Here is a 72,089-nt window from a genome sequence, read left to right as displayed (position 1 = left end):
GACTCATACTTGGCTCATCCATCATCACCTTGTGTATATAAGTCGTATATAATTAAGATTGACAAGACGTTCGAATGGGTGGCTCTGCCCCAAGTCCACAACCAAGCAAGGAATAGGAGATAGGGCGATATCACACATCCTAAATCTTGTTGAGTCTAAATTATATACCACCCTCACGTATACACTTAGTAATGATGGGTTAACCTTATGAGTTCTCAGTCTCTATTCTCGCACTTGAATTGCGGTACAAGTGGTCTTCCTATGAGATCTATTTGGGATACTTCAGGTGGTTATTGACTTCTGAGACTTCTTTGGTGTTTTTTGCTTCAAGTTTACTATCTACCGAGTAGGCTAGGAGGGTGTGGTACCCCTCACATGGGTACTTCTATAGTTTTGATGCGAGAGACGATATAAGGGTTTGCATTATGGATTGAAAGAATTTCATTGGACAGTTGATTAAGGGAAAAGTTCTTTACACAACATAGGAAATTTTTATGGTGATGACCAAACCAAACCATGTTGACTGACGACGTCGAAAATCCTCGATGTAATAGATATTAAGTCGATTTGGAAGAAGTGAATACTAGGACTATGAACTATCCTACGTACATATGTTTTCAGTGCCTTCAGTTTTATCCTTGATATTATTACTGCAAAACCTTTTGTACTGAAATTAACAAGTACTAACTAAACGAGGGTCCTAATAAATTGAAATAATGAACTTTCATGAAAGAATCCCTACTAGGTCAAGTCATGTATAATTAAGATAGGAAAGACAGTTGATTGAGTGACCCTGCCCTAAATCCACATCCAAACAAAGAACAGGAAATGAGGTGAAATCACTCACTCTAAGTCTACAAATCTTAATTATAAATGACCCTAATGTATACACTAAGCCATCATAACTTACCTGCTAGGGTTCTTAGTTTTATATGATTGCTGTGATTTTGATCGAACGAGAGAGTAATTATAATTTTGATTAACTGTTGAGGTTTGGAAGCATACCCAAAATTCTAGTAAGGTTCTTTGATGCTTCATCATGTTCCGGGGTTAAACTCCTCTTGCTCCCTCGTTATTCTTCTCTGTTGGACAGTCCCTATTGAAATGTCCTATTTCACCACATAGATGGCATATTTGAATGATCCCAACCTTGGTGGTTGAAGTGATGAACTCGACCGGAGTTCTATAGAAGCGGGTGGTGTTCCCCTTCGTGTTGCATCTATTGCAATGAAACACTCGACAAACTCCATAATGATGGTAGTTGCACCTGCTGTAGAAAGATGGATGTAGTGTGCATAATGCTAACCCCCAAAGCCATGAACAATGTAGTGGCGTTTTAAATGATATGTTGTGCCAACAACGTTCTCCCCAATTACTTTGTCTTTAAATACTTTTTTGGTTTTGATGTACCAGTGACAAGTGCACTTTTTCCATCCGGTGGGGGGGGGGGGGACACTCTGGTTCCCGATGGACGAACCCCTAAGAATTGGCAATACAAGTGGTTGTGGGTGAAACATGGGCTTGTAGGCAGTGGTAGGTATCATTCTAATTCCTTTGTTGATGTCACTCCCAAGCTATTCCCAGGAAAACAGGGTGTCGCCAACCTACTCAAGAGTATCCAGGTCACCCCTGAGGATTACTCTGAGGTGTTGTTGGCTGGTGTGGGGATGAGCCATTCTTGGAGGCGACGAGGGAAAATGGCGATCTTTTCCTCCATTGTTGACGGTAAGTCGTTTGCACTGTATTGCCCCCTTTTTATTATATATATATATATATATATATATATATATATATATATATCATCTCCTCTTCCTTTTTCCTTCTTTGCTTTCTTTCTTTTCTTTCCCTCTGTTACTTGTATAGAGAAGAGTTAGGGGTTGGTGTGCTCAATCCTCACGTGTGGCTGTGTTTTCTCTTGGTGCCTTGTTTTTACAGGTGTTGAAACCCTGCTATCCATGAATAATGTGCTTCAGAAATGCTATTAAGGAAATTGAAGAATCAGGAGGTGGATTTGGTTGATAATCTCCCACCTCCTCATCGTCTTGATCAACTTGCTTCATCTGTGACTGCTCCTGTTCCTCCTGTAGTTGAGGGGGGAGCAACGTTGGTTGGGGTAACTCCCTTGGCTACCCACCCTAATTCAATCTTCTCTCATCCAATCGGCACGCACTCTGGATTGGTGGACACAGTTGAGGACAACAAGGAAGGTATAATCCTGGATATTTGCCACTTGCAGGAAAAAAGGAAAGCTATCTTGGCCATAGGGGAAACAGTCACCGGTGCGCTCAATATTGGCAAACAGGTTCAGACGAGGCGCAACTTCTCCTGTCTCCTTCCATTATTATCCTCGATACCAAAATCATTTGTTGCGATCCCTGATGATGACATTCAAGAGTCCGAGGGGGGAGGGGTCATGGGGCATCTGAGCAGACTAACATTCCTGTTCAAGTTATTTCTAAAGTTCTTCCCAATTCCTCCCTTCCCCGGGGTTCTGGTGGTTTGCTCTCCCAGATGAACCAATAGGTATCGGTCCATAGGACCTATAAAAAAGATGGTTATGGCGCGAAGTACTCTTGTGCACCTACATCACTCGGCTCGCGCGCAATCCCGCCTCATTATGTTGTAGAAGAATTGAGCTTCTTGTTAAGCTGGTTATTCAGAGCCAGAGTGGTCCTCGACTTCTGGTGGGGGCAACTCTAGGGACCTTATTAGATCCCACATTTTTGTGCCTGCCTGGAATCTCAAAAATGACTCTTTCCTGTCTATGCGTGTCAACACAGTGGTGTTTGCATGCCATGCACTCCCTCCCATTGCGGCTGCTAATACGCAAGCTATGAGTAGCTCCGCTCTTTCGCACAACATGTATTATGTTGCTGCCCAATCCATGTTTTACCTTGTTGTAGGTGCTCGGCGGATTTAGCTGCCTAGTTACTTTGAGGTCACTCACGTATGATGTGACATTCACAAAGCTGGGTTGATGCGCCAAATTTCTGAACTTGGTAATAACATTCAGGGTTTAGATCGAAAGTGCTCGTTGCTTGTTGTTGAGAAAGTTGTTGTAGAAGAAGTTACGACCATTATGGAAAGTAAGGTGGATGCTCTTACATAAGTAAACGAAGGGTTGATGATCCAAAATGAGAGTCTCGAACGCGACGTCGCTGACCGCGACAAATTGATTGCCACCATTCAGACGGATGGTGAAGCTAACCGGCATGACCTGGATTGGCTGTTGCATGTAGGTCTTGTTCGAGTTGTGGATAAACTGGCTGAGCATCCAGACTTTAACAACGCTGTGAGCCTCATCTGCCATTTTGTTTTTGTTGTTGGAGCGGAGTCCAGTCACAATGGTTTGATGTCTGAAACAGGTTCTGGCTTCGCTGCCTCCGTTCCTAGCATGAATGATGCTCTTCCAACTTTCACTAGTATGTATCATGCATCTTTATTGGTGTTAGGGGATGTGGATATTCAGGGGGTCCATGCTCTTTTCACTTTCATTGGCTCTGAGGGTACCCTTGAGGGTATGGTGGTTAATGGTGATGAGAATCTTGTTGGTGATACTAGTGGTGGTAATGGTGGTGATGGGGATGCTGATGATTGTGTTGAAGATGGTGAAGGCGATGTTGAGCTTGTTGGTGGTGTTGAGGAGGATGTTCCTGGCGGTGCAAGCGGTGGTGATGACGATGGTGGGCCTATTGGTGGCGTTGATGTGGATATTGGTGATGGTGATGGCAATGGTGATGGTGTGCTTGTGAGTGAAAACAATGGTGGTGATTGTGGTTCTGTTGATATTTAGGATACTAATGTACCATTTGTTTCCCCTCTAGGGTGTGAATACTTTTGTTAAGCTTGTTTCTTGTTATTTTGAATAATTTGTGGGTTTTGGCCTTGTTGGATTTGCTTTTGTATTGGTTGTTTGCATATTGTAATTGATTGTGGCCTTCAGGTTGTGTTATTATGTTTGTTCCTTTAGTTCATATGCACGGGAAAACTGTTGTAGGTGCTCTAAGAACTTTTGATTCAACGCATCAATTTGAGAGTGGGGAAGTCCTTATAATGCCCCTGAGCCTCTAGTTTAATACACTTAGTATTATGGATGAGTTTGTTTATAATACACTGAGTATTTAGGCTGGCATATTGAATACGAATGTTTTGCACTTAATACACTGAGTATTTAAGGCTGATACACTAAGTAAGAAAATTTCTTACTTAATACACTGAGTATTTAAGCCGCTACACTGAGAAATTTGTGCTTAATACACTAAGTATTTAAGGCTAATACACTGAGTATTAAAATTTCGTACTTAATACACTGAGTATTTATGTCGGTACACTGAGAATTTCGCACTTAATACACTGATTATTTAAGGCTAATACGCTAAGTATAAAAGTTTTGCACTTAATACACTGAGTATTTAAGCATGGGATTTTTTCTCTTAATACACTAAGTATTACATTGAGCATTTTGTTCTTGATACATTAAACGCTATGGAGTGAATTTACCCTCTCAACCACTAAGTAGGGTTATCTATCTGAGTATCTCGCATTCTTGGTGTCTTTTTCCCTTGTTAGACTTGGTGGTGTCTATCAGAAGTAGAATTTCCTTAGATTTCTCTCATTCCAAGTTCATGGGATCTGCCTTCCTTCCATTATTTGCAGTGTGTATGCTCTGTTGTGGTTTGCTTCGATAACACTATAAAACCCTTCCCATACAGGGCCGAGTTTACCCTATGGTTGGGCCCGACTCGCCTCGTTTCACCTTAGTACAGAGTCTCCCACTTTAAATGCTTTCTCTCTAACCCTATGATTGTAGTATTTTTTTGATAGCATGTTTGTAGACGGATTTCCGTATGCTTGAATTTTCTCTTCATTCCTTGAGAAGTCTAGGCTTAGCATTAGGTCTTGCGAGTTAGTTTCTTCGTCGACGTGGATCGTCCTTAAGGTGACCTATGGTCAGCTCTATCGGGAGCATCGTTTCTGCTCCATATGTCAGCTCTATCGACAAACTACAACCCATTATCACCGATTAGCACCTTGTGTGTTCCAAATCTAGTCATTATGTTTTTCCACACAAATTTGATCATCTGCCTTCCTGATATGCACACTAACGGCTCAGCCTCGATCAATTTTGTGAAGTAATCCACCGCAACCACCATGTATTTAAGTTTGCCTGGGGCTTCTAGAAATGGTACCCCAATATTTATTCCCCATTAGTAGAATGGCCATGGGGTAGATATACTCATCAGGGGGGCCGGAGGATTTCCTTGGAATGGAGAATACGTCTGACATTCAACCATTTTCTTGTTAATTCTACCGCATCTTGATGTGTGGTGGGCCAGTAGATTCCCATGTGAAGCACTTTCCCAGTCAAGGCCCGTGCTCCTTCATGCACACCTGCTTGACCAACGTGAGCTTCTTGGAGTGCTTCTCTGCCCCTGGCTTCATCTACACACTTTTACCAGGGCGTTGTGAACCCTTTTCGGTATAGCTCTCAGTTCACAAGTGTGAGTGAGGGTGCCTTTTTGTGAATCTTTCTGGCTTCCTCATGGCTGTCTGGTAAGACACCGTGCTGCATGTATTTGATTAATGGGGTCATCCATGTGTGCTTAGCCATTGCTAGGGTGTTCACCTGCCATTCGTCAACACTTCTTTCCTTGAGTACTTCAACTAAGACGTTTTTGGACAAATGATCAAAGCATGTCGATGCCAACTTGCTTAGGGCATTTGCTCTTCTATTTTCACTTCTTGGTATTTGTTTGATTGTGAATTCTTTGAAGGATTTGATAATTCGTTGCGTGATCCTGACATACTTCTGCATTCTTTTGTCTTTTGCCTCGAAGCTCCTATTGATTTGATTGGTGGCTAATCTTGAATCTGTTAGTGTCGTCACTACTTCTGCCCCCATTTGTTTGGCTAACCGTAAGATGACAATTAAGGCCTCGTATTCCCCTTCATTTTGGAAGTATGGAAGTCGAAATGGAGGGCGTATGTGACTTCCTCCCCTTCCAAGCTGTTCAGGATTAAACCTGCCCCCTAACCTTCCCTGCTGGATGCCCCGTACATGTATAGGGTCCATTTCTGGTTATTCTATGGAAGTTTCCCTACGGTCTATCTTCCTTCGCGACTCATATCTTCTCCTCCTCCATGAATTTCGAGTATGCAATCTGCGAGCACCTGCCTCTTCATGCTTGTTCGTGGGCGGTAGTTGATGTCGTGCTCGCCTAGTTTGATCACCTATTTTGCTAGTCGACCTGAGGTCTTCGGCTTGAGCAATATCTGCTTGATCGGGCAGTGTGTTAGGACTTCGATTTGATGTGCCTGGAAGTAGCGCCTCAGGTGTCGTGCAACATAGATAAGTGTGAGCACTAGATTCTCGAGAACGGGGTAATTGAGTTCGGGGCCTTGTAGTACCCGGCTAACAAAGTACACTAGTGTCTGCTTTCCTTCTCTTTCTACGACCAAAATGGATGAGATGACTTCGGCTGAAGTTGAGAGATATACATGTAGCGTTTCATCTGGGGTAGGGCTTGCCAATGTTGGTAGTTTGTGCAACACTTCCATGATTTGTTGAAGTGATGCTTCTGCTGTCCACTGGAAGTTGTTTTTCTCAATTCATCCTTTGAGTGTGTGGAAAAGTGGCATAGCCTTCTCAGCTGATTTTGAGATGAAGCGACTGAGAGCGGTGAGTTTTCCTTTTAGACCTTGAGCATCTCTAAGGGTATTTAGTGGCGGTGTCTCCATAAGCTTGTCTACCTTGGCTGGGCTAGGCTGTATTCCTTGCCTAGTGACATAGTATCTTAAGAACTGTCTCTCTTCCACTCTGAAGGTGCATTTTTTTGGGTTTAGCTTCATCTTGACTTTATCTAATGTCTTAAAAGTTTTCTTGACATCCTCTAGCAACTTCTCTTTGTCCAGACTCTTAATAACCATGTCATCGACATATACTTCAATGTTTCTTCCAATCTGCTTGGTGAATATGGAGTCGACCAAGCGTTGGTATGTCGCTCCTGCGTTCTTTAGACATAATGGCATTTTGGTGTAGTAGAAAGCTCTGTGATCTGTGTAAAAGGCCATCTTCTCCTCGGCTTCTTTGCTCATTAGGATTTGATGATACCATTCTGATTGATCTTCGGTACGGGTAACAATCTTTGAGGAACGCCTTATTCAAATCGGAGTAGTTGATGCACATGAACCATGAACCATCGTGCTTTTTTACCATAACGGAGTTGGCATCCAGGTTGGGAACATTGCGTTTTAGGGATGTCAACGGGACCAAACGGGAGCGGGAATAGCTGCCCCCACTCCCGCCCCCGAAATCAATTGTTGCCCCCGCCCCCGGCTCCCCCGTTTACATAGCCCCCGGTCCCGCTCCCGGTTACCTCCATCACCCCCGGTCCCGCCCCCGTTCCCCCGCTTAAAATTCGTTTTTTTTGCTAAACGACTACTTTGTGTTAGGCTAAAAAGCTTGTTTTTAATAACTTTAAAAGTTTAAAACATAATCTTTTAGAAACTAAACAATTAAAAATTCAACATTACGAATTCAATATTACAAAACGACAATTCCATCAATTTTAAAAATATAAAATATGATAAATCCAATATTACAAATATAAAATACTTACATATCCAAAAATATATGATCAATTCACTACCTCTTCAATATCTATTAATTGAAAACGGGAAAGTGAAACCTAACCTACATTTAAATTAGAAAATCTATTTTGTATATGTATTTTATATTAAATATATATTTTTTACATAAATATACAACCGGGGCCCACGGGAGTACGGGACGGGAATACCAACTCCCGCTCCCGGTCCTGAAAATAAGCGGGGTTTAATTTTGCCCCCGCTCCCGCTCCCGCTCCCGGTTTTTTTAAAAATTTAGTCCCATACGGGATCGGGGTCCCACAGGAGCGGGGTTCCACGGGGGTTTTTGACATCCCTATTGCGTTTCTTAAGATTTCTGCCTTTGCTAGCTTGGCTACCTTCCTGTTAATTGCTCTGTTACGGTCCCCTCCTTGGACTCTCTTTTTTTGTTTGACCTCCTTTGTGCCTGGTTTGATCATTAGCATGTGTTCTGTGACCGTCCTGTCTATGCCAACCATATTTGTAGGAGTACATGCAAATACATGCTTGTATCGTTTGAGCAAGCTTACAAGCGCCCCCTATCACAACTAGCATTTTTGCTAGGAAATTCTACTATTATGCAATCATTCACATAGTGTAATAACTTGTACTCTAAGTGAATATCATACTCTATGCTCATCCAAATACATCTCATATGCTCAACTAAGGGCTGAAAACCTTGGAAATCCCGGTTCAAGTTCTTAATGGACTAGGATGTAACAACCCGTTATTTCAAGTCAGTAAAAATCGAGTCCTGTAACCTCTTTGATAAAGGAATTAGAATATCATTGAAAAATTAAGTATTCAAAAGCTCTATTTGGAGTACACTATGTGGTAGGTATCGTCTTAAGGTTTCCAAACATATAAATAACACAAAAATCCGAGTTATAACGAAAAAATTATGACCATTCTAAGTTATCCGACAAAAACCGGCAATACGAAGTTGCGTAAAAATGCAAAGTTTCAATAAAACACTTTCTGACCTTAGGTGTCTAAATGAAAGTCATAGATATCGTTAAACTACAAACATGCATAAAAAGAACGCTCAAATCGGACATCGTATGAATAAGTTATGAATTTTTAAAGAAATTCCTTAATCATGTCATTTTAATAAATAAATAATAAAAATAATTTCGGAATTTGCCAACGGAATCTAAATGAAAGTTGTAGATCGTAGTCTCACCTTCGCGGGGATATAAAGAACGTCAAAAACGGAGTTCGTATGAAGGATATATGAATTTTTGAAGTTTGATAAATAATTTATATATAATTTTTATTAAAAATTCAGTATTATCTGAAGCGGAGTCAGCCTAGGGCCGTAGTACGCGCCGCGTACCCTCGTACGCCCCGCGTACTCGAGGCCACGGCCTCGGATCGTCCACGTCGCCCCTATGCGAGCTACCCCCTCCCCCGTCCTGTCCGAAGCGCTGCAGCCGAGGATGCGGTCAACAGTGACGTCCCGTACGCGCCGCGTACGCACGCTTCTCAGCCCCCTATAAAAGGGATGCGAGGGTTCCCGGGAAAATGGCTCATTCTCTCTCCTTTTTCTTGCGTTTTACCTCGTTTTCCGTGCTCGCACTACCCCGAAGCCCTGATCATTTTGTGCAAGTCCTGAAGGTTGATTTTACTCCCGAGGAATCCCGAGAATCCCGAGGAAAATCCATTTCCCGAGACGAAACTCTGCCCGGTTTTCCATCTTGCTATCTTCAAACTTTCAAGTGAGTTCATACCCCTTTCAAACACACTTTAAATACATTTTAAATGCTTTTATACTCTTTTAAGGGGGGAATACAAGTAAACATACAGTTATTATCGTGTATTTTATAAAGTTTCACTTCACTTGTTTTATCGAATAAATCACTTGGAACCCATTACTATTATGGAAAACTCTTGACATACTTTGTCTGCATTAGACTTATACAAAGTATATAAGGATTTCAAAGTACCTTTCATTGTTAAGTCGTGTTATATATTCTAAAAACTTATGACTTTGCTTTGTCAAACATTGTGAAAAAGGATAAACTTTGCATACAAAACTATCACTTTAATACAGGCTTAGTTGAGAATCCATGAGACGTGTATATCTTCAAACGTTACTTTTCTTTATTAGAAAGTAATGCTGCAAGTCCTGTCTATAACCAGAGTCTCCCGTTCGGAGAACGTGTCAAATGTGTATAGATCTATACGGGAAGTCATGATCCCGCGCCCTGACTGTTAGCTACAGTCCGTCTTTTGGGGTGACAGTTGTCATAACGCTGCGACGCCTGAAGAACATCGTTACAGGCATATTATGTTTAGTATGGTTATAAAACTCATCGGATATACAATTATTATGGTATTATGCTTTTATGAACGAGTAGCTATTAAAACTATTCTTCATCTAACAAATGCGATCTTCGTATAGCTTTATTATATAAAACTATGACACAACTTTTGAGAACGTCGGTTTCTTGCGATTTTCGGTCTTAGAGACTGCCATTTATGTTAGGAAAATAAGGGATTTTCCTGGTGCAATTATTTACAACTTATAACACGAAAATTCATATGCATTTCATACTTTTATAAGAAAATAAGGGTTTTTCTTGAAAAACACAACAACTCGTATCTCAACCATTAGGGAAAATATGGGATTTTCTGGATCTAATACATTCACTTTCAACACAACAAATCACAAATCTTTACATTTGAAATACTGCGTTTTCTGGAAAACATACACCCATTTTGGAATGGCATCCAATTTTTCTAAACTACTTATGAACTCACCAACTTAATTGTTGACACTTTTTCTTTGAATTAACTTGTATTCTCAGGGAACCGCTAAGCAGGTTTGGGAATTAACTTTTGGGATTAACGCGTTGGCGTTAATTACTTCTTTTGAATGATGTTTACGTATTTATCTTTTGAACATGTAATGAATACAATTATGTAAACATCTTGGAAACTTTAATATATATGGTGGTGTGTACTTTCCTTTCTATGAACTGTTATAATACTGAATATGACGTCCTCCGCCCCCGAACGTTTCCGCCGTTTTGGTTTGGGGGTGTGACATAGGATTTTCTTACTGGTCCTAACGGACCAATAAGCATTCAATTAGACTAGAAGGGGCTTAGAACCCTTAAGAGGGCTCTAAATGAGCCTAAAATGGATTAGTTTACCCTAATGGGCCTTATTGGACGTTAACAACTCCAATTAACCCTAATGGACCTAAAACCCATCCCTTTATCTTATGTTAGGTCGTAAGTACTACCAAGGGCCCAATGGGCCAGAAATTTCTCTACGGACTTCATCATTTCGAACCAAAAAAAAGGAATTAGGCCAAGCTAATTCATCCTCCTTCCTCCTAGCCTAAATCTCAGCCCATGCATTAAAAAAGAGGAAAAGAAAAAAGAAAAAGAGGTTTAAATTTTGCAAGTACCACCTCAATGTTGCATGGTGGTCACCCATGCACCAAAACCACCATACAACAAGGTAAGTTCTTATGTATCTAGGAAGTCTTCTCTCTCCCTCTCCCCTCTTCAAAACTCACGACCATTAGGGCTTTCACCACCACCATCATATTTCATCTTCCAATTCAAGAATTCTCTCTTATTTTCCTCTCTAACATAAAGAATTTTCCACTTCCATCTTCCTAATTTTCGAGAATACCAAGTGCACATCAAGAATCTAAGTTCAAGATCTACTCAAGAAAGCTTCCTAGGATAAAAAAATTCTTCTTCCACTTCTTCATCAAAACCTATCCATCACCCCAAGGTGAGTTCATACCCCCTTGTTTTCAGTTTTTATATGATTATTGGGGGAGAATGCAAGTAAAATGTGCAGATCTATGTGTTATATGCATGTTTTGTGTGAATTCTTAGTTTATTTGGTAGCAATTTGTTAGATCTTAGCAAATCTTGAAATTTCAAGTATCATTTAGCAAAGATCTATGAACCATAACACTATATACATCCAACCATCAAGTTAAAGGTCATAAACATTTAAGATAAAAAGATTTCAACAAAACCTTGTTAAAGGTCAAAATTGTCAAGAAAACAAAAGATAAGGGCAAAAAGTGACATTTATGTTTTTATGAGGACCAAACAGGTCCTACTTGTATAAAAAAGTGTTTTTATGTTTAACATACTTGAAAAAGGGCTAAAAATGAAAATTTAAGCTTAATTGGCCAACATTTGGGCCTCACGGTTTTTGTGGCCCAAATGCAAAAAAAATGAAGTTTTGGGTTAGAAATGATATTTTTGCCAAAGTTTTAGATCATAAATGAAGATAAACCAAATTTAAGGGTAAAAAAAAAGAAATTTTATTTTCAACATGGACCAAAAATGTAATATTTCCAAAATTGGGCCGAAAGTGTAAATTTTTACAAACAAAGGGCTTAAAATGCACTTTTCTATAAAACAGAGTTCTAAATGTGAAAATATAACTTTTGGGTTAAAACCGTAAATTTTTAGAGATTTGGGACAAAATTGCAAATTTTTATAACTTATGGACTAAAGTGTCATTTTTACAAAACTTTGGGTCTTACTAAAAATTTGAGGATTATTGGACAAAAATCTCATTTTTTCAAATAGAAAGTTTCTTAACATCAATCTGGTTTCACGCTATCTCGATGAGGTTTCCCTTTAATTGATTTTCCTCCATTTCTTTCTTTAGGACCGAGAAATTAGTGGTGTCGTGCGTTTTTCTCTTGTGGTACTTGCAGTACCATCCCTTCATTGCTTTCGCCGGCTGTGACTTATCTGTGACTATGTACACATCTGGCCGACGGCCCCGCCTACCCTCTCTGGTGAATGGCCGTAAATGCCCTTGTAAGTGCCTTCCACATCCGAAATGTCTGTTCCCACCCGATGCTTCTATGTGAGTCCGGATGTGGCGCTTGGCGGGAGAACTCATGGCGTTGAGGTATGCATGTTTCGTTGCCTCTCCTTCCTCTTGCCTCAAGTTCCGTTCTACCTTTTATTTTAACTCGGTCCACATTTGCGGTTTTTTTTCCATGAGTTTTTTAGTATAGGGGGCCTGGAAATAGTCCTCACGTGAAGGCTCCTGCGATCAGTCCTTCGTCGTGTCCTGGGACATAGAGCGTGGCGTTTGTGAACCTCGTGAAGTATTCTCTCACCGTCTCTCTCTGTCTCTCTTTCTGCTTGCAACCAATGATTGAGTGTGAATCAGCTTTGTACTTTCGTAGCTGCATGAATTTTGTGAGGAAAATGTATTTTAGTTGGACGAAGTTGTATATGCTTCCCGGGCGTAGTGTTTTGAACCATGTTCCCGCATTGTCGTCCAGGGTTGCTGGAAAATACGTGCACCAGAACCGCTCGTCCAATTTGAGTGATGTCATCATCCATTCGTAGGTATCTATGTGGCTATCCGGATCTGTGGTTCCATTGTATGTTTTCAAATTTGGGAGTTTAGTGGTGGTTGTAATCTAGCAACTCTTTAGCGAATGGAGATGTGACACTTCTTGATAAAAAATATTGGTTTGGGATGGTTAGTAGCCCTTGCATGTTGTAGGGGTGATGTGTGTTGTGTGGTTGTGCACCGGTGTTATTGTGGAATGCGTGATAGCCTGGGTTTGGCCCGTAAAATGCTTGGCAATGGAACGGTAGTTGAAGCATTTAATTGAACGGTAGTTGCAAGTTTCTCATTGTAGTTTGCTGGTGATAGGGGTTTGTAGTGACGAGGGTTGTGTTTGTCGCAAATGATGGAGAGAAAAAGGCTGGCAACTGGGTCGCCATGGCTTGGGCCAGTGGTAACAAGAAGAATGTTGGTTGCGTTTCTACTGGTGTGTGGTTTACCGGCATCACGTGAAACAACGATTGAGTGCTGATAATTTGGTTTAATGGCCACGTTGTTTGAAGGGTTTGTGGTTGTCCTTGCGTCACTAAGTTGAGTGGTGGTGGCATTTGGGACATTATGGTTTGCGCCATGATTAGTTGGCCTGATGACGACATTTCGAGGAGTGTGGTTGGTGGTATCGTCATCTGAATCAACATCTACTGCTGAAGTGGGATCGGTGTTGTGACATAAGTGCTCGCCATTAACGACATTAGTGGATGGGGTGCTTATGTTGGGGCAGCCGCCGTTGAGAAAGTGTTGGACGAGAGATGCCCTCCGCGGGTTGGTGGTTGTTGGCCGACTGTTATGGTCGTACTACCTTCGCCTGAAGTCTCCTTGTGTAGCCTCCATGGGTGGCGGCGTTTCGTCTAACGATGCCATCGACCGGATGGGATTGGCTAGTGTCCCACTGGCTCATTCGGTGTCATTAGATGCCATTTTTTTGGTTGGATTGTGTGATTTTATTTTTGTTCTTCGTCACACAAACGGATGACGCCAAATTATGCGACCTCGCTGCTGTTCTGCTCGAGCTCCGACAGCTGTTGACTAGTTGCTCCTAACGGTCACAAAGAAATGAGGGACGTCAGCCGTTTCCCGGGAGGTGGTTCCCTGAAAGACACTCCGACGTTCAAGTTAGTAGGGTTGTGAGTGTAAGTACAGGTAATGATTGGAGAGGATCACTTACCTTTTTGAGTCGTGAGCGTCTCCTTTTATACTCACCAGAAGCAATAGGATCAGGGGTGCTTGTAACGCCCATAGATTAGGGCTAGTCAATTTAGAGACGATAAGCATCAAAAAAGACTTTTTAATGAAAGATTATTTAGAATGAGTAATCTTAACTAAGTTATAATATATGTTACAAGGATTCCGTACATATAAAGAACGCCGAAATCTGAGTTATAATGAAGAAGTTATGACCTGTCGAAGTATCGCGATAGAACCAGCACGACACAGCGCGACATAAAAAGTGAATTTACGTTAGAGTGATATTCAACCTTAGCGATCTAAACAAAAGTCATATAATAAGTTAAACCGTGAGCGTGCATAAAAAGAACGTCCAAATCTGACTTCGTATGAGGAAGTTATGATTTTTCTAAGTTTCGACTTAGTGGTATGCAACCCAAATACTCGATTTGAAATCGAGCGGCTTTTAGCCGAAACAATCTAAACGAGAATTGAAGATCTCGTTAATATTAGTGAAACGCTAAAAAGATAGGCAAAAACGGACGTCGGATGAAGAAGTTATGAATTTATAACGGAGTTTTCCTATCCCGGCCTACTAAAAATAATATATAAGTAACATATTTATAATATATTAAAAATAAAGTCGAAATTAGCCAACGGAGTCTAAACGAGAGTTCTAGATCATAATCTCACCTACGCGGCGATATAAAGAACGTGGAAAACAGAGTTCGTAAGCGAAAATTATGAATTTCTGAAGTTCGGGGAGCGAAACCCCAAAACTGTCAGATACCACGACATGGCAAGCAGTGCCATGACGTGACAAGTCTTCTGACACCTCCTGGAGTCCCCCAGATGCAACTTGCGATGACACATCCTGTCGATCATCTTCTGATCAAGTGAGTGTATAGTTACGTTCTTCTAACACATAAGTATAAAGTATTTGCTATGAAATACGTGCTATGTGTTATATATATTATTTGTATATTTGAGATGGGCTTGTAATTGATGTTTTTATACGGGTGTTAAATGGTTTAAACTATATATGTATTTTATATCTACAAATGTGTCGGGTAGAACATGGGTAGATGAAATAGCGGCGACTATGAGACGTAGTGCCTATTGAGTAAAGCCATGGTGACGATGCGACTTCATGCCTATTGAGTAAACCCTGGCGACTATATGACTTAGTGCCTATTAATAAACGTTGGTGACGATGTGACTTCGTGCCTATTGTATAAACCTTGGTGACTATGGAGTTAGCGCTTTATAACTATGTATTTAGTATCTGATAGATAAGCTTTGGCAGCAATGGACTTCGTGCCAATTCCTTAGGGTAAACCCTTGAGAAAATAAAGTAGATATGGGGATGGATATATGGGTTGATTGTTTGATAATTGAATATAATAAATGTATTATTGTGGGTTCAAAACCCTATATGCTCACTAGGCTCCCAAGCCTGACTCACTCAGTTTTCTTTGCATTACAGGTAATGGCACAAGCGTATAAGTTGGTGGACTTGACGAGAGATTTTGGATTATAGATCAGTAGTTATAAATAACTATTGTAAGGTCTAGTTTATATTGTATATGCTTTTGGTATGTATCGGAACATGACATCCCGAGGTCTTATTATTTAATGAAAATACATCCTCTTTGAGAAACGTTTTGATAAATTTTATCATATTTTGTTTTGGGAAGAAATTCCGCAACTCTTTTAATCAAAGGATTACTCTGATTTTATAAAACAAAGCATAAACAAATCGGTCTTTTCTGGCCGTGAAATTGGGGATGTCACAGTTGGTATCAGAGCATTAGTTTAAGTGAACTAGGAATTTGTAGGATTTCTAGACTTAAACTAGAATGCTAAGCGATGATTGTGAGATGAGTGTCTACCATATTTTAGACACGAGCACTAGTATATTTTAGGAAAATTGCCTAAAATGCTTTTATATTCTAAATGTTATACGTTTTCCATATATGATATTATTTGTTCGGATCTATGGTCTGTTGCCGACTGGATCTGGAAACCTTATGTGTGTAGGATTCTAAGTGTACGTCTATGATATTAGAACTAGCATGTAAACGTTTCAGAGTGATAAGGATGATTTGATATCTATCGTGAATGAGGATCTAATTTCACCTTATTCGGTGTATAGATCAAAAATGGTGAGAACGAGGAGTGGAGTTGGAAATGCTGATGAAAATAGGAATCAAATATAAGTGATTGAGCAAATACTTGTTGTAGCAGCATTACCTGAACCAATGACAATGGCCGGAGTTCAAGTGATGATCCAGGCAATGTTGGATCATCATATGGAAGAAAACAGACGTCTGATTAAGCAGAATCGCGAAGAATTGTCAATTCAAGTTAAAGAGCCTGAAGTAAATGGATTGCAGTCTGAAGGAGGAAACTATAGTGGGACCGTTGGTCAAGCCAACCTACCAATAGTTCTCCAAAACAACCAGGATGGAGGAAATGAAGGACGTGGATGCAAGTACAAGGATTTCATGGTATCCAAACCGACGTGTGTTTCTAGGAGCACGACACCAGTGCATGTCATGGACCGGATCTCCGAGATGGAGACAATGTTCGAAAGTTGCGAGTGTAGCAACAGATAGAAGACCGCTCTTGCAATTCCTATGTTAAAATCTGGAGTGCTGAGCTAGTGGAAGTTACTGGCTGGTGCGATGCCCAAGGGGGAAGCTAGCAAAATGTCTTAGGAAGAGTTCGTGGTGCAACTTGAAATGCAATACTGCTCTGAGCAGGATTTTCTGGAAATCAACAATGACTTCTAGAATCTGAAAAAGGGAAAATTGAGCATCACTGAATACGCTACAAGCTTTACAGAGAAGATGAAGCTTATTCCATACCTAATTCCAACTGAATTTTCCAAGGTCAACAAGTTTGCCAATGGATTACCAGCAGACTTTGATCCGATAGTCAAACAAGCAACCACTCTGAAAGCCGCTATCTGGGCATCCAAAAATGTTGAGACCCAAATAAAAGAAAAGGGTCTGGAGAGAGCTAAAGTTGGAGAGAAAAGGAAACATGAAGGATCTTCATTAATCAACAAAGAAACAAAATTCTCGAAATCTGGAGGAAGAGATGAAGCTAAGTGGTGTGAGAAGTGTAAAAAGAAACACTTCGGGAAGTGTAACGAGGAGACGATCTGCTACAAATGTGGGAAGACAGGGCATTTTGCCAACAAGTGTGCATCTAACAAAAAGGTGTGCTACGGATGTAACGAAGAAGGGCATATTTCTAGAGACTGCCCAAAGAAAAACGCACCACCACAGCCAAGGACATTCCACATGCTTCTCAACGAAGCAGAAAACAATGGGAGGATTAAAAGATGAAGACTTCATATAAATATATAAAGTTTGTATCAGGAAGCATAGCCTGTTAGAGGCATAGTATAGGGTGAACTTGAACCTTTGTGTAATAGTTTCAAGAATTGATATAAACCCTAGTTTTGTTATCTGATGTGTTGAATGATTATATGATTTATGTATGGTGACTTGGGGACTGCGAGACAATACTTGGGACGAGTATGAGTAGGTGTGAATAGTAGTAGAGATCTATACTACTGGAAGCACAAGACTCACGCTAGGATCATGGGAAGTCGCTAGGTTACCAAGAAGCTAGTAATTGATTCTGTTTTATTCAAGTATGTCATTACCATTGTTTCGGTAATGACTAGTAAGATGGATGTTATTCCGACCCTAGTGGTCATATCAAATTGAGTATGACTACGATGAGTTTATTACGTGAGAAACAAGTTTGATGTAACATCTGATGTAAGTCAAAATATTGGAATCATTTTATTGGTCCTATTTCGTTGATGATTCCGGGACGTAATCATCCTAAGGGGGAGATAATTTTAACGCCCATAGATTAGGGTTAGTCAATTTAGAGACGATAACCATTAAAAATGACTTTTTGATGAAAGATTATTTAGGATGAGTAATCTTAACTAAGTTATAGTATATGTTACGAGGATTCTGTACATATAAAGAACGCCGAAATTCGAGTTATAATGAATAAGTTATGACCTATCGAAGTTTCGCGATAGAACCAGCACCACACAGCGCGACGTAAAAAGTGAATTTATGTTAGAGCGATATTTAGCCTTAGCGATCTAAACAAAAGTTGTAGAATAAGTTAAACCGTGAGCGTGCATAAAAAGAAGTCGAAATCAGACTTTGTATGAGGAAGTTGTGATTTTTCTAAGTTTCGACTTAGCGGTATGCGGCCCAAATACTCGATTTGAAATCGAGCGGCTTTTAACCGAAACAATATAAACGAGAATTTAAGATCTCGTTAATATTAGTGAAACGCTAAAAAGATAGCAAAAACGGACGTCGGATGAAGAAGTTATGAATTTATAACGGACTTTTCCTGTCCCGGCCTACTAAAAATAATATATAAGTAATATATTTATAATATATTAAAAATAAAGTCAAAATTAGTCAACGGAGTCTAAACGAGAGTTGTAGATCATAATCTCACCTACACGGCGACATAAAGAATGTCGAAAACGGAGTTCGTATGTAAAATTATGAATTTATGAAGTTCGGGGAGCGAAACCCCAAAACTGTCAGATATTACGACGTGGCAAGTAGTGCCACGATGTGGCAAGTATTCTGACACCTCCTGGAGTCCCCCAGATGCAACTTGCGACAACACATGCAGTGACGACCAAGCCCACGACGTGGAAAAAGGTGCCACGACGTGGCAAGGGCAAAATTTGCCCTATAAATAGATTTGAAAGGCCAGCCGTTTAGAATCCAATAAGGTTTGTCTTTAAACCTTTAAATAAAAGTATTATTGCTAATTACACTATTGTTAGACTACTTACAAGAATGGTGCCTAGACTGGAATTGTCGCCTTGGGTTGGTGGATGTCAGAACGACTATATGCTAAACTGGTTATGTCCTCCGAATCTTCCTACCTGGTTTATCCTTATTTGATACTCTAGATGTAAGAAATTTAAAACACACAAACAAAACATTAAAACAACATAATACAAAACCAACTTTTAAGTCAATTACTTTAGTTAAAGTCATTGTGCGTGGGTCATGCCACGACCAAGTGTAGACTAATCACCTATGTTTAATTTCGGGTGGACCAATGCACAACTGAATTTAGACCCAGTAATTTATTAACTAATAACCCTTAGAGAATATATGTATAAAAAAACCCAAAATAAAGTCACCACATACAAAATTACCAACCAGTACTTTATAAACTAGGAACATAGAAACTGTCTAGAACATATCAAAATACAACAATCTACTAACCCAAATCAATTCTCCTCATCCTCCTAATCACCATCATCATCAGCATCAGCATCTTCATCCTCATCATCCTCATGTTGCGTCCTAGAAGTACTATCTTTTAGATTAGGTGTCTAAGCCCATAACTATTATTGGTATGTACTTGACCCAAGAGTAGCATGGTCCATTTGGGTTGCATGGCACCAGAACAATCTAAAGAATGGATAATTCAGAAGGGGTTATTTGTGGTTTATTAATATATTATAAGTTCTAATATATTAATATAAAATCATATTATTTAATTATGTTGATCAAGAATTAATTTGGAATTAATTTTGTGATCAAAAGAGACGAACTAAATATAAGGGATTTATTTGGTAAATCAATAATTCTTATAAAGTAGGGCTTATGATCCATAGTTCTTCATGTTAGGCTAAACCCATATGGTAACCCATGGATACTCGATGGAGGTTTTAACCCATGGAGCATGAGGGATATGGAAAGTCATTAGGGTTTACATGGTGTAACCCTAGTTTGCCACACTATATAAGAAACCCTGTAGCTCATGAAATTAGCAAAAAAGTGGCACTAAGGAGGTACTAGTGGAAACACAAGAGGGCAAGCTAATTTTACGAGTGCAAGTGACCTATACTCAAGTTCCTCCATTGTTGGTGGTGTTGTGTGATTCTATTTAAGGTGCAACACTTGGGGCACTAAGTTCTTAAAGGTCCAAGGCTTCTAACTACAACAAAAGGTATGTCATCTAACTTGTTTTATTACCTAAGTATCAAAGTTTTGTATGCTAGTTAGGGTAATACCTTAGAAAGTTCAAATTTGCATGTATAATAGAGAAAACATAGATCCAAGGTATTTAGGGTTGCATGCACACCTTAGGAGTGTTCGAATGCTCAAAACCCTTCACTATCACCATCACCCGATCATGGGAAGGGCGGGTGGTCAAGTCCCTAACGATCAAACAAGATGGTAAGAGCCCCCATCATCCATTGTTGTCCCTGCTCTTGACCATCCATGCGCCAAGTCAAGAAGCACAATTCAATCTCCGGATCAGGACCCTGCTGAGTTATAGAGGGTGCAGACCTCTCCCGATGCTGTCTACGAGGTGCAGGCTCAGGCTCGACCTAGAAAATTGGTGCTACTATATCATCAGTAAGAATCATTATAAACCTATCATCCCCATGCACAAATTCACATATGTTCACTAGATACCTCTCATCCAGGTCTCCGATGGCATACTAAGTTACCCATGATTATCCACTCCATAAGAACTAGCAAGACGACTAACAAAGTGTCCTCCACAAATATTAATCCTTGGGAAGGAGCCCACTGCTAGACTTGATAAATACACAACAAGAGCATACAGAAGGTTGAGGCAAACCTCATTACGAATCAGGCACCACATGGTAGAAGCAATACGTTGGTGAACCAACCTCATGATAAAAGACCTGAATCTGCTCTCCTTAGCCAACCTAGCCAAATAATTACAACTGACATAAGCCCAAACATCCATTGAATTGTACTCCCATGGTTGTGATAAAATGAAACTATCAAGGTAGGGTACAAAGTGAGGGCTAGCGATTTCCTTGTCAGTATAATTCCCCAGCTGTCATCCCAACTCCATAATGCTATAAGAACAGGTTGTCCCTCCTATTCAGAGGGATAAAACTGATCAATCAATCCAGTTCCTAGACTCCTTGTTGAACCAGACAGTGGAAAATAACTCCTATCAGAGATCCTGGAAGATGACCCCTCGTATCCCGATAATATGATACCAACCCTAGCAGGCAAAAAGTTTAAATCCCATATCATCACGGAAAACCCGAGTAAGTTATGACTCTAGATGCACCGTTAAACCAAGCTTGCCAATTTGCCTCCACATAATTTCTTGGGGTATACTACTTTTCTTGGATAACAGTGTAAATATCCATTTAATAAATGAATTTAGGTCAACAGAAGGAATCGTATCCGGAAATGGTTGAAACGAGTATGTTGGCCAGTTATGTGGCAACCAACCCGGATGCTGTCCGCATTCTCAACTTGTCATGAATACTGAGAAAATATAAAAAAGCAATTAATAAAAAATAGGAAAACTGAGTGGAAAAATCACCACGTGCACTTGAAGGTACGCTACGTGCGCCAAGAACAATGACAAACTGTTTGAGTTTAGGCCCATATTTCACCAAATTTCAACATAAATACCTAAAGGATTTACTATTCGGGACTTATATAAGAAAAATATATGATCAATTTAGACAAAAAAAACAACCAAATGAAGGATTTGAGAGAAACCCCAAAATTTTCGCTCAAAGCCTAAAAACTACAAATCGAAGCAAATAAAGTCGATTTATCAAGAATTAAGCCTAGGGATTTGATAATCAGACCATATGAGAGGGATTTCACTAGTTAATTTCAAGTATAATAGTTTAAATCAAAAAAATCATAAAAATCCGCAAAAAACCCAAAAACCACGAATCTGTGAAACAAGACGAACGACGGGTGTTAAGATTAGAGGGAATACACACCTTAGCAATAGAAGGAATGATAAATAAAAGATGGAAACACCAAAAGCATTAGGTGCTTGTCATTTATGGGGACCAGTTGGGAGAAAAACCGCTGAGATATTTGGAGCACGAGGCGTCAAATTAAGCTAAACACACACTTTACCTCCGAGTTGATGAAGATAAGCGCGACACCCCCATTACACACAAAGTGCAGTACCACATTTTAGATATTTAACACTTCTCATCTGTAATTAATTTCATCTATCCTTATTTACATCCCAAGAGACAAATTTTTGCCTAAAATGTCCACCATTCGAGTATATAGAACCTTAACATATCAAAAGTTGTAAGATAAGAAAAGAATGATATGAGAAAACTTGTATAAATTATTCCCATAAATACCAGGGAGCTTCATTCATAAAAAAAAACTTAAAAATCACTTAAGAAAATCATCTAAATATTTTAGGAAATGGAAAAGCCGACAACAAGACAGTTTGCTAGAAAGTTAGTCAGCTAAATACAATCCGCCTCCGAAATAGGGATGCACCAAGAGCATCACAATAAGAAAAGTAGCATAACACCAATGATTAATCCATTAGAATTAGAGAAAGTCACTCAAGGTTTACAATAAATTATATCGATCCAAATAAAAAAGTAATGGTAATTGACCTAATATTATATGATGAAACCATGTCAACACAAAAGCCAGAACTAGTAGATTCAACCAAGACGATGATATAACAACAAATCTTTGATGCCATGGAAGCTTACGGAGCTAACATCAAAGAAGAAAATCACAAGCAAGAAAAAAACAAAAGCAATCAGAAGGCAGACACCTATGAGAAATTTATGAGATACAAAATAATATTCTCTTATGGAGATGAAGGAATAAATGGCGTAATCTACTAGATAAAAGTGATGGAGTTAACCCTAGAAACCCACATATATGCTAAACATTGTTGGGTGAAATTTACTACTTGTACATTCATGGGTTCATCTCTTATCTGGTGGAATGACCAGGTTAAAACCTTAGGCATAGACACAACCTACACAATTTCTTGGAAAAAATGAAGAAAATGGTAATAAAGAAATTATGTTCTACGGAAAACATAATGAGAATAGAGCAAGAGCTCCTTCACCTAACTGCAAAAGAAGCAAGCTTGCAGCATATAACATGTTCTTTAAGGACCTAGCCACCACATGTACATAATTGATCAACTCAAAGAGCAAGACGATCGAAGCGTATATCAAGGGGCTAGCTCCACATATTCAAAGGATGTTAGCCACGACCCAATCCGACACCTACAAAAGTGCTAAGAAATTGGCCTTTAGCTTTTCAAAGTAGGCATCCAGAAAGGAGTCGTCAAGAATAAGGGCTAATGAAGAAGGTCAAGGGTTATAAAAATAAATGAGAATGAGATCCCAAAGGAAAGTCCAATCGAACCTCATGCGATATACGAGACATCAAGTAATCTCAGAAATGATCAACCAATCCACCAAAGAAAAATTACGTAAAAAACTCAACAATGGAATCAAAAATTGTTGTGTTAGTCAAAGTCGGTAAAGAGGCAGAATAGCTAAGGGAGTTAGTTTATGAGATTCCATTGTGGAAAAATTCGATTACACCTATCTCTATTAGTTGCGACAACACTGCTACTTTGGCTAAGGCTTATAAAAAAGTGTACAATGGTAAGTTTAGACACTTGGGTGTTCGACACAACATGATTAGGAATTTAATCATGAATGATGTGATTTCGGTGGAGTTTTTAAGGTCGCAACAAAATTTGGCAGGCCATTTAACTAAAGGCCTGACCTGAGACTTAGTTCACAAATCTGCAATTTGGATGGTTTTAAAGTCCATTTAATTCCTTAGTGGTGAGACATCCAATTCCCTTATGATATGGCTCTAGAGGTTAAATTTAATTAGGAAAACTCACACTTAAGGAGTGGAATACACAAAGTATATCATCCCAGGTTAGTGTGTTCGAACCTATAGTAAGAAGGTTGAATGTATATTTTTAATAATGCCTTTGATAAAATGTAAGCATGTACATTAGCAGAGAAATTAACTATATGATCGTGAAATGTATCCGCACTTTGGATAGCTGGAACTTGGATTTTATACGACCAAGAATGGATTGGGATACTCAGGGTTTGCACCCTATATAAACAGCTTAACTCAGCCTCCCCTATCCCTAACACCCTCTTGAAAGCTTCATATCGAACCATAGTTGTTTGTGTGTGAGTTAAGGACATTTTTGGTGCTCTTGTGTGGATTTTAAAGCTTGGAAGGAAGAAAGGAGCTTGGAAATCAAGTTGGGGCTTGTAGATCCGGAGATCTTACTTCATTTTCAGCAGCTTCAAGGTATAATGCCCCTATCTTGACTCATCTATGTGTTTATTCATCTTTAAGTTGGGATCTCCATGGATTTCTAAGTCATTTCCGGATTTAGAAGTGTTGAGTGAGTTTTGACTTTAGATCTGGGCCTTAAAAGGGGTCTCATGGCATAAAGGTGCCAACTTTAGGGCCATGAGATCCCCATGCACGTTGTAGGACACTTTATATGGATTTTTGAGCTAAAAACCCAATGCATGTACATCAAGTTTGGAGCTTTACGTATAAAATGGACATTAGGAGGCCAAATCTATGGTTTTGGTGTGTTAAACCTCATTTAAATCGACTGTATGGAAGTGGTCAAGGTTGGACTTGACGAGTTGTTCTTGGCACTCGACGAGTCGGTGACCATTGTGCACCAAACCCTTTCTGTTAATAGGTAAGTTTTAGGAAGGAAGTTCCTTGTGGGGTTAGACGCCAAAAGGGACTTGGGAGCCATGGGACTCGGCGAGTGGTATGAGCAAACTCGGCGAGTCCATATTAATCTCCAAATATTTGAAGATGGACTCGATCAGTTGTTCATACAACTCGGCGGGCCATAGACTGGACAAGTTCTTAAGTTGGAGATGAACTCGACGAGTTCAAGAAGGAACTCGGCGAGTCGGATGAAGATGGTCCCGATGTTATGATTGAAGGAGAAGCCGTTGAGTTTTTGCTAGACTCGAAGAGTAGAGTCAGTGTTTTGTGTGGGATTAGAGAAGCATGGACTCCACGAGTTGGTAGGCCAACTCGGTGAGTCAGGTCAACTGAATGTTGACTTTGATTGAACTTGGACTGACCTTGTTTAGGGTTGTATGTGATGTGTTTTGACTTAATGGTTGTCGTGTAGGGATCGAGGAGTCGTAGGGAGTCGACTTGTGTGCCGAGGATAGTTCAGACACTGCATGATATTGAGGTGAGTTACCTTCCAGTAGGGGTGGGTCTAAGGCCACAATGTCGGCCCACCAAAAAGGGGTATTTAGAAGATAATGGTCTTTGTGATAATTATCTTGGTCTGGTTATGTGTTGGTTATGAAGTTTATCTGAGTAGTATGTTATGTGTATGGTAGGGATTAGTTTCCCTGACAGTGGTCCTTAGGACCCAAGGATAGGTCAGTACCCGAATATGCCTGACTGTATGCTTATATCTGTTGATTGTATGCTAGTAGTAGGGGTGAAATAGTCCCCAATTACCGGTTGAAAGATACCGATGTTGATTACCGGTTGAAAGATACCGATGATGGTTACCGGTTGAAAGATACCGATGAAGGTTACCGGTTGAAAGATACCGACGATATTGTACGGTATGTGGTATGATGGGGGAACTCACTAAGCTTTGTGCTTACAGTTTTGGTTTTGGTTTCAGGTACCTCTTCGTAAAAGGGGAAAGAGCCGGCGGTGTAGTAGCGCATCACACACACACACACACACATGTTTCCGCAAGAAGTTTTTGAGACTGTACTCTGATTTTCCATACTTATGACGTTATGGTTTTAAATACAACATTATGATTTTGTAATGGAATGTTTTATTGGCAATGTTTTGGTAAAATGTTTATTATATATGTTAATTCAAAAATAAAATTTTTGGCCTTGAAAATTGGGTCGTTACATTGCGAGGTAGCACCCGGTACTGAAAATTTATTTGTTATGTAAAATCTTATTTTCGGAATATATATTCTTCACAATTATCCTTGCAACCTCCATCCTTTGGTTATTAGATAAAATCAACATTTAATGCTGGCTGATGTTTATCTTTTTCAATATGATGAATTCGAATCCTATATAAACCCTAGTTTGTGGTCTCATATAAATGCCTTGATTTGAGTTTGTTCCTTGAAGGATTATCTCCATAATATAGATTTCGTGTTAACTTATCCATATGGTCGAAATCTCAGATTCAGAAAGTATTTACACGATCCTTCAAGATGAGCTTAGCAATCATCGATTTCAAAACAATTTTCTTCTCCAAATACCCCGAACAACATGCCCTTAGATTGTGTTATACAATGGTGGACCCACATGAGAGCCAACATAGGCCCAAACACACCCTCAAATTTTAATTTTTTTTTTTAAGTAACCCATTATACCCTCTTTCAAACCAATTCAATTAATTGGAAAACAAATGTCCCTTTCACTCAATAGAAAGCCAAATGGTTTTACTATCATTTGTTGTTGCTCTCATAAGTTAGATGCTTCAACAAAAGAGATCTTTTGAGTAGTTTACCTTTAACAACTTCATCAATAAGGGTTTCATTGAAGGCCAAAAACTTATATCCTGATTTAGATAACATTTCCTAGCTAATTGTAGTTTGTGATGTGCATTGTTCATTGTTCTTTTATTTATTTATTTATTTATTTTTTATTTTATTTTATTTTCTAAAAAAGATAAACACGGTTGAAAAAGACTTTTAAGTTCATTGTTCCTTTTTTGTTTATACTTTTTACTTTGTTTTTAGTTTCTTTGATGGTAGGTTGTTAGGATTTGGTTATTTGTTTATTATAGGAAGCAATGTTTATACTTTGTACTTTGCATGTTTAATAATATATTTGTTTTCTATTTAAATTTTTAGGAATACCCTAAAAAAATTGTTGGCTTCATTCCTTGTGTTATACGATTTAAATGAGACTCCATATGTATTACCAAGGCTCCAACTAGACTTGGTGTAGTAAACACATTGTACATTCCCTAATGACCACCTTTATAACAATTTTCTTCAATGCAGGTTTTAAAGTTTGTTTTTTGGTGGTTGATTTGTTACTATAGAACTCCATATAAGGTATACTTTTCCAAAAGAAGTTGTTTGCATGACTTAAATGGGTGAATTTACTAGTTACTCCCCTCCTTTTCCCCCGAATATATGGTTGGAAAGAATTCAATGAAGAAAATGGAATGTGGTTAAAGGAAATGATAGTTAGACGTTAAGAAGGCTAATCAAACATGATACCAACCCAAGTAAAACCTTGTAAGGTGGAAGAAAGAGACTTAAAGTGAAAGGCAAAAAGTGTGGTTTATGAATATGTAATTGGCGACAGCCTGGTTACTGGCCCCATCCTCACTAATCATAATTGATGCTCAATGAACCCCACAAACAAACATCACCCATCACTGCCCCTAACTCTTTCCTTTATTCATGTATATATTAATCTTATATCCTCATAATAGGTTATTGGAATTTGCATTTCATAACTCAAAATGTAATAAAATGTTTTTAGTGTTTGGATGAATAATGTATGCATAAGATTTGCTTAACTGAAAAATAAACAGTTTCATATTAGTTGGAAAAAATCGCTTATAAAAACCAGATTTTTTTAAAAAAAGAGTGGTATGAAAAATGTAGATTTCAATGGTGAATGGTGTATGAATCAACCTCTTTATTTATTTATTTTTTGTAAGACTTATGAAAACCACCGTTTTCCGGAAGACTTTGGTTTTTTTCAATAAAAATGTTCTTTTTTATAAGTGTGCTAATTAATCATATCCTATTTAATAAATAAAGATTTTTTTTACATATCTTCTTCTTTTTCATTTTGTCACATGGCTATTTTTGGTATATATTTTTTTATTTTCTTATTTTCCACTTATTATTTTTTGAGGTTTTCATTCTTAGATTAAATTTCCAGAATTTACGGTTATATATATGAAAGGTTCTCATTCTATTCATATATGGTTATTATTTTATTAATTTAAGAATAAATTCATATAAATGTTACAAAATCATTGAGTTACTTTCTTTTTTTTCAATTACTTTATAAAATATTTAATGTTTACATATTGATATTAAATTTTATATTTTTAATAACCGCGTATAGTATATGAGGCTCACACCTAGTCCCTAATAAATAAATATAATTTTGTCACTTGTCATCCTCTTATGTATTATGTTATATGGTATTTTATGGTAAGTTTAAATTAAATTATATCCATGTGTAATACTGTAGGGTTTTTTTTTTTTTTTTTTTTTTTTTTTTTTCATTTTATTAAATTTCATATAACTCGTAAATGTTATAAATGCATATCATTTTCATTAATGCAATTTTCTTATATTTTCTAAAATTTTAAATCAAATCAAATTATTTTACTTGTGTATTTATTTAAATTATTAGTTTAAATTTAAAAGATAAATAAACACTACAATTTTAGTAATTAATATCTTATTTTTTTTCTTATAAATTTAAATTTTCTAAATTATTAGATCTTTATGTTTGTTTATTTTTTTTTAAATAAACCATGTAATGCATGGATATCACAACTGATTTTAAATACGTTAAACGCTAAAATACCTTAGAAATCAACATTTTTAATATGACTAAAAAGTCTTTTAGATTAAATATCATTCGTTTTATGTCATCAATAATTGATTTAATATTATAAATGAACAGTGTAAATTTGATTTTGTGATCTCTTAAGTAACACTATTGCCGTATTTTCTTTCTTCATGTTGCCACTTTTCGTCATAGAAATCTCATAATTGAACTTTTTCCATTTAACTTTTACGTAAGTCAAAATGCCTTGGTTTACTTTCAAGTAAAAAATGAAAAAGGGGAAACATATGACAATGTTAAAAAAATTCACTTTTTTACCCTGTGTGATCCTAAATTTTTGAAGAAATATATATAGAAACAGCATTACGCAAAATTTAAATAAATCTGGATTAAATATAATGATTTACATGATTTTATTTATTATTTTGAGGTTCATAAAAAATTGCTTATTTCCCTGAATTCAATATCACATTGCTAAATTGTAAGATGGCTACTTTGCAACACAAGGATTAATTGTATTGATATAAAAGTTAGAAACTTGAATATATATATATATATATATATATATATATATATATATATATATATATATATATATATATATATATATATATATATATATATATATATATATATGATTGGATCGTTGGCTAAAATCTAAATTTTTAAATGTATTGGGACATCCAATTGGTAAGCCGATTGGGGCAGATTTCTCATATATATATATATATATATATATATATATATATATATATATATATATATATATATATATATATATATATATATATATATATATATATATATATAGAGAGAGAGAGAGAGAGAGAGAGAGAGAGAGAGAGATGTTCAATAAAGAACCATTATAAACAAGGAACCAATGAACCAATTGTGAGCGTTGAAATTTAAAACGATAAGTTAGAACGAACTAATCATAACTAGGCAGCAAAGAGTTAAGGACCATGTTAACGGCCAACTCCTTGTCAAATGACACATTGAGCCTTTCTAACTACTCCATGTATCTCTTTATTCTTTTTACTTGAGCACAAACAAATTCTACTTCCTTAAGCTTGCATGTTATGAGAGACTTGACCACTTCATAACGTTCTCGTCTCGCTTTCTTGTGAAACTTTTCAGCAAGATTAATGCACATTTCATAATGCCATTAGTCCTCGTAGAACTTTGCCAACTCTGGTGCCATACTGGCCACCATGATGCAAGCGACCTTAGTGGCGTCATCAGAGTGTTTGTTATAGGAAACAATTTCCTCAGGAGTAGCGGTGGAACAATCGATTTTAAAGAAGATGTTCTTTGAGAATGTATTTCTTGTACTGAAAAGTCATCTTCATATTTCGCATCTAGTCCTTTTAGTTAGGACCAATAAGCTTCTCTTTTGATAGAATCGAGAGTAGAGTGAAGTTCGATTTGGAAGTGGCAGTTTGAGTAGTAGCTAGATCACCAGTTCCAGAAATCTATATAAAGAGACATAGTTTTAGTTACTAATATAAAGAATTAATATTTTAACCCGAAATAAATATTCAAGGCTAGGATCCATAAATACAATTCAAAATAAAGAAGAGGGTTGCTATAATCTAATTACGAATTTATCAAGGTAGGTAATACTAATTTACCAATTTCAATCTAATATGAAATTCCTAGATTAATTGAGATCCATTGAATCTTATCAATGACATGTTTAATATCAGATTATGCTCTTCAATTTGTGACTGGGATGTCGATGATCACAATAAGATGTGAATAACCACGCAAACCCACTAGAAAACCTCGAGGTCATTTATCATCTCAAACTGATGTGCTGGTAAATGACACAGGCTCCATCAACAATGATATTTTCAATTTATCCATCACCCAACTTTATAGTCCCAAATTAGTGTGCTGGTGAACCACACTGCTCAACTAACAATTTATAAAGAGTGAAGTGTATTTGCATGGATTAGCATCGACTTCACGTTTTTTTCTAAAGTAACTAAGTTGGGTTCTAGTACTTTATAGCATCATACTTTTAACGAGGTTATGTCTTATCAAATCCATTCGGCTAACGACCCTCCACCATACAAGGGAGCAGTGGGTGAGAATGAACCCCCATTTAACGGTCATTTTATAGCTCGTTTCCTTATACCCCCTTATAGTATGGCTTCGTGAATGAGGCTTACTATCCATTTGATTGCCTTGTCTTACACATATAGTATGGACCAATTAATATTACATAGTATAAGGTATATTTTTAAAACTTTTCAAAATACTATGTCTAAAATTAATTTTTGAAATTAAACAAATAATTAATTAATTTTAACCATGTAACATCCCAAATCTTGAGGTACCAATCTATTTATTTTATTAATTCAAGTATTGAGGATTTCTAGGTTGTCGCGGGGGGGGGGGGGGGGGGAGAGGTGGTTATTAGCCATTTACGTTGGGTGTAAGCCTTACTGAGGACCAGGGTGGAGGCAACATACGTTGAGCATACAACTAGGTACGCCGAGTGTATGCGTGCAAGTCTTAAACCCTAAATTTTGAGTTGTGACCCCTATTTAAACACCTTATAGCTCCCTTGGACATTCTTTAGACAACCTTCATTCCTTCTAAACTCTAAATATCGAACCCTAGCCTTGTGAGTGTGATTTTGAAGCTTGTTGGTGACTCTTGAACATTTTTGGTAGAGAAGGAAGCTCTTGAAGAAGAAAGTGGTGCATTCTAGTCTTTAGATCCAACTTCTATTTTATCTTGTGCATCTTTGAAGGTATAAAGTCCATGCGTTGCAGTTATTCTTCCTAGATCTCTTTAGATGGGTATTTATGAGCTTTTTTCCCAAATCTTGGACCTTTGTGAGTATGGGTTACTCCATAGCATATTGGTTGTCCTTTTAGCTGTTTTAAAGTGTCTTGATTCATAAAAATGTTTGCTTCATCCTTTTCTTTGGCCCATACATGAGTCAAGTGGCTTTAAGTGTTTTGAAAGTTAGGGATTTGAGGTTTGAGCTCTATTAACCATAAAAAGGTTTAAATTCAATGAATTTATGGATTAATACATCCTTAGGAGGTCAAATCTGTGTTTAGGTTTCATGTCTTAACATTTAAGATGTTATAGGGTGAGTTTTGGGATCAGTCAGAGTACACTAAGTGTACTCCTGGCTACACCCCTTGTAGACAGGCATGACCCTGAATTTTCTGTTCCGACAGTGTACTCCCCGCGTAAGAAGAGTACTCCCCATGTACGAACCAGACTTGTTGACTTTTGCTGACTATTGACTTTTGGTCAAACTTTGTGAGTTTTGGGCCATGAAAGGGTGAAATGGTCTTTTCGCCTCTTAGGGACTTAGTTGAGGATTTTTGTACTTGTGATTCAAGTTGATGACCCTAATTATTAATCGACGTTAATTGTTGTGATTATTAGGTGAAGTCTAGTTCTGGAAGTTCGGGTGTGAGATTGATCAGTCATCAGTACCTGGTGAGTCTCCTCACTTATTCTTACATGTGTGGTAGAATAGCAATATATATATATATATATATATATATATATATATATATATATATATGCGATGACCAGCTGGGTCTAAGTGTTATTACTATGTATGTGTTGAGACTTCGGGTAGTCTCCAGGGTTGCTGATAACCCACAAGGCATGTTTTTGTCCATTAAGACTTCGGATAATCTCCAGGGTTGCTGATAACCCATAGTTGTTTTATGTCTTGTGTTGTATGTGAGATCTTGGGGAAATCACTAAGCTTTGTGCTTACAGTTGTCGATTATATGGGTTTCAGGTACCTTTGAGGATCGCAAGAAAGCGAGGGCTTGATTATACACATTCTCTTGGAGATTTTGTTATTGCATATTTTGGGACACTCTGATATTTCTAATGATGATTTTTACTTGATACTTGTGATTTTTTGATGGTTTGGTTTATCAAAAATAGTTTAGGCCAATTAAAAATGAAAATTTTGGTTTAAAAACCGTGGTCATTATAATTTTGTATCAGAGCCCTAGTTTGAGGGATTTGGATGAACTCTAAGGGAATTCCAAACTTAAACTAAGGATCTGAAGATTTTCATAAAAAAAGTTTCAAAGAAATGAAAATTTTTACAGGAGAAAAAACTAGTGAAACAGTGTGTACAATCAGTGAGAGCTCGAGTAGTAGTTTCCCAAAATATCTTAAATCATTTTATAAGTAGTGTGGAGCTGATATCTTATGAACTGATAAAATTGCATGCTAGTGATAGGCTAATGGCCCTACATGAAAGGTGTGCTATGTTTTCCTGATTTATGATACCTTTAGCCTAGGAGTTTGCTCTTATAAGATTGAACCGGTCATTGCTATTTCCTGGTGTATGCTGCATCATTGTACATAGTTAGGATTTTATAGCCTTAGAATTCTTGCTTTGGCATTTCATCATGTTCCTTGTTTGGTTGTGAATTTGAGGTAGAATTATTTATTCGACTATCTATCGAGTCTTTTATTGTGTACAATTGGCATGCACAAAGCAAATGGAGAGGATAACGAACATGTTCTGAGGCGGAGCAGTGATGGGGAACAATCTAGAATGAGTACCTGGATGATTAGTATTGGTTCCGAGAATCCAGCAAGGTGAGTGTATAAATGATCTTGAGAAATAGAGTCCTTGTGACTTAGGGTCTTGAGAAGACGACTTGAGATAAATACAAGTTGGTGTGGAAGGTAGTATTGGGCCCGTACTACTGAAAGAACTGAAGTCGTACGTGGATCAAGAAGGAATATTAAGGAACTAAGGAGCTTGCAAGAGTGTGTGGATGTTTTTATATGCGCTTTAGCATGATTCTGATGGTTTTTTTGTGTGCCAGTGTGGTGGTTACCCGAGGTTCAGGCTCCAATGACCCTGAGAGGTTGAGTGTTAGTGATGATAAGATCCATCAGATTGTTGCCACCAAGGTGGATGTAGTGATCAGATGGGTATACCAAAGATGTTTAGGTTTATTAAGACAATGCTGATTAAGACTCTAAACAAGTGCTATGCCACTGTTACTGAGGCTGCTGCTGCCGCAACCATTAAAACCGTTGCTATTGCAAGATCGCTGTGGGTGATTCGTTGTGGTACCAGGAGTTCAACAACACGAAGCCACTCGAGTTTGATGGGACCCAAGACCTGATATTTGAGATGAAATGGATTTTGGATGTTGAGGTTTGTTTTTACACTTGCCCCTGTCCGAAGAATCTGATGGTTTGTTTCATGCTGAATCTGCTTCGCTTGTGACCAAAGGATTGGTGGAGATTTGTAATGACTGACTATTCTCTTACAAAGCGTATTGTTGTGTCATGGGAGAGATTTACTGAGATATCCAGAGATGAGTTCGTACCAGTGGTTGAGAGAGAGAGAGAAAGGTTGGTCCATGAGTTTCTGTCTCTCATGAAGAAGACATAGACGGTGACTGAGATCACCAAGATGTTTCATGAGAGGGACATGTTTTTCCCCTAAGCATGTGTCGACTGCACATGCATGTGTGAGTCGGTGCCTGAGTATTTGGAGGAACGATATCCATAAGTTTGTGAAGAAAACCTCATGTTAGACATTGACTGAGCTTCAGACCAATACCAGGAGGAGAGAGCACAATCTGGAGACCTATGTGAGAGAGGAGAAGGAGACTCAAGTGAGAGATAGAAGACCAGTTCAGTCGTAGCCATAGACTAAGCGGCCAAAGCCCGCTGACTCGAGAGCTGGAGGCTAGTAGGGTCATACTTTCAACAAGTGTGGCAAGGTATACAAGGGGCCATATCGGTCATGGCTATTTTCTATATGTGTGGCAATGAGGGGAATATAGCTAAGGATTGACCTAAGGTCGGGTTTGCTTCAATTGCAACCAGGCGGGTCATTTGAGGGTTGAGTGTCAACAACTTGCATCTAGGGTGGTTCAGACTCCGGCCCCCACGACCTTATGTATTACTGATGGTCGGCAGGGGAAGGCCAAGGCTTCGAGGGCTCAAGGGAGAGCATTTCAGTTGAAAGCAGAGGATGCTAGAGTAGCTCCATATGTTGTGCTTGGTATATGTTCTTTATTTATTTTTGTTGATTTATTTATGTTGCTTATGATATTGCTCATATTAGGTACTTTACTTGTGAATTATGTACTTGCACTTGTTATGTTTGACTCAGGTGCGAATCGGTCTTTTGTGTCTTCATCTTTTATCGTGGTTTTAGTATTGCACGAGAGGCCTTGAGCAAGCTATTGAGGGTCTCTATACATCATGAGCATCTAGTTCCCACTACTAACATATATTGGGGTTGTGTGCTAGAGATTTTTTTGTGTTGGGTGGGAGGTGTCTGTTTATCATGGATATGGATTGGTTAAGCCAGTTTGGGGCTCTAATTGACAGTGAGTCGTAGTTGGTGACGGGTCGAGATCATAGTGGGGGAGTGCTGACCATTTACAACAAAGGGTTTTAATGCTATCTAGGTGATAGTGGATCATTTGATGAAAAGTGGTCACTTTTTAGCCATAAGTGAGGGCTCTTCTACGGAGAAACTAGCTGAGATTTATGTTTGGGAGGTGGTGGCTTGGCATGGGGTGACGAGTTCTATTGTGTTGGATCGAGATGTTCGTTTCACTTCTAGGTTTTGGAACAGGTTTCACAAGGAGATGGGTACCCGGTTATATTTCAGTACTGCATATCATCCACAAATGGACGACATAGTGAGCAGACTATCTAGACGCTCAAGGATATTATTGAGGGCGTGTATCATTGATTTTGGTGGGAGTTGGGACTCATATATTCCTTTGGCCGAGTTTTCTTACAACAACTATCATACAAACATTAGTATGCTTCCCTTTGAGATTCTGTATGGGAGGAGATAGGCTTATTCAGTAAGTCATGCAGAGACTGTTGACGGATCAGAGTCGTCAGAAGAGTTACGCGGACCGACGACGCTCTGATTTGGAGTTTTGGGTTGGTGATTTGGTGCTTTTGAAAGTATCACCATGGAAGGGGGTTATTTAATTCAGGAAGCAGGAAAGCTGGGCCCCATATTTATTGGCTCTTTCAAAGTGTTAGCACGTGTGGGAAAGGTGGCTTATTGAATGGAGCTTCCCGAAGAGTTGAGTTGAATTCATTATACCTTCCACGTTTCATAGTTGAGAAAGTGTGTGCCTGATGAGACATCTGTGGTCTTATTAGGAGATATTCAGGTCGATGATCATCTAAATTACATCGAGAGACCGCTGGCGATATTGGATAGGAAGGTGAAAGCCTTGAGGAGAAAAGTGATACACTTAGTTAAGGTTCAGTGGCAACATAGGAAAGGCTTTGAGTGTACGTGGGAACCTAAGGCAGAGAGGCACGAACATTACCTTGATCTGTTAACAGCTGAGGACTTCGAGGGTGAAGTTTGAATTCAAGTGGTGGAGAATTGTAACATCCCAAATCCGAAGGTACCAATCTATTTATTTGATTAATTCAAGTATTAAGGATTTCCGGCTTACGTAGGGTGTACTAGCCATATACGCTGGGCGTAAGCCTTACCGAGGACCAGGGTGGAGGAAGTGTACGTTGAGCGTACGAGTAGGTACGCTGAGCGTATGCGTGCAAGTGTTAAACGCTAAAATTTGATTTGTGACCCCTATTTAAACACCTTATACCTCCCTTGGACATTACTTAGACAACCTCCATTCCTTCTAAACCCTAAATATCGAACCCTAGCCTTGTGAGTGTGATTTTGAAGCTTGTTGATAACTCTTGAGCATTTTTGGTAGAGAAGGAAGCTATTGAAGAAGAAAGTGGTGCATTCTAGTCTTTGGATCCAACTTCTACTTCACCTTGTGCATCTTTAAAGGTATAAAGTCCATAGATTGTTGTTATTCTTTCTAGATCTCTTTAGATGGGTATTTATGAGTTTTTTTACCCCAAATCTTGGACCTTTGTGAGTATAGGGTACTCCAAAGCATATTGGTTATCCTTTTAGATGTTCTAGAGTGTCTTGATTCATAAAAATGTTTGCTTGATTGTTTTCTTTGGCTCATGCATGAGTGAAGTGGCTTTGAATGTTTTGAAAGTTAGGGCTTTGAGGTTTAAGATCTATTTAGGCATGCAAATGTTTAAAGTTAGTGAATTTAGAGGGTGAGTTTCAGATCAGTCAAAGTACACTAAGAGTACTCCTGGCTACGCCTCACGTAGCCAGGCCTGACCCTAACTTTTCTATTCTGACAGAGTACACCCTGCATAAGGAGAGTATGTCTCGTATATGAACCAGACCTGTTGACTTTTGCTGAATTTTGACTTTTGGTCAAACATTGTGTGTTTTGGGCCATTGAGGGACGAAATGGTCGTTTCGCCTCTTAGGGACTTAGTTAAGGACTTTGGATTTTTGAGTCGGGTTGGTGAACCTAATTATTAATCAGGGTTAATTGTTGTAATTATTAGGCAAAGTCTAGTTGCAGCAGTTTGGGTGTGAGATTTATCATTCATCACTTCTATGTGAGTCTCCTCACTTATTCTTACATGTATGGTAGCATAGCTTTTTATGTAAACATGCGATGACCAGCTGCGTCTAAGTGTTATTACTATGTATGTGTTGCTTATATGTGTTGAAACTTCGGGTAATCTCCAGGGTTGCTGATAACCCACGATGCACATTGTTTTCCCATTGAGACTTCGGGTAGTCTCCAGGGTTGCTGATAACCCGTAGCTGTTTTATGTGTTGTGTTGTATGTGATATATTAGGGAAATCACTAATCTTTGTGATTACAGTTATTGATTAAATGTGTTTTAGGTACCCCTGAGAATCGCTGGAAAGCAAGACTTGATTGTACACATTTGCTTGGAGATTTTGTTATTGGGTATTTTGGGTCACTATGATATTTTTAGTGATGATTTGTACTTGATACTTGTGATTTTTTAATGGATTGATTTATGAGCAATATTTTGGGTAAATTGGAAATGAAAATTTGGGTTTAAAATTCATGGTCGTTCAAACCAGTTAATAATTTTCTAATTGTCCTTTAATTATTCAATTCATTAAATTAATTAAATCATTTGGGATTAAATAATTATATTCAATTAAACAATTAATAAATTAATTTAAATTAATCCTAACCTTAACCTTCTAATTTTATAAAATAGGGATAAGGGTTACTAGGTTTTAATATTAAGATTTTAAGGCATTTAAATAATAATTGAAGAAAAACATAAAACCTAAGGGAAACCATAGCATTTAAATAATCTTGAATTAGGTAATTATCTAGTTCTTTATTTATCTATAAGGAATATTCCAGAAACCCTAATTATCCCCTTAAAACCGTCTAGGGTTAAAAAGGTTATGGAATTTCCTCTTTTTTAACTACTGAACAATTACAGTTTAAGTCCATGAACTTGTAATTAATTATATTTGACTCAAAATTAATTCAAATTAATTTCTGATTAGTTCTTAATTAATTTTTATTATTTCCAATTAATATATTACCCCCTCTATCCCAAAATTATTGTCTACAGACAAAAAAACACATAGATTAAGAAAACATTAATTACCACTAACTTTATTAAATGAAATGACAATTATACCCTTTTGTTGTATTTAATTATTTCCTTTGTTGCATTTAATTCCATGTAAGGTTAATTAATAATGAGGGGTATTTTGTAAAAGAGATATTTATTTTTAAAAGTAGAATATTATTTTGAGACAAACCAAAAAGGAACAAGCACTATTAATATGCGATAGAGGAAGTTACATACTAGTAAATCATTGATATCAAGTTCTAGTTAATTTATTAATCATATAATAAATTAACAAAACAACCTCTATCTCCAAAAGTCATTCTATTCAGTTACTAGTTATGAGGTCAACCCGAAAAGGACTCTGGATCTAATTCAAGAATATACCAATTCAGTTATTGATTTAGACACCTTAATCCAACACCTCCGATGACTCTACACGATCACCACCACCAACCTCTTACACGTCAGATCTATTAGACGACCACTGGACTATCGTCTGCCATCTCTGACAACTTTTCTTTGTGATTCTTTCTTAGATCTGGTTAGATCCAAATGATTCTAGTGTTTTTTTCTCTTCTTTAATCATGTTCTAGTCCATTAACTTTGAGATCTAGTCAAATTTAGAACCTCCGCCTTTAGATCTATCATCAGCGTCGCCTCCGACTTCAGATTTGCCACACTTCATCATCGAACATCCAGAAAGCAAAACACTATACTTTATCGGTGATACATATACGATCTCTTGTGAGACATTTAAGATTTAAGTTTCTAGAGCTACGATTTGTGCCTCCAAATCTACAAGCTCCAACGAGATTGATGAACCAGATCCGATAACCTTGTCAACTGCCACCACTGATGCCACTTCGTGACTCCGATGAAGCACCATTAACTTACCTTCGTCTCTTTCTCTTTGATCTTTGTTGGAACCTAAAAGTGAACCTCTAGCAATCTCTAACATTTGTAGTTCCGAAGTCAGACTTATATCGGAAATGGTTATGGTACGAGATGGTGGTTAAAGTCCGGAGTGGAGTTTATGGTTCGAAGTGAAGAGATATTCCGAGATAGTGTATCCGTTTGTGCATTAATTTTTCATGTCTTTTGTTTGATGTAACCTTACATAGGACTAGGTTATTGTGACAACCCGAAGTTCGTTCCGTCGTCATAACCCGATACGTCATTAAAAATCCATCGTATTAAATTCGTTCCGTTAACCTTTGCGTTAAATAAATTTTATCGCGACATTTATTTTGATTTCGTAAATGTTGGAATGTGCTATCATCATTAAAAATATTTTCCATATTTGTTTGGAAAATTATTATTTCATGTAAATCGTAATTACGGCAAATTTATCGGGTTCGACCAAAAGCACCGTCTAACGACAGTATCGGGTAGAATTCCTCCGGGCCACAAACTCAACCCCTATATAAGGGATTAAGTGACATCATTTTGAGGCTTTTACTCTCTCTCTAAAAACTTTCTCTCACTATTCTCTCTCTAAAATCCGAAACTTAGCCAAAATCATCCAAAACAAGCTCCAAATCACTAAGGTAACTTCCCTAACTCATGAATTAGCATCTTAGACCTTTAAATTCGAGATTTTTATGAGGATTAGGACCATTAGCATGAGTTTACGGTCCTAGAACATCCGTAGGCCGTGAACTCATGAAAATGGGGTTTTTATGCCATAAAACCCTTCCAAAACACTTCTAGGGCTTATATTCGACCTAGAAACTTGCGTGCATGGACTAAGGACCCCAAAATCATGATATTTGATGTATAAACATGAGTTTACTGCCCAAGAACCTTCTTGGACCATAAACCCCAATACATGAACCATAAACTCCTTTTAAGGTGTTAAAAATGCCCTTAAACACCACCACAAGCTTCCAAACATGTCTAGGACCCTCTACTCCATCATTTGAAGCACCAAATCATACAAGAAGGGACCAAACATGAGTTTACGGTCCAAGAACATGCTTGGACCATAAAACCTTAATCTTAGACCTTAAAAACCTTTTTGGGTGTTAGTTTGCCCCTAAACACCTTCAATGAGCTTCCATGAGTGCTTATATCATTAGAACCCTTCTAGAAATGCACCAAAACATCATCAAATGGGATAAACTTTAGTTTGCGGCCCAATAACATTCTTGGACCATAAAAACATCTCCTTAGGCTATAAACACCCCTCAAGGGGTGTTAAGGTGCCTTTAACCCCTTGAATAGCTTGGTTTTGGACCTAGAATCGCATGTGATTAACCTACAAACACCAACATCCATGAATCTTAGAAAAACATGAGTTTACGGTTGTAAACTCATGTGTTTAAGGTAGTAAACTCCCCAAGAACATCTTCATAGACCGTAAACCCTCTTATGAGTTTACTCTTGAGGAGTAAACTCCATATTCGAGCCTTATACGTCCCTAGATGTCACCCGGGTCACTCCAAACACTTGATTTGAAATGTTTTTGCATCTTGGAGTGTATAATCATATCTAATTAGTGATTTAAAGTCTAATTATATACATTTGTATATCATGTCATATTACACAGGAACTTCACGCGTTATCAAGCCCCGAACTGATGCTTAGCATCCAATCCGACACGCTTCTCGACCGGTGAGTTCATACCCCTACCCTTTTTCAAATGTTTTTCACTGTTTTTAGGGGGGAATACAGGCAAAAGTACAAGGAAATATTGTACTCAAACTTATTATTTTCAGTTCAAATGTTTTTATTCTGTACGTTTCTAATATCGAAAACTGTGTTAATCAAATAGTTCAAATTACGAAGTTAGCTTTCAAACTAATCATAGATTTCTTTATAGAGTGTTACAAATCTCAATTATATTTCACATTCTACGAATAATTCATACTAATCATCAATTATAACTATTACGAATACGAATACGAAAGTACAACTAGGAACAGAACGAATACGAAAGTAAAACTTGGAACAGAACGAATACGAAAGTACAACTAGGAACATAACGAATATGAAAGTATAACTAGGAACAGAACGAATACGAAATTACAACTAGGAACAGAACGAATATGAAAGTATAACTAGGAATACGAATACGAATACGAATGTGAATGCGAATACGAATACGAATACGAATATTATTAGGATTAGGAGTACGAATACGAATGCGAATATGAATACGAATGCGAATGCGAATGCGAATACAAATACGAATAGTATTAGGATTTGGAGTACAAATACAAATGAGAATACAAATACGAATATGAATAGTATTCGGATTAGGAGTACGAATACGAATGAGAATACGAATACGAATAGTATTAGGATTAGGAGTAGGAATACGAATGCGAATACGAATACGAATACGAATAGTATTAGGATTAGCAGTAAGAATATGAATATGAATAGGAATAAAAATATGAATACGAATACGAATATAAAATACGAATATGAATATGATTAAGAACAGGAATATGTATACGAAGGCACGCTTATAGGTACATTCAAGTGTAGCACAATTAGGATATCAGAATACCTAGAAAATATAACAAGTACGAAAGGTAATCAAACATTACATCGAAATTCAATAACTAAACTTACTTTTAGGAAAATATAGGATTTTCCTGGGATAACAATAGTACATAACCAGAACCGTGTAACATAACAGATAACTAAACATTATAATTAAGAAAATATGGGATTTTCTTGGATAACAAACTTTTCGGAAAACCAAAGGGAACTTGTACATTTTCAGAAAAACAAACATCTTATGAACTCACCAGCTTTATGCTGATTTTCAAACTGCTTGTATTCTCAGGTCCATATTAGACAGGTACCTGCGATCTTTTGGGAGAAGACGAAGCGTACAGAAGACTCGTCTCTACTTTTGTTCATATTATATATGTATAACACTTGTAACACTTTACTTTTGAACCGATGTAAATTCTAATATGTAATGTAATGGTTGTTTACTCTGCTTACTATGTACATTGGATTTGATACTTAACGTGGAGTCCGCCCTGGAAATGTTTCCGCCTTAGGTTTTCGGGGTGTGACAGTTATTTTGTCAATTATGATAGTTATTGTGTCAGATGTAAGTCATTTATGCAGTCCTTTGTATGTATTTCGGTATGTATGTTGTATCTCCTTTTCTTATATAAGGAATGTTTAATGATAAGAAAATATGACAAATTGTTGCTCCAAAGATAGTCTTATTCGAATTTACTTTACTTTCACTTTTCTATTAAATCAAACTCTTTCAAAAATTCCACTTTTTAATTTATTGTCTTTACCTTGATTATACTCATAGTTCCATATTTAATACTTGAAGTACTTTGTTGATTTCTCTATTAAATCTCGACTTGTCTTTCCAAACTTGACTGGAACACATAATTATAAGTAGACATTGATCTTAAGCATTCACTAAAGGTTTTAGTTTTCAAACCTTGTCCCTGCACATCATATATTTGTTCTCATAATTGGTATCAGAGCTTGGGTGGTTGTCCTTTGAATCTATAAGAACATATTATAGTTTATTCGAGATTACCCCTACTATTTTGATTATTTTTGTGCTTAGGATAAAAGTTCTTCTACATACCACTTTTTCTCAAGATATCTTAACTTCAATTGCTACTTCTAATTTTCAACAAATATATTCCATGCAAATAGCAAATAGCATGGGCTGCCTTTCTCCTGCCCCATTGCTAGTTGCTGAAGAGTATGATCACTGGAAAGTCAGAATGGAAAGAATTTTACTTGGTAAAGAAAAAGGTGAAGCTATCTAGAGATCTGTTAAAGAAGGTCTACATGTTCCAGTTCGAACAATTATTAGAGATGCTGCTGCAACTCTTATAGGACAAGATGAACAGTGTCAGGCACCTCTCACCACTGATGACATCGAAAAGCTACATGAAAATCAGGTTGCCTTTTCGGAAATGGTGTTTGGTGTTCCTCCTCCTCTCTTTGAGCACATTAAACTGTGTAAATCTACCAAAGAGATTTGGGACACCCTTCGAAACCTGTTCGAGGGATCAGTGAACATGAAGGACTTGGTGAATCTGTTGCATCAACCTCAAATAGATACCAAATCGTCTTCACCAACATGACAACTCATGGGATAGTCCAAACCCCACTTGAATAAAACCTCAAGTTCATTAATAGCCTCAGAAAGGGATGGGGAAATGTGAAGTCGTGTCTTCAGAGTAATGAATCTTTGAAAAAGTTGAAGCTCTATGAACTGTACGATGAGCTTCAAGGTCATGAATAAAATGTTACAAAAACCCTACGAGAACTCGTAGGAGGCCCTTTAACTCTTGTTAGTTCTTATGATCCACAGATTCCGAACCTAACTGTCCTGGACCCCTTCACAGCTATTGTTCCATATATCCCACATGTTTCCTACAAACAATAACTATCAATTAAATGGTGACTTAAATACTGAAGAGATGGACTCTGAACTCCGCTTTCAATGTGAGTTTTCCTTGTTCTCCATGAAATACAATTGTCATTTTAACAAGTCATATCACTACTGCTTCCATGCTCCTCATGAATATAATCCTCAACCATTAAACAAACCTTTCAGAAATCCTCTAGCTTACAAACCTAACCTTCCTACACCAAATCATACCTCAAAATCTTCATAGAATCTGAAGTCATACAAACCCAAGATTGTATTTCACAAATGTGATCATGTGAATCACTTTGCCAAAGATTGCTTAGCTGAAGTCCCATAGAAACCCAGATCAAGGACTCTGCTTACTATGCACATCGGGCTCAAGAAATGGCAGAGAATGAAAAGGCTTTGTTACCACTATATCAAAAGATGTGGAAGGATATTGGTCTTCTGGAGATGATGATGACATGAATACTGGTAGAAACATGTGTCTAGGGGCTAGACAAACAATTGAATGTGATGAAGGCTATTGGTCATCAGGATTAGAGGAAGATTATGAAGATGCTGAACCCATCTACTGCTACATGGCTACCAACGATCCACCTAGTAGAAGCATCGTTCAACAGGTAAAATTTATGATTACAGACAATAATTTTGATTTATCTCTTTGTGAACCTTATCTAACTCAGATCTAATCAGATATGAACATCATTTACAAAACCTATGAGTTATCCATAGAATCCAGTGAGAAGAAGGAGAGTGAATTAAGTCTTCTTAGGTTACGTTTCGAGGATAATAAGTTGAAAATAAAGCCTTTAGAACGAGAGCTTGTAATGTCAAAAGATAGGTATCATTCTTAAAGACAAATGTGAAATCACTTATTTTGAAAGAAATGTTTTAATTTCTGACAATAAATGTCTCAATGCTAAAATAGATGCTTTGCATAACTCCATTGACATTCTTGAAGCAAATGAACAAATGAATCACAATTTTCATCATTCTTGGTCAAAAGCTCCTAGTCTCGGAAGCGAATATCCGAAACCTATTCTTCGTCCCTTGAAGGTGTTGCAAAACCTAACTTTTACAGGAGATGTTCCGAACATCGAACATTCGGACACCCCTGTCTCACCTTTATCACGCCTTCTTGAGACTTCTGACCAATTTGCATCACTAATTCCTGAGTTTCAACCTATAGTTGTCAAGTGTCCTGATTCCACTCCTCTTCCACCTCTGACAAACCTGGACCTAAATCGGACATCGGAATCCCACTCTAGCATTCCAAGCACTTTCATTAAAACTTTAAACCACAGTCCTCCTAACAATAGTGTTGTTGAAGAAATCATTTCGGAGAAAACTGAACCTGATACTTCTAAGTTTGTTTGGGCGTCATTAGATAGTGACGTTGATAATTCATTGAATTCATGTGAGTATGATTCACAAGTGGTCTCCAAAACCAAACTTGTGCCAATCAAACCTGTGTTTGACAACCCCTATGTTGTTCACTCTTCCATGTTTTCTTTCAACTCCAAAAAGAAACCCATGTTAAATAGGAAAGATGTTGTTGATCCTAAGGTAAAAGCCAAAAATGCTCTCAAAAAGGAAATTAAGTCAAGACAAAATTCCAGATTGCATGAGAACTCCAAAAAAGTGTATCTTGGACTCCAACCCAAAAACTATGAGTCACAACACCTTCACACCCACTAAGATTCTCAAAAGGGCATCTAATCCTCCCGCTCAGTTAGAATATAAGAAATAGGTCAACCCCACCTTGAAAAATCCCATTATAGATACTCAATCTATCAGAACCAACTCATCTCGGACTGTTTCATCTGTTTTTATAGCCAAATCTAATGGTACGATTTTCATACCTCAACAGCTTTCCAAACCAATTTTATCATAAAAAAAAGAACGACATTTTAAGCAAAAAGTTTCAAAAAAATCTTCAAAACAAAATATAGCATGGAAAGTAAAAAATATCCAAAATGAAACTGTAACTCTGAATGACACATTGATTCTCACTTCTTCTGAAGTTGCTGGTCTGAGAAAAGTCTTTCTGAAACCATATGTCATTGAGTATGATTATTGGATAGATGAAAGGACCATGTCTTTCATTGTGTTCCCAAAAGAATATCTGAATAAAACCTGTAAAACTATTGTCTCTCAAAATTCACAACCAAACTTCAAAACATGGGCCCTTCTCCCAAAACCTAACTTAGAGCCTAAAAACACCACAACTCACTAATTTTGCAGGCACTCTGTGCTTCGGAGAAAGAAACAATATGGTATATTGATAGTGCCTACTCCATGCACATGACTTGTAGAAGGACTTTCTGCGAGATCCCAAACTTTCACCAAATGTTGGGTATGTTACATATGGAAACAACTCCAACTCTTAGATCCGAACATTGCAGAACATTGCAGTCGAACAACACAACATAACACCTGGTGAAGCTGCTCGATCCATGCTTAACTTTGCCAATCTTCCACACTATATTTGGGCTAAAGCTGTCTCAATTGCATGCTTCACTCAGAATAAGAGTTTTATCAATCGACTCCTCAACATGACACTGTACGAAGCAATGAACGATCGAAAGCCAAGTATCTCCTTTTTTTTAAACATTTTTAGATGTCGATGCTTCATCAAAAACAACCGTGATCAGCTTATAAAGTTCAACCCAAATTTTCATGGTTACTCTGCAAAATCAAAGGCTTATCGAGTTCTTAATCGATGTACTCGAGTTTTAGAAGAAAGCTTTGAGGTCACCTATAGTCCAATGCTCCTCCACTAGAATGCCCGAACCTTCAAATAATTCATGAAGTTGACTTTGAAACCCTTTTCGGACCCTCAGAAACAGCTCTTGATTCAGAATATCGATCGAGGCAAACATCATCCTCTACAGCTCCTGTTTCCTAAACGGTTTCAGGTCCGACTCCAACCTTTCCTCCATTTTATTCTGAACCATTTCAAACTTCATAGGTTGATGGGGAGAATGGCCAACCTTACCTGGAATCAAATGCGGATGGATTCCAAGATGTAACTGCCAAATTTGACTCTAATTCGATCACCGACGATGATGATGCAAATTTCTTTGATTTCCCACCTGAAGACGATGTCAACCTATCTAGTCAGAAGTTTATGGGGGACATCATCCACAAGTTAAAACTATTCAAGGGGAGCAACACAATCTCATTGTTGATATAGGATCCTCTGCTGCACAAGAGCTTCCGATATTACATATATGGACTAATGATCATTCTCCAAACCAAGTTATCGGAAACCCAAGTGCCGGTGTACAAACTCGTTCTATCACTAGTGTTCAAAATGAATATCATTTTTTGACATTTATCTCAATGGTTAAACTCAAATCCAGCAAAGAAGCATTAGAACATGTTGATTGAAATACAACCATGCAGGAAGAATTGGTAGAATTTGATAGAAATGAAGTATGGACTCTTGTCCCTCCTCTTCAGAATCATCCCCTTGTTGGTACTAGATGGGTGTTTCGGAATAAACTAGATGACACATGAGTTATCATTCGAAATAAAGCAAGATTGGTGGCCAAAGGATTCACCCAGATTGAAGGCCTTGACTATGGTGATACCTTTGCTCTAGTTTCCCGTCTTGAAGCCATAAAAATATTTCTTGCTTATGCTGCTCACAAAGACTTTAAAGTTTATCAAATGGATGTCAAAAGTGCTTTTCTAAATGGTGAATTGGATACGGAAGTGAATGTACAACAGCCTCCCAGTTTTGTCAACCTCTCACCTCCGAATTACTACTGCAAACTTCAAAAAACTATTTATGGCCTTAAGCAAGGTCCTCACGCCTGGTACGAGACTCTCACCGACTTCCTTAATCGTTCTAGTTTTCACAGTGGTATTATCGATCCTACCTTGTTCCGAAGGTAAAATGTAAAACATATCATGCTTGTCCAAATTTAGGTTGACGATATCATTTTTGGATCTACGAATTCATCACCGGTTGCTGATTGCCAAACTGATGATCAATTGTTTTCAAATGAGTATGAATCGTGAATTGAGTTTTTTCCTCGGTCTTCAAATTAAACAAACCAATCGAGGAATTTTCATTCACCAAGAAAATTACATCTCGGAACTCCTCAATAAATACTCAATGGACACATGTGCCTTTGCTAAGGTACCCATGGGTTTTGGACACAAAAATTTTTCGGACCTTTCAGGTGTTGCTTTTAATGAAAAGAAGTACAGAGGAATCATTGGATCACTACTCTACCTTACAGCAAGTCGTCTGGACATCATGTTTTCAACATGCTTGTGTGCCAAATTTCATGTTAATCCAAAGATGTCTGATCTCTTAGCTGTTAAGCAAATATTTCGATACCTCAAAGTTACAAAGAGTCTTAGAATATGGTGACCGATAAATGAAAGTTTCCTCCTTCAAGCATATTCTGATTCGAACTATTGATGTCTTCAATTGAACAGAAAAAGCACATCTGGTGGCTATCAATTTTTGGGTGGTCGTTTGGTTAGCTGGTCATCGAAGAAACAGAACTACATTGCACTCTCAACAGTCGAAGCAGAATACATTGTTGCTATTAGTTGTACATCTCAAGTATTTGGATGAAATCACAGCTCTTAGATTATGGTTATTAGTTTCAACAAATCCCAATATATTTTGAATCGCAAAGTGCCATTGCCACTTCATACAGTCCAATTTAGCACTCTATGACAAATCACATCGACATACGGTAGCATTTCATTAAGCATCATGTTTTAAAAGGTAACATCGAACTTATTTTTGTTCCATCTGATGATGATATTGCTGATGTCTTTACAAGGCACAAGACAAAACTAAATTCATTGGTTTTTGGAACAAAATGGGTATGATGATGTCTGATCCTTAGTTCTTCCAAGAGGCTTGCACTCTCTGATGGCAACATCAGAAAGTAAAAAGTTTCGGAGTTAAATGTTATTCCATCTTGAAACTATTACCTCTTGGAATCAATAGGGTCGTTTTACATTTCTTTTTGTCTAACCACCCCTTGTAGTTCTAAGTTGTACAACTCACTTCATCATACAGAGTTCATGACCAATATAGTCACAATTTTATTAATCTCACCTTGGAACTTACTTCATAATTATCACAAGAAGATCATCTCAGAATTCAAGTCCGAAATGATATTGAATTTTCATCTCTTTCTTTTTCCGAGATCATATTCTTCTTGTCTTGGAGTCTCAAAATCTGTTTAACATAAGTCCACTGAGATCTTCCTATCTTTTACCTCAAATATTCAGTCTGAGTCCGTGCAATCTCGCACTCTATATTATGTACAAGAAGTTTTCATTCTAACCTTGGAAGTATCTTATGTCTACTCAATTCGGACCTTTGTGCTCCAAGATCATTTTATAAACTCATCTCGGACCCTTTCATGTTCCTAGACAATTTCACAAATTCATCTCGATAATTTCTTGTCAGAGATTCATTTTCAAATCACCTCAGAACCTTATGGCTCCAAAATCAATTCTTTAGGAGTAGTTTAAAAGGTTTACATCATCTTGCTCCAAAGATGTTTTTATTAAACAACTCAAATAGTTACTTTTTTAATGATGATTATTGCTTTTCCCTAGAAATCCACACCTTTTACACACGTCCTCGAAGAAGCAAACATCCCATCAGTTGTGTGGCAGTTCCGATTTTACATGAACTGTCAGTGGTTACTTTAGTTTTTGTAGGTAAACTCAACCCACAATTGGAAACACCTTTAATGCGATTTGTTTCCAAATCCGGGTTTTATCATTAGTTTTCTAACTCGACCCATCCTTTCCTGAACCTGTAAAAAAACCCCAAAATCACTTTTACCCGTTACACTCAGTTAACCCTCATTATTACCTTTCTCTCTCTGCACAAGTGTTCTTCAAGCTTTGAAACCTGTAACAATAGCTTCTTCTCAATCCCATCCTAATGTTTCTCAACCTGCTCCCAAAGTTACCAAATCAGCCCCCAAAAAGAAGTCTTCCAAAGGGTCGTCATCATCACTGTTAACTAAACTGTTCCTCAGAAACACGCTCAACTATTTTCTATGGACCTCAGGGACTACAAAGAGTCTATCCGGGTCATGATTGAGCTCATCACTAATCATCCCATAGTTGTTCCCCTCACTAAGATTCCTGACCCGCCAATTCCCCTTCGTCTTCTTTACATTGTCTTTGAGCGAATGAGGATTGAGAATGATGTTGTCGAAATGAAAATCATTGTTGATTGTATTGTGTTGGTTCACAAATCAACCTTCTTGAAAGTGATTAGCATTCCTGAAAATCCATAAAACTTTAAATTTCAAAAACTATCGACTGAAGAGTTTCAGTTATTTCTGAATCACATTGGGTATGCTGAAGAGTTTAAGGCAAAGAAGTTCAAGAAGTCTGTTGTATCAGGCCTTTGGATAGTCCTCATGCACTTCATTCTTAGAGGATTGTATGGAAAACATGGAGGAATAGACTCGCTTTGCAAGGATTGGTTTACATTGTGTACAATATCTTCTCTGGAAAGAACAATGTTGTGTATCTCACGGAAGTCTTGTGGCAAGATTTTCAGAAGTTCTCCATTAATTGCAGATCACTGGAGATATCGAGTCCGAGATTTTGATCTCGGACCGTTCAAAAACTTTATTGATAGAGGAAAGAACCAATCTTCATTGACAAGATTCTGTAAGAGGAATTTCTATCCTTCAAAGTTATTAAATCTTATCGTCCTCCGGACCAAACTTCATTCAGACCTACTAGACGTCTTCCTGAACATATTCTTGCCACATTACCATCCGATTCCATTCACTTGAAACAACATTAGAGTCCTCAATTGTGTATAGCCATATACAGTCTGCCCTAGTCTCTGTTGAACTTATTCCTGATATGGCTAAGCATGTTCCAACTGAAGGAAAGAAGAAGAAAGCTGCCAAAAGGAAATCCTCTCCCTCAAAACCCATAGCAAAAAAAAAAATAGAACCAAAGTCAGTTCCTCCTCTCAATAGGAAGGAATCAAAGACATTCCGGTTGACTCTGGCCATCCGCTCACCCCTTCTACCCACTATACTGAATTACGCTTTAGAGTTTCAAAAACACAATCACACACTCACAGTGAGTTTGCACACAATCCACCCTCACTTTCTCCAGATAATGATGATGATGATGATGATGATGAAGATAAGTACATTTCCAATGCTATCTTAGGGATTCCAACTCCGAGAAAGTTCCCATCCAAGGTGCTATCTGAGGAAGAGCAAATAATTTGGTATGAAGTCTCATGGCCATCTACCCGAGCTGATGTCCTTTAAAGAAGCCAAGAAATGGCTAAGGCTAAAACAAAACTGATAGTAGACGCCTTTTGAGCCACCTAATCGATGCTACCTCCAATTCCTTCACCCAAAATTGCTCCCATCGATGAAGGCTCTCCTCTTCAGAAGCCTGATGATATTGCAGAAGAGCCTTTAGTTTCCTCTCCTACATAATTCTTTATTGATGAAAACATGTGTCTTATTGTCTCAGCAATCAATCCCCCTCAAGATAAAGGCAAAAAGGCCATTTCGGAAGTCCATTACTCCCAACCTCCTCCAAAACAAAATATTGGTTGGTCCCAGGAAGACATTAATCAACCCTTTAGAAAAGCATCCAAATTCAAGCCTCATCCAATGATATGACTCTTTCCTCTATGCCAAGAAGGGATCATACATGATCTGGATATAGTACCCTTTATGTATTATGATCTTTCCAACCAAGATTCAGACCATATTGCTCTGCCTCTTTCTCCATACAGCAAATTCTACATGAAGTTCGCTCCTCTCCACCCAGAAGATGATCGACAATTGATCATTAGAACTGGACCCGAACAATTGAAGACCTTTTACTCCAATAACACACTTCCTTAAAAAGAAGTATGGTGTCGGAAAAGGATCACCAAGATTTCTGGGTTCGAAAGGAAAATCTTAACGAAATTCGAACTGAATTATGTGTTGTTTCGATACCACATCTTCTGATACAAACCAACACAAATAACCATCACCGACGTCGACTTCCCTGTACTCAATCCAAATGACATCCGGACAATTGCAGCATAATTCGAAACCCACCAAGTCGATAATCTTCGCATGAGAGCTTACCATGCTGCTCTGGGTTTCCTCAAAGATTACGTGACTGAATTTTGCTGATACGATTTTGAATTGGCCTGTCTTTTCAGAACCGAGAAATACTTAGCAAAGATTTACTTCAAGCTGCTAGAAGCTGAGATACTGGCAGTGGGACCAATTGACGAACCATTGTGAGGGTTCATGTATCTTCAAAGGAAAACAACAAGAAGGACTTCTTCCATGTCTTTGATAAACATCTGGTTCCCACCAAGGCACTTTGGAAGTTTATCAATCATGCATCCAAGTCCGAGGCACCAGAACATGTGAAGGCTAAGTTTATAAGTGTGACAACCCGATATTCCAAGTCTATGTAACGACCTAAAAAGTCAAGTATTGTAACCACGTTTGTTATAATGAAATTAACTTCAAAAATAAAATATCCAAAAATCACTAACTAAATTACCTATTATGTTATACGTCATTAAACCGTGATCGTACGTAAAAAGAACGCACAAATCTAACTTCGTATAAGGAAGTTATGAATTTTCCAAGTTCGGCTTAGCAACGGACAGCTAAAAACTCGAAACAGAGATCGAACGACTTTTGACCGGAATGACCTAAATGAGAATCGAAGGTCTCGACAATGGTTTTTCAACGGTAAAAAGTATGGAAAAAACAGATGTCAGATAATGAAGTTATGAATTTCTAATGAAATTTTGTTACCACGATCTTTTAAAAATAAATAATAAAAATAATTTAAAAATTTGCTGACAGAATCTAAACAAAAGTAGTAGAGTATAGTCTCACCTACGCGTGGATATAAAGAACGTCGAAAACGGAGTTCGTATGAAGAAGATATGAATTTTTGAAGTTTATTAAATATTAAAAATATAATTTTTATATTTAATTTCGGTATTCTCTGAAGGCGGAGTCACGGGCCTAGGCATCGGATCGTCCACGTCGCCCCTATGGGAGGCTATGCCCCGTCCCATTCGGAGTCCGAGGCAGTCGAGGATGCAATCATACATGACGCACGAGTACGACCAGTGTACTCGCGTACGCCCAGCGTACCGAGGCGGTTCCCACTCCCTATAATAGGGATGCGAGGGTTCTGAAGAAAAGGGCCAATTCCTCTCATCTTTCTTACGTTTTTTCCTTGTTCTCCGTGAACGGGCTATCCCGAAGTCCCGGTTACCTTGCTCAAGTCCCGAAGGTCGTTTGTGCTCCCGAGATTCCCGAGAATCCCGAGAAAATCCACTTTCTCGAGTCGAAATTCTGCCCGGTTTTCATCTCGCCTTCTTCGATCTTTCAAGTGAGTTCATACCCTTACAATCCACATTTTTAAATGTTTTATAAATACTTTTATATGCTTTTAAGGGGTGGGAATACAAGTAAAACACTCGATTATTATCGTGTGTTATATAAAGTTTTATTATACGCTTTTTTTATATCAATAGAATCATATGTGATTTATAACTATTATAGAGAAACTTTCGTATGCAAGTAATACCACGATGACATCTTATCTTTTGAAATAAGAAATGATTTATGTATTTATGTAAATCAAACACTCAATTTATACTACGGGTATATGTGTCCAGTTTTAGGCACTACAAAAATGATACTTTTCATGACCAGTGAGCATTTCAATAGGGATTACTATACAAACGAAACACACTTTTAGAAAACTATAATAGGTATAGTTTTACGAGAACACTACGAACTTTTACATACTGGAAATATTATTTCAAGAAGTTACTTTCATATACAAGAACAAACATACATTTTCACACATAAATCTGTTTTATACTAAGTTTTGTGAGACATTAAACTTCACATACGCTCGAGTACGCATTTCAAGTCTTGTATTATATACCAGAATCCCTTGGAGGGGGAGCATGGTGTTTGTGTATCGATCTATACGGGATTGACAACCCCGCACCCTGACTGTTAGCTACAGTACACCATTTGGGGTGACAAACGTCAGATCACTCCAATGCTTGAAGAACGTTGTGTAGGCATTTCTAGTCAATATCATGGTTGTAAAACTCACACAGAGTATTTAAAACACATAGATTTAGGGGGTTTTTCAGACGTATTAGAGGTTTTATACGTACATAAATTAACTACTTTAGGCATGAAAAACCTAATTGGGATACAAGTTTGGAACCTCTAAACCACTATTCATAGATGGGAAAACATCAACTATGTAACAAACATTGGTCTTGATTTAAGGCTACATTTATACCAGTAGGAAATATGGGATTTTCTAGAAACTAACAAACAAAAGCAAACCATTTCATTTTAGTTCATACAAATACTATCATTTAATACTTATGAAACTCACCAGCTTAAATGTTGATCTACTCTTTCAAAACTACTTGTATGTCCCGGGGGCTCAGTAATTGTAGGTACCAAACAACTTTTTGAAGAATGAACGTTGCGACACCAATTTAAATTCATATTTTTGGCATCATATTGTACTTGGTTTTGAACATGTACTCTTTTAACAATGTAAACTTTCAATTATATATATGATGGTTGTATTGCTTTCTTTACTATGTATTCATTTGTTATGTTACCACATGAAGTCATCCGCCCCCGAACGTTTCCACCGTTCCGGTTTGGGGGTGTGACAGATTGGTATCAGAGCAATGTTTATAGTAAACTAAGTATATCGAACCTCATAAGATATACAAACTATAAATGCTTAGGGACTCAAAGTCTCTGACAAAAGGTTTTCACACCTAAAATCCTTATTTCATTTAAAAAAATTATTTTAGGTCATGAAAATACAAAATACATGCATACAACGATATATTTTCATGATGAGAGCTATACAAAAAGTATTAAGACGAGTTGGACACTACGATAAGTTCTCAAGATATGTAATCAAATTTGGGACGAATATAGCATGATCAACTATATTTATCCAAGATTAGACTAACGTATATCGAGGAATGATCGTAGTGAGCAACAAGTCAAAACTTACCAAAATAGACACTAGTATCAAACATACAAATTTAAATACTATAGGAGTATCTGGTGCATACAATAGTTTAAACGACTTGCTTATTTTTACATGTTTTCAAGTTTTATTCAAATCTTATAACCCTATTCTCGTATAGTTAAATGGCTAGATTTCACCCACAAGGGGACCCCTACTACCCGAACTAGGGCAATGGAGGATGGGTAGATGAGGATCCAGAAGAGTGTGAAGAACCTATCGAATTGGAAGAAGGGGATGACTCTGGTACAGACTCAGAGTCAGAAGTAGTCGACCCTCCAGCTATTAGGAGGAACTTCCAGGGACCGAACCTCGTTTGGGGAAGTCACCTCCACCATTGGAGCCAACAACAAGGGATACACTCTCCCTATGGTATCTGTCGGAACTTCTGCGACATCAGGGACGGAGGTTCAGCCGACCGAGCACTTCCGGTCATGGTAGGTAAACTGGCCAACCAGTCCTATCAATCGGGGGTCCAAGCAAATCGAATCCGCGAAGTCAACGTGGAAGTACAATTTCACACGTGCGACATTCATCGCCTGGATATGTTGCAGGATGACACCCATCTCCGCACCGACGCATTCCAAACACAAATGATTGCAGCCCTCGCAAAGTTGAGGGAACAACAAGCTGCCTTCGATAGGTGTCTTATGGAATCAAAGCAATCGGATGTGGAGTCAAGCTCCAAGCGCAACACACGTCGCAAGTAGTACTTGCGAAAACCTCAAAGCTTGTTATAAGTTAGGACCTCGAAGAAAAAGTTTTTACTTTCTTAAAATCTTGTAACCGGAGACCCTTTTAAGGGTCAAATTTTCGTGATCATTGTATCATCTATTATATTAATATAATTTGCACGCTATTATTACTACGTTGAGTATTTTGTTCAATCTTTAAAATATTATGGAAAAACCATACGCTTGTTCATATATTCGGATTTACGAATAACCTTCGTTCTTCTATCTTTGAGACTCATACTATCATCTGTTGTTGAACTATGGCGATTTCGTTCATGAGACACATTCATTTTCTATACTATGGACTTCTTACCGTTGTCTTTTCAATCTTTAGTTGAAGGATGCCTCCGCGTAGAAATCCGAGATGAAACAACGGTGGGGAAGAACCGATACTACCACCACCTCCACCTCCTCAATTTGATGTTGTCATGTTCTAGGCAGCAGTCACTGCAGATGTGGTGGCTTCCATGTCACAGATCAATACCCATGTTACTACTGGTTCAGGAATTGGCATACATCCTTCCAACCATGGCAATAGTCATGAGCAACCCCGATAGTGCACCTATAAAGACTTTACGAATGCTAAACCCCGGATGTTTAATGGAATGGGTGGTGTGATGATTTTAAGGTAGTGGATTGAAAGGACAGAATCAGTCTTTGAATACTACTCCTGCCCTGAGCACAGCAAAGTCAAGTTTGCAACGTACACACTTACTGATAGAGCTTTAACTTGGTGGAATGGCCACGTTAAGGTACTTACTCTGATAGTAGCGAATTCAATAAGCTAGGAGAGCTTAAACATCATGCTAATGAGGGAGTACTGTCCACGAGGAGAGATTCAAAAACTCGAGCACGAACTCTGGACTCTTGGAATGATTAGTACCGACATAGCAACTTATACCAACAGATTCTGCGATCTGGCAATGCTTTGCCCAGATATGATTGCTCCTGAGAGCAAGAAAAAAGAGAGATATATTTGGGGACTGTCGCCCCAAATTCAGTCAAGCGTATTAGCTTCAAAACCTAACACTTTTGAAAGTGCCAAAGAGTTGGCACAATCACTTATTGATCACGGAAATCATCAAAACTCAACAATTTTTTCACCAGAACCACAAAAGGGAAACAACAACAACAATAACAAGAAGAGAGGATGGAATAAGGGGAAGGGTGGGTCTTCCCAAGAATCCTTGAAGAAACAACAACTAGTTACAGTAAATGTTGCTATTGTACCTACTACCGATCCTACAAATCTCTACCCAACAAAGCCTTATGTGGGCAACCTCCCAAAGTACACCAAATGCAATTACCACAACAATGGACCTTGTCGGGAAATGCAGTGCTCTAACTGCAACAGAAAGGGACACACTGTCCGTTTCTACAAGGGCCCCGTAAAGCCGATCACTCAAGTTCCCAATGTTGGTGTAGGACAAGAGTGCTACGGTTGTGGCGAGGTGGGCCACTACAAAAGAAACTGCCCAAAGGCAGCGAATACCGGCGGAGTGGGATGAGTTTTGGCTATTGGTCACGAAGAAGCCGTAGCTGATCCTACAGTAGTTGCTGGTACATTTCTTCTCGATAATTCATATGCACGCATACTATTCGATAGTGGAGCAGAGAGAAGCTTCGTGAGCCAAAACTTTATTCACTTGCTTAAGCATAAACCTAGCATGTTAGAAGAATCATTCAATGTAGAAATGGCAAATGGAAAAACGGAAAACACTAACTGCATATACATGAGTTGTACATTAACTTTAGACGGTCACTCTTTCCTAATCAACCTCATGCCAGTCCAAATTAAAAGTTTCGACGTCATAGTTGGCATGGATTTGTTAAGTCTTCTTCGCGCCGACATCATGTACTTTGAAAAAGCCGTTCGTCTAAATCTCCCTAACGATGAAACATTAGTGATTTACGGCGAAAAATCAAGTATGAACCTTCGCATCATTTCGTGCATCCAAGCTCGAAAGTGTTTGCGGAAGGATTATCATGCATTTCTTGCACACATCATCGATACGATTCGGGAAGTAAAGGATATTAACAGCATTCCAGAAGTACGTGACTTCCCCGATATCTTTCCAGAAGAACTACCGGGATTACCACCACAACGCCAATTCGAGTTCAGAATCGACTTAGTTCCAGGGGCTACCCCAGTAGCAAAATCGCCTTATCGTCTGGCACCATTAGAGATGCAATAACATTCGAGTCAGCTTAACGAACTCCACCAAAAAGGATTCATTAGACCAAGTTTCTCACCTTGGGAAGAACCAGACTTGTTTTTAAAGAAGAAAGACGGATCGTTCCGTATGTGCATCGACTACCGAGAGTTGAACAAACTTACTGTCAAAAAGCGTTACCCTCTGCCCCACATTGACGACCTATTTGATCAACTTCAAGGAGCGAGCTACTTCTCGCAGATAGATCTACGATCCGTATATCACCAATTACGAGTGCTAGAGGAAGACGTTCCCAAGACAGCCTTCCGAACCCGTTATGGACACTACGAATTTGTAGTGATGCCCTTCGGATTAACCAACGCACCAACAATATTCATGGACCTAATGAATAGAGTGTGTCGTCCTTACTTGGATCAGTTCGTCATCATCTTCATCGATGATATACTTATCTACTCCCGAAGTAAGGAAGAACATAGTCAGCACCTACGAAGAGTCTTAGAAACACTACGATCGGAGAAGCTCTATGCAAAGTTCTCTAAATGTGAATTTTGGATTCGAATAGTTGAATTTTTGGGTCACGTTGTTAGCAAAAAAGGGATACATGTGGACCCCTCCAAAATTAAGGCCATTAAGAACTGGTCGGCACCGAAGACACCTACAGAGATTCGTCAATTTCTAGGTCTAGCTAGCTACTATCGCAGATTCATAAAGAACTTCTCTAGCATTGCGAAACCTCTTGCTACATTAACCCAGAAAGGCGTGAACTTTGACTGGGAAGCAAAACAAGAGAAGTTATTCCAAACACTGAAACAAGCCTTGTGCACCGCTCCGATACTATCCCTCCTGGAAGGGATAGAAAACTTCGTAGTGTATTGCGATGCATCGAATCAAGGACTTAGTTGTGTTCTTATGCAAAGAGGGAAGGTTATTGCCTATGCCTCCCGTAAGCTTAAGATACACGAAGTAAACTATACAACACACGATCTTCAATTAGGAGCAGTGGTATTTGCTCTGAAGATCTGGAGAAACTACCTGTACGGAACGAAGAGTACTATTTACACCGACCACAAGAGCCTTCAACACATTTTCGATCAAAAGGAGCTCAACATGCGACAACGACGACGGGTTGAGTTACTCAATGATTACGAATGCGAAATTCGTTATCATCCTGGCAATGCCAATGTAGTAGCTGACGCCCTCAGTCGAAAAGAATACACTGGTCAGAGAGTCAAATCTCTGAATATGACTATCCCTTCCCACTTATCCACACAAATTAAGGAGGCTCAACTGGAAGCTTTGCAACCCAAACATGTGACGAGTGAATCCCTGAGAGGAATGGAAAAGAATCTAGAAATCAAGGGTGGTGGAGCCTATTATCTCGTGGACCACATCTAGACACTGAGACATGGTGGTTTTAGAGACGTGGTCATGTACCTGGATCTTAAGAAACTGTACAGGTGGCCTAACATGAAAGCAAAGATTGTTACCTTCGTAAGTAAATGTCTTACTTGCGCTAAGGGTAAGGTCGAGTACCAGAAACCTTCAGGATTACTACAACAACCGGAGATACCGAAATGGATATGGGAACGGATTACTATGGATTTCATAACCAAGTTACCCAAGACAACGGGTGGACTTGATACCATATGGGTCAATGTCGACAGATTGACCAAATTCTTGCATTTTCTACCAATCAAGGAGATTGACAAGATGGAAAGGCTTACAAGAACATACACAAGGGAAATAGTGCGATTTCATGGTGTTCTGATGTCCATTATCTCCGATAGAGATAGTAGATTTACATCAAGGTTCTGGCAGTCACTACAAGGTTCCCTGGGACTAGACTAGACATGAGTACAGCCTACCATCCACAAACAGATGGGCAAAGTGAGAGAACGATACAAACTTTGGAAGATATGCTGAGAGTCTGTGTGATTGACATTGGAAAGGCATGGGATATCCATTTACCCCTTGTCAAATTTTCATACAACAATAGTTATCATACGAGCATAAAGGCTGCTCCATTTGATGCCCTCTATGGTTGTAAGTGCAGGTCCCCTATGTGTTGGACTGAAGTTGGCAACACACTGTTAGCTAAAGGATGAGATACTAAAAAACACTCTCACCGGTCTGGAAATCATACGAGAAACGATAGAGAAGATCGTTCAGATTCGTGAACGGTTGAAAGCATCTAGAGACCGAAAAAAAAAGATACGCTGACAAACGGAGGAAACCTTTGGAATTCCAAGTAGGAGACTGTGTTCTATTGAGAGTCTCACTGTGTAAAGGCTTAATACGCTTTGGAAAGCGTGGAAAGCTAAATCTAAGATACATAGGGCCTTTCGAGATTCTTTCCAGAATCGGCCCTGTAGCTTACAAACTTAATCTACCACGTGAACGTAGTAACATACATCCAACCTTTCATGTATCGAACTTAAAAAAGTGTATGTTCGATGAGACCCTTGTTATCCCACTCGATGAGATCGAGATCAAAGCGAGCCTCAACTTCGTGGAAGAACCGGTAGAAATCATGGACCAAGAGGTCAAACAAACGAAACAAAGTCGCATACCAAACGTGAAAGTCCGTTGGAACATCAAGCGATGACCTGAATTCACATGCGAACGCGAAGATCAGATGAAACAAAAGTACCCACATCTTTTTTTCTGATTCACTTGTATCTTTCTTACTATAAATTTCGGGCCGAAATTCCCTCTAACAGGGGGATGATGTGACAACCCGATATTTCAACTCTATGTAACGACCTACAAAGACATGTATTGTAACCACATTTGTTATAATGAAATTAACTTCGAAAATAAAATATCCAAAAATCACTAACTAAATTACCTACTATGTTAGATGTCATTAAACTGTGATCGCACGTAAAAAGAACGCACAAATCTGACTTCGTATAAGGAAGTTATGAATTTTCCAAGTTCAGCTTAGCAACGGACAGCTAAAACCTCGAAACAGAGATCGAACGAATTTTGACCGGAATGACCTAAATGAGAATCAAGGTCTCGGCAATGGTTTTTCAACGGTAAAAAGTTTGGCAAAAACAGACATCAGATAATGAAGTTATGAATTTCTAATGAAATTTTCTTACCGCGACCTTTTAAAAATAAATAATAAAAATAATTTCAAAATTTGCGGATGGAATCTAAACGAAAGTTGTAGAGTATAGTCTCACCTACGCGTGGATATAAAGAACGTCGAAAACGGAGTTCGTATGAAGAAGATATGAATTTTTGAAGTTTATTAAATATTAAAAATATAATTTTTATATTTAATTTCGGTATTATCCGAAGGCTGAGTCACGGGCCGAGTACGCCCAGCGTACTCGAGGCCTAGGCATCGGATCGTCCACGTCGCCCTTATGCGAGGCTATGCCCCGTCCCAACCGGAGTCCAAAGCAGTCGAGGATGCGGTCATGCATGACGCACGAGTACGCCCAGCGTACTCGCGTACATCCAGCGTACCGAGGCGGTTCCCACTCCCTATAAAACGGATGCAAGGGTTTTGAAGAAAAGGGCCAATTCCTCTCATCTTTCTTGCGTTTTTGCCTCGTTTTCCATGCACGTGCTATCCCGAAGTCCTAGTTACCTTGCTCAAGTCCCGAAGATTGTTTGTGCTCCCGAGATTCTCGAGAATCCCGAGAAAATCTCCTTTCTCAAGTCGAAATTCAGCCCGGTTTTCATCTCGCCTTCTTCGGTCTTTCAAGTGAATTTATACCCCTACAATCCACATTTTTAAATGTTTTATAAATACTTTTATATGCTTTTAGGGGGGGGGGGGGGGAATACAAGTAAAACACTCGATTATTATCGTGTGTTATATAAAGTTTTATTATATGCTTTTTTTTATCAAGAGAATCATATGTGATTTATAACTATTATAGGGAAACTTTCGTATGCAAATTATACCACGATGACATCTTATCTTTTGAAATAAGAAATGATTTATGTATTTATGTAAATCAAACACTCTGTTTATACTACGGGTATATGTGTCCAGTTTTAGGCACTACAAAAATGATACTTTTCATGACCAGTGAGCATTTCAATAGGGATTACTATACAAACGAAACACACTTTTAGAAAACTATAATAGGTATAGTTTTACGAGAACACTACGAACTTTTACATACTGGAAATATTATTTCAAGAAGTTACTTTCATATACAAGAACAAACGAACATTTTCACACATAAATCTGTTTTATACTAAGTTTTGTGAGACATTAAACTTCACATACGCTCGAGTACGCATTTCAAGTCTTGTATTATATACCGGAATCCCTTGGAGGGGGAGAATGGTGTTTGTGTATCGATCTATACGGGATTGACAACCCCACCCCCTGACTGTTAGCTATAGTACACCATTTGGGGTGACAAACATCAGAACATTCCAACACTTGAAGAACGTTGTGTATAGGCATTTCTAGTCAATAACATGGTTGTATAACTCACATAGAGTATTTAAAAACACATTGATTTATGAGGTTTTTAAGATGTATTGGAGGTTTTGTACGTACATAAATTAACTACTTTAGGCGTGAAAAACCTAATTGGGATACAAGTTTGGAACTTCTAAACCACTACTCACAGATGGGAAAACATAAACTTTCTAATAAATGTTAGTTTTGATTTAAGGCTACATTTATACCAATAGGAAATATGGGATTTTCTAGAAACTACCAAACAAAAGAAAACCATTTCATTTTAGTTCATACAAGTACTATCATTTAACACTTATGAAACTCACCAAATTAAATGTTGATCTACTCTTTCAAAACTACTTGTATGTCCCAGGGACTCAGTAATTGCAGGTACCAAACAACTTTTTGAAGAAGGAACGCTACGGCACCAGTTTAAATTCATATTTTTGGCATCATATTGTAATTGTTTTGAACATGTACTCTTTTAACAATGTAAACTTTCAATTATATATGATGGTTGTATTGCTTTCTTTACTATGTATTCATTTGTTACGTTACCACATGAAGTCATCGCCCCCGAACGTTTCCGTCGTTCCGGTTTGGGGGTGTGACAATAAGTTAGCTACAGTGGTACATTGAAGTTAAAGATTGGTTATACAGGGCGTATGTGTTCATCAAGGATGAATCGAACTAGGCTAACATGATTGCTAAGTTCACTTGTGGATAGATTGTTGGAGCCTGAAAGTGAACCTCTAGAAATCTCTAACCTTTGTAGTTCCAAAGTTAGGCTTATGTTCGAAATGGGTATGGTATGAGATGTTGGTTGAAGTTCATAGTGGATTTTGTGGTTCGAAGCAAAGAGACGTTCCGAGACAGTGTATCCATCTGTGCATTAATTATTCTTGTCTTCTGTTTGATGTAAACTTACATAGGACTAAGTGATTTTGCCAATTTGTAACTCATTTATCCATTACTTTGTATGTATTTCAGTCTGTACGTTGTATCTCTTTTTCCTATATAAGGAGTGTTTAATGAGATGAAAAGATGATGGATTGTTGCTCCAAAGATAGTCTTATTTGAATTTACTTCACTTTCACTTTTCTATCAAATCAAACTCTTTCAAACATTCTACTTGTTTATTTATTGACTTTACTTTGATTATACTCATAGTTCGATATTTAATACTTGGAATACTTTGTTGATTTCTCTATTCAGTCTCGACTGGTCTTGCCAGACTTGAGTGGAACATATAATTATAAGCAGACATTGATCTTAAGCATTAACTAAAGGTTTGAGTTTCAAACCTTGTCCCTACGCATCGTATCTTTTTTCTCACAATCTTCAGTGAAATACCAGCAGAGTTGCATTAGGCATGTTGATTTATGATTTGATTGTATTTTCTTTTGTTAAGTTGTGAAGATAATGTTTTAATGTCTATTTTCTTGTTTACTACTGTTAATATATATATATATATATATATATATATATATATATATATATATATATATATGTTTGTTTTAACTGATGTTAAATTGTGAATACACTACTATTAAGTTATGAATCTGTATTTGTTTTCTTATATGTTGTAATATTTTCATAAAATATTAATTTGTGAATCCATTGCTATTAAGTTGTGAATCGAAGTTTGTTTTCTTATTTGTTAAAACATTTTCCTATACTTGATTTTCCTAGCTTGCGCTTTATGGTTTTAATATTGTGAATTGAGTTTAGAATGTGTGTTATTATGTTAGTGTTATTTTAAAAAAAATTGTTATTTTAGGTTTTTTAGTTTGTGATTGTGATGTTTTATTGTTTCATTTATTGTTTAGTAATATTAATCTTAGTGTTAACTGTTATGAACAACAAAATATAAATTTTATGTTGTAAATGCATGAATTTTTATATATTTTAAGCTATAAATGCATGATTTTTTTAATACTTTTAAACTACAAATGCATGATTTTTTTACAAGTTTTAAGTTGTGAAAGCATGATTTTTTATATTGATCTGATTGTGTCAATGAAAAACATCAGTTTTAAGCTTTGAATGCATGCCTTTTTATATAGTTTAAGCTATAAATGTATGTTTATTTATACATATCTGACTGCTTCAATGGAAAACATAAATTTTAAATTGTGAATGCAGTAAATACAATATTTTTTTGATGTTTTATATTTTCTCAAATAATGTTAATGTAGTTTTTTTAATTATAAATTATAATGTTTTAGTGTTTCATGAAAGATCCTTATGCCCAAGAGTCATTATATAATGATAACATATGATAACATAAGGTCACACCTTATAGCAATCTACTACTAATTGATTATTTATTAGAGTAATTTTGTTATTGATGAATAAAACCAACACTTACATTTAATTGGAGAATTATTATTTTCTTAAAATAATATTTTAACAACTAATTAGAAAATTATTATTTCTAGGAAATGATAAAAAAACTAGTTATATTCATATGGTATAAATATATATGTTATGTACAATTATTTGGACACTTTGAGTAATAATCTAACTGTACATGTAACTATTGGGTTGAGTAAAGAAATGAAACACAATCTAATTTTAACCTTATTAGTCAAAATTATGGGTTCCATAAGCTCATGCTTCGATTGTGTGTTGGTTTTAGTTCTTATATGTCATGCTTAGAAGAAGATACCATTCTTTCATCAAATGGCTAACTTTTTCTTTAGTACATATATGTATGTATATAATGAGAGCTTAGTTAGTTGTTTTGGTGGTTCTTTCTTCTTTTTTATTTCTTATTGTCAAGAGCAGTCATGCCCTATCCCTCTCCAACTCCTACATTATGTAGTGTAGTTTTGGGTGATTAAGTTGCTTCTCCTTTTAAGGTTTATTTGGTATAAACTTTTAAGGATTTTGACCAACTTATATACAAACAATTACTAGCATGTTATAATGGTCTACTCTTTCTTGGTGAATACCCTAGATAGTTTCTACTTTCGAGCTTTTGCCACACTTCATCTACTTCAAATCTCCCATGAGAATCAAAGTCTTCAAATGTTGTCATATGTTTCCCTTTTATGGTTGGTTTAATCTTTCTATGATTTGCAAAGTGATCATTGATGGGTTCAAATGGTTTTAAGTTTATTCACATCATAAAGCTTTCGTTTCGATTTTTAACGTTTTCCTGAGAACGATTTTGCATAAAACCCACTATTTTATTTACTATTTTATTATGTTAATGTTATTTTTAATTGTTATTAGTAAGAAAATATGTGTTTTAAATATTAATACATGATTATATATATATATATATATATATATATATATATATATATATATTTCAATGAAATATATAAGTTTTAAGTTGTGAATGCATGAGTTTTTATAAATTTTAAGTTGTAAATGCTTGAATTTTTTGCACATATTTGATTTCTTCAACAAAAAAAAATAAGTTATAAGCTGTGAATGCATGATTTTTTATGTTCTTAAATAATTTTGATTAAAGTGTATAAATTTCAAACTGTTAATATTTGTGTAAATAAACTTTGAAAGACTCATTAGTTTATAAATAAGAATATATTAATGTATGCTTTAAACTTAGAATACAGTTTTGACTGTGTAATCATTGTGCATTAAATTTTGAATTTAATGTATTAAGATAAAAAGTTTGTGTACTTAACTGTGAATCTACTGTATTTAGATGTAGATTTTTAATGAATTTTATTTTAAAATATGAATGATATATGTATGTATTTTTTTATTAATTTTCTTTGAATATATATATATATATATATATATATATATATATATATATTTATTTATTTATTTATTGTGTTGTATAAATATTTAAGAATGTATACGTTTTTATAATTATTTTGCATTAAGCTCGGAATAAGTGAATTAATTAATTTATTAAATTATGAATATAGTATAAGCAGTCCATCATTGATCCATCTATATATATATATATATATATATATATATATATATATATATATATATATATATATATATATATATATATATATAGAGGATTTTTCCCTTTCACCACATTCATTTAGAACTCCCATAACTTTTTAATTTCTTTCTAATAATGATAATAATGATTATAAGTTGATTAATAAGATTAAATAAATATCAAACCTAAAGTGTAATCATATATAACTTAATTTCAATATTAAAATAATATATTCACTTATATTTATAAAGTTATGTCTTTAACTTTTAGCATATCATACGTAGTTTAATAGTTTTAATATGTTGTTTTACGTAAACCATTATTAATTTAAAGCTACAACTTTTGAACATTTTGGACAAAATACTTCAATTGTTAATTTAAATATAAAACTATAGGGTCAACTTAAATATAAATTTTAGTTAAACTAAAACAACCCAAATAATATTTTATAAATAACTAAAAGTGATAAATTGTAGTGTCTTTCTAATAATGACTATAAGTTGGTTAATAATGTGAAATAAATATGAAATCTAAAGTGTAATCATAAATATATTAAATTTCAATATTAAAATAATATATTTACTTCCACTTATAAAGTGATATTTTTAACTTTTAACATATTAGACTTAATTTATTATATTTAATATGTTGTTGTACGTAAATAGCTATCAATTTAAAGCTAAACTTTTGAATAGTTTGGATAATATACTTAAATTGCTAAATTAAATATAACATTATTTTGTGAATAGTTAAAAGTGAATAGTTAAAAATGATAAATTGTAGTGCTAAATGTAAAAACTAAATTGTAATATCGATTTAACTAAAATATTTCCTAAATATGTTTTTATAATCCTTAAAACTTTTCAAATAAGTAGCTTAAAATAACTTACAATAACAATAGTTAAAACTAACTATATATAAATGATTATATTCTTACATTTAAAAACAAAAAACAATGTTTGTGTTTTAAATAATTACAATGATAAAAAATTAAAATGTTAATCAAATAAGTTATAAAAAACTAATTAACAATAATAACAACTAAAAATAACAATAACCATATATTATATTTAATTTTATTCATAAATAACCCGCGTATAGAGATTATTCAAACGATTGAGATTATGCAGTTTTAATAGATGTATATATTATAATATAATTCAAAATAATCAATATATTATATCAACTTAGTATACGAGTTATTATATTAAATTTAACAATATATATTTGTAAAGATTTCAACTATATAGATATCTCTATGCAACGCGTATGTATTCGCCTAGTATACTTATAAAGGAAACATTTTTCCTTTCACCACATTCATTTGAAACTCTCGTGCATTTTTCCTTTCACCACATTCATTTGAAACTCCCAGGACTATCACAACTAGAAATTTAGCCAGGAAATTCTATGATCATGTAAATATCATCCGTGATAATACTTGCAATTCTAACTTGAGAGTATACACTATATTCATTCTATGAAAACACACTTAGTCAAGATTTACAATTGAAATTTCAAAACTCTATGCCAGCATTTCAAAAAGACAATTGGGAGTTGAAACCCTAAAAATCTTGGTTCAAGTTCTATATGGATTAGGATTTTTTATTGGGCCTAATGGACCAATAAGCACTCATATTGACTAACTTGAGCTTAGAACCCTATTTGGATTCTAAATGGAGTAATATGGGCCTTAAATGGATTGGTTTACCTCTAATGGGTATTGTTTGGTCATAAATGATTCCATTTACCGTAATGAACCTTAAACCACCTAATGGATTTATATTGGGTCGTGAACACCAAAGAGAGCCCAATGGGCCGAAAAATGCCTTTGAGCTTCATGAAAATTCGAACAAGGCAAGAATGGGCCCAAAACCATTTCAACCCCATTTTTTCAGTCCCATTCTCGGCCCATGTAATTAAACAAAAAAATGAGGAATTATCTTCTAGTGACACCTCATTAAAGTATGGTGGTTATCTAGGTCATTAGCATCACATATATCTAAACTAGGATACCCTAATCTATCATGCAATGACCAACAATCCTTTCTCTTCTCTCTTTTGTTTATCTTCGGTCGAGACCCTCCCCTCACCACTCTCATTCCTCACTTGGAAACTCTTTCAAGAACCTCTAAAAAACTTCTTCATCATCCACAAAAATTTCGAGATCATGTGTGTTCCAAGAAGTTTACATCAAGTTTTCATCCATAATTGGTAACCTACTCTTACTCAAACAAGTTTAACTTCATGATTATGTTAAAACTTGATGCTTTTTTTGTTCCAAAACCATGAATCATACCTCTTTAGGACCATTTGAGTTCAAAAATCATCTCAACAAGCTTGCTAGGGCCGAGAATCACTTCACTTTCTTCCATATCTTCATCAAGCCGAAACATCAAATAAAGGTGAGTTCATACCCCCTTGTTTTCGGTTTTTAAATGTATTTGGGGGAGAATACAAGTATTATGTGTATATCTATGTGTTTATACATGTTATGTGTTATTTTCTTCGTTTATGTTGTGAATATGTGGTAAAACTTGACCAATATAAAAAACCGTAGCAAAAATGGGTGAGATTCATGAACTAAAACATACTAGTCATCATACTACAAATATAAAAGTGTTTTATATGCTTATGATGTGAAAAACAAAACAAAAATCATGTATAAGGATCATTTTTGTCAAATAAGTAAAGTTTGGGCAAAAAGTCACATTTTTGGTTTTATAATGATCAAAAAGGCACTATTTGCATAAAACTATGTTTTTATGATAATCACCCTTTTTAAAGGACCATAGATATAAATTTTAGCATAATGGGCTAAAAAATTGTGCCTTACGGTTTTTGGGCCCAAAATGTGAAACTTGTGAATTTTTAGGGGCTAAAATGTTATTTCATCAAAACATGAGCTAAAAACAGGAACTGAATGAAATAAAAGGCTAAAAAAACGACACCTACTTCTAAATTGGGCCAAAAATGTAAAGTTTTCGGAAAGTGCGCCAAAAATGTAAAAATTACAGAAAATGGGTAAAAAATGTTAACTTTTACCAAATAAGGGCTGGAAATATTAATAATGGTATTTTGGGGCTGAAATTGTAAGTTAATTTATAATTGTGCCGAAAATGCTAAGTTTAGTAATTTAATGGGCTAAAAATGTTATTTACACCAAAAAGGTCCAAAATATCATTTTATTCAAAAATAGGTTGAAAATGAAATTTTCCGGTGAAAAAGGGGATGAAATGGTCAAATAAATATTTTGGGTCAAATATGTCAATTATTGAACAACTAGACCAAAGATATAAATTTTTATAACATAAGGAATTTAAAATGGTATTTTTATATATCTAAACTAAAATATACCGTTATAAATCAAACATTGGATATTTTATAAAATCACAAATTAATGCTTCGTCTAGAAATACTATACCACAACAAACATACAAATATTAGAACAATGGTATGAATATTGGGACTAATACTTCCTATACATGCTTATTGGGCATTTTGTGATCCGTTTGCATGTTTATTGGACCCAATATATTCAATCCATGTCTATTGGGGCTTAGTGATCCAATGACAGGCTCAATGGGCCTAATTTAATTTTTACATGTTATTGGGCCTTAGTGGCCCATTCACATGTTAATTTTACCCAGAGAGATTCATTGTATGCTTAATGGCCTTCAATGTGTCCGTTTGCATGCCATCAAGCCTAGAAATAACTTACATGCCAAATGGGCCACAACTGTCCTTATTTATGTTTGTTGGGCCGTGTCTTTCACATTGAAATATCATCAGGTGTTTGTAAATTAAACTACGTTTAACATTAAACATATTCATGTGACAATCATTGGGAGCTAGTGACAACTATCGGTTGACACCATTGAGTGTTTGGTCGTAGCATGTAGTTATAATCAGAGTCTCCTGGAGGGAGAGCGTGGGTTTGTGTATAGAACTATACAAGGGTGACTCCCCCACACACCTGAGCTGTTCGCTACAGTTAGACTAGGCCAGTCTAGCGTGATAAAATCTTGATCAAAACCGGTGTTTGGAAAAATGCCAAGACAGATGAATTAGTCATTATTATGCATGGTTATAACGACTTACCATCGATACATTATGGGAATCAAAATGCTTAAATCATAATAACATGAAAACAAATTCTATGGTAATACAAGGACCACGACACATTTATAAATCAGAAAATATCAGATTTTCTGGGGAATACTATTATTCAATATCTTTCTACTTACAAAAGCTACAATATAAGGAACTTTTTTAATTGCTTACTTATATATGTTTTTTTACAAATGAAATCACACATACACTTGTACTTGATCATTTCATCATTTTCATATAATTTATAGAAAATATCAGATTTTCGGGGTTTTACAAACAATACAAAATATTTTAGGAAAACATGCATATGAACTCACCAACAATATATATGTTGACCATTTTCAAAATAACTTGTATTCTCAGGTAATCATTAAGCCGTAGAAATTGTCAAGACTATTTTGGTAATTTTATTATGATGTGTTAATCTTCGTAGCATTTATGTTTTGAAATGTGTACTGTAAAAGAATGTACTTGATGTGAACAATACCGGTTGTAATATTTAATGAATGGTGGGGTTTATGTGATGTTTCATGTATATTCATTGTGATAATAATTCAATTGATAGTCACACGAGCCCTCGAACGTTTCCACCGTCTGGTTCGAGGGTGTGACAGGTTGGGACTAAATAACCATACATGATATGCAACTATAAACACAATGGGACTAAATAAATCTAAACAAAACAAAAATTCACACTTATGTGCGCATATTAGAATAACAACATAACAACATTTAGTAGAAGCTTTTGAAGGAAATTGAACACTATAATTAAACCTGGACAATTATGTAGTCATATTAGGGATAAATATAGCCCGATCAACTATATTTATTGAAAATATGACCAACATGTATTTGGGAGTAATCATAGCGGGAAATGAATCCAAAAGCCTACCTCATTCTCAAATAAATTTAGGGGACCCAAACCTAAATAATTAAAATATACTATAGGGATAATCTAAATATGATTTATTTATGCATTCTCGTGCAGTCAATATGGTTGGTTTCCACCACCCCGGGGATCCTTATTTTCCCAATCAGGGAAATAACGGATTGCTAGAAGAACCTAAAGAGGAACCCAAGAAAGAGGAAGAACAGGAAGAAGAAATCGAATATGGACCTGTGATACCCGTGGTAGATGATGGAGGAGAATATTTTGGTGACGATAGCAATGATGATTCGGACACGGAGTCCGTAGTCATCAATCCACCATTCCTAGTGAGGGTGCCAGCTCACCGAGTGGGCCCTAGTGGCCCTACACCTCTCTAGGGTATCGATATTTGGAAGTGGAGCAGACATCAACGACAAAGACCCCCGTTTGGTATGGAAAGAGATTTCTATGACCCGAGGGATGGAGGACAAGCTGATCGAGCACTTCCGGTCATTGTGAGACAATTGAGGGATACTGATGATCTAGCTCAGAGCACTGCTGACCAGATGCACTAGATGCGAACAAGAGTTGCGAGGGCTGAGCAGGAAATGTGTGAGGTTATCCGGGAATTCCACATGAGGCAGGTGATGTGGGATGCCTGACTTCGAGATGTGGAGCGATAGGTGGCTCGCCTTCAGGGAGCATCCACTCCTTAGCACCACCCACTGGAAAATGCTCTATGTTTTAATGTATTATCAATGATTATTATGAATGAAAATTTTCATGTATTATAAATGATTATTATGAATGAAAATGCACTATGTTTATTTGTGACATTGTTATATGTTATGTGTTTTACTTTTTGTGTTAACATATGGAATCACTTAGATACACCAATCGATTCGCCGAGTCTACGGCATTCTAGCCTAGGAATGTAATATATACTCATCATCTCTCTATTCCATGACATGAAGATCCCTCAAAGACCAAACTGTGTAAACTACGAGACACTAACGCCCCTAGAAATTATCTCAGTCGCATTCCAAGAAGCAGTGTCCACTACGGTCACTGCAGCACTTGCCCAAATTCGGAATGGAAAAACGGGAAAGCAACCGATAGGGAACCAAAAGCACGGATCAAGGAACAAACTAGGGAACCGTAAGAAGTTTCACCTACAAGGATTTCACCAACGCCAAACCTCAGACCTTCAATGGGATGGGAATTAGTATATAGATTATTATATCATATTTAACAACAACACTATTGTTATATTAAAAAAAAACATATATTTGTAAAGA

This window comes from Lactuca saligna, chromosome 6, assembly GCF_052625555.1.
Source record: "Lactuca saligna cultivar CGN05327 chromosome 6, ASM5262555v1, whole genome shotgun sequence".
NCBI lineage: Eukaryota > Viridiplantae > Streptophyta > Magnoliopsida > Asterales > Asteraceae > Lactuca > Lactuca saligna.
The sequence above is the reverse complement of the archived record's forward strand: the minus strand, read 5'-3'. Positions refer to the sequence as shown.